At 43.5% G+C, this 71,047-nt stretch overlaps 6 protein-coding genes and 1 long non-coding RNA gene across 11 annotated transcripts in view; 4 read left to right on the top strand and 3 right to left on the bottom strand.

The window, feature by feature from the left end:
* The window catches only part of LOC106609442 (netrin-4), a 20,100-nt gene extending 8,785 nt beyond the window's left edge, over nt 1-11,315 (bottom strand). The window contains exons 1-3 of one of the 2 annotated variants that reach the window (XM_014208288.2): nt 10,869-11,315; nt 9,484-10,025; nt 4,847-5,119 (exon numbers count right to left, since the gene is read on the bottom strand). In XM_014208288.2, the coding sequence (XP_014063763.2) occupies nt 4,847-5,119; nt 9,484-10,025; nt 10,869-10,926 (873 nt within the window). In that variant the 5' untranslated portion in view covers nt 10,927-11,315. The remainder of the gene's footprint in view (nt 1-4,846; nt 5,120-9,483; nt 10,026-10,868) is intronic. The other variant, XM_014208289.2, reaches the window with a different exon arrangement.
* Nucleotides 11,316-17,452: 6,137 nt separating this feature from the next.
* On the top strand, nt 17,453-19,190 carry LOC106609479 (small nuclear ribonucleoprotein F). The gene is made up of 4 exons (XM_014208352.1): nt 17,453-17,568; nt 17,850-17,975; nt 18,397-18,461; nt 18,946-19,190. The coding sequence occupies exons 1-4, from the start codon at nt 17,566-17,568 to the stop codon at nt 19,010-19,012; spliced, it is 261 nt and encodes an 86-aa protein (XP_014063827.1). The 5' UTR covers nt 17,453-17,565; the 3' UTR covers nt 19,013-19,190.
* A 157-nt stretch (nt 19,191-19,347) lies between these two features.
* On the top strand, nt 19,348-23,452 carry amdhd1 (amidohydrolase domain containing 1). The gene is made up of 8 exons (XM_014208304.2): nt 19,348-19,605; nt 19,855-19,961; nt 20,618-20,682; nt 20,960-21,237; nt 21,799-22,024; nt 22,197-22,415; nt 22,559-22,719; nt 23,027-23,452. Exons 1-8 carry the CDS (start codon nt 19,475-19,477, stop codon nt 23,130-23,132), a joined length of 1,293 nt encoding a protein of 430 aa, XP_014063779.2. The 5' UTR covers nt 19,348-19,474; the 3' UTR covers nt 23,133-23,452.
* A 3,949-nt stretch (nt 23,453-27,401) lies between these two features.
* Nucleotides 27,402-34,413, bottom strand: LOC106609467 (tetraspanin-9-like). 3 transcript variants are annotated; one of them, XM_045722089.1, is made up of 9 exons: nt 34,123-34,413; nt 33,495-33,543; nt 32,222-32,301; nt 31,878-32,069; nt 31,709-31,783; nt 31,486-31,587; nt 29,113-29,244; nt 28,763-28,846; nt 27,402-28,672 (listed from the first exon to the last, which is right to left on the bottom strand). In XM_045722089.1, exons 3-9 carry the CDS (start codon nt 32,282-32,284, stop codon nt 28,601-28,603), a joined length of 720 nt encoding a protein of 239 aa, XP_045578045.1. In that variant the 5' UTR covers nt 32,285-32,301; nt 33,495-33,543; nt 34,123-34,413; the 3' UTR covers nt 27,402-28,600. The 3 variants fall into 3 exon arrangements, with proteins under 3 accessions (XP_045578045.1, XP_045578046.1, XP_045578047.1); XM_045722090.1 differs by lacking the exon at nt 33,495-33,543 and having other exon boundaries at nt 34,123-34,412; XM_045722091.1 differs by lacking the exons at nt 33,495-33,543; nt 34,123-34,413 and adding an exon at nt 32,508-33,443.
* Nucleotides 34,089-38,774, top strand: LOC106609480 (uncharacterized). The gene is made up of 4 exons (XR_001329699.2): nt 34,089-34,420; nt 37,947-38,074; nt 38,372-38,445; nt 38,583-38,774. It is a non-coding gene; the product is annotated as an uncharacterized lncRNA (long non-coding RNA).
* Nucleotides 38,775-39,963: 1,189 nt separating this feature from the next.
* On the bottom strand, nt 39,964-52,724 carry LOC106609435 (endosome/lysosome-associated apoptosis and autophagy regulator family member 2-like). 2 transcript variants are annotated; one of them, XM_014208271.2, is made up of 22 exons: nt 52,483-52,724; nt 48,880-49,000; nt 48,230-48,419; nt 47,585-47,732; nt 47,198-47,287; nt 46,987-47,092; nt 46,631-46,780; nt 46,429-46,517; nt 46,111-46,291; nt 45,766-45,894; nt 45,428-45,518; nt 45,081-45,183; nt 44,223-44,360; nt 43,848-44,117; nt 43,447-43,620; nt 43,127-43,316; nt 42,869-42,965; nt 42,349-42,450; nt 41,215-41,341; nt 40,861-41,039; nt 40,577-40,739; nt 39,964-40,470 (listed from the first exon to the last, which is right to left on the bottom strand). In XM_014208271.2, the coding sequence occupies exons 1-22, from the start codon at nt 52,585-52,587 to the stop codon at nt 40,399-40,401; spliced, it is 3,015 nt and encodes a 1,004-aa protein (XP_014063746.1). In that variant the 5' UTR covers nt 52,588-52,724; the 3' UTR covers nt 39,964-40,398. The 2 variants fall into 2 exon arrangements, with proteins under 2 accessions (XP_014063746.1, XP_045578044.1); XM_045722088.1 differs by having other exon boundaries at nt 39,964-40,467.
* Nucleotides 52,725-56,951: 4,227 nt separating this feature from the next.
* On the top strand, nt 56,952-60,549 carry LOC106609448 (kelch-like protein 42). The gene is made up of 3 exons (XM_014208301.2): nt 56,952-58,198; nt 58,381-58,574; nt 58,760-60,549. Exons 1-3 carry the CDS (start codon nt 57,435-57,437, stop codon nt 59,209-59,211), a joined length of 1,410 nt encoding a protein of 469 aa, XP_014063776.2. The 5' UTR covers nt 56,952-57,434; the 3' UTR covers nt 59,212-60,549.
* Nucleotides 60,550-71,047: the final 10,498 nt, after the last annotated feature.

The following is a 71,047-nucleotide window of genomic DNA, read 5'->3' as shown; positions in this document are numbered from 1 at the left end:
CCAATGTGAAGCTAGCCACATTAACAATTAGCCACAAAAGTGGAATTTGTGGTTCTGAATAAAAGTCTCTCATTAAAAGTGATGCAAACATACAAATAGTGGATAGAATCATGCCAGCTTTGGACTAGATAATGCTAAATACGGTTGGAATGTTGTTAGAATTTAAGATTTAATACAATAATTAATTAGTTTGACAATAAACAGAAAAAACTGTTGAAATCATGGGTGCACAAAATCCTGGCTCCTGAACTGCTATTTTTTGTTTTTTGTTTGAGCTGATCTTAACTTTTGTACATAATGTTTCCGCCATCGGTTCCTATGACCGAAAAGAGCATCTGGACATCAGAACAGCTATCACTAACCTCGATTTGGATGAAGATTTCTACTTATCCGGCAATATAAAGGCCAACGTGCGGGCAACCTGATTAAACTATGGCAGCAAGTAAATAAACCGCCTCTACCCTCTGTTCTATTGGCGAATGTACAATCACTGGAGAACAAACTGGACGAGCACCGTTTGAGACTATCCTATCAACGGGACCTGAAGAACTGTAATATCCTTTTTCTTGGAAACTTGGCCATATCATGGTCCAAACACACCAACACAGTCGAGAAGAGGGCATGACAACGCCTCTTCCCCCTCAGGAGTCTGAAAAGATTTGGCATGGGTCCTCAGATCCTCAAAAAGTTCAACAGCTGCACCATTGAGAGCATCTGACTGGCTGCATCACCGCTTGATATGGCAACTACTTGGTATCCGACTGCAAGGCGCTACAGAGGGTAGTGCGCACAGCCTAGTAGTACATCATTGGGGCTGAGTTCCCTGCCATCCAGGACTTCTATACCAGGCGGTGTCAGAGGAAGGCCCTAAAAATTGTCAAAGACTCCAGCCACCCAAGTCATAGACTGTTCTCTCTGATACCGCACGGCAACCAATGCACCAAGTCTGGAACAAACAGGACCCTGAACAGCTTCTACCCCCAAGCCATGAGATTGCTAAATTGTTAGTTAAATAGTTAACCAAATAGCTACCCGGACTATCTGCATTGACCCTTTTTGCACTCACTTTTTTGACTCCTCACATACGCTGCTTCTACTGTTTATTATCTGTCACTTTATTCGTAGTTATATGTACATATCTACCTCAATGACCTCATACCCCTGCACATCAACTCGGTACTGGTACCCCATGTATTTATCGTTACTAATTGTGTATCTATTATTACTTTTATTATTGTGTTTTATTTTTCTATTATTTCTCTATTTTCTTTCTCTCTGCATTATTGGGAAGGGCCTGCACGTAAGCATTTCACTGTTAGGCCACACCTGTTGTTTACAACAACAACATAAATGTTTGAAATCCCACTGTGGATGTATTAAGACTGCATAATTGCTTTGGGTCATACAGTATGCACTGTCTAGAGATTGTGCACCCATGAAATGGGGGTATATTGTCAAACTAATTAATTATTGTATTTCATATTAAATTATGTAACAACATTCCAACCTTGTTTAGCATTATCTAGTTTGCATCACTTTCAATTAGGCAAACCGCAAATTCCACAACTCCAGAAAACAGAGGAAAGGGCACCGGTAACCATAGGAACAGAGTAAACAACATTTTTCGATGTGTGAAAAAGTGAATTGCTTTAACAGCATAAGCATGTATAAAAAGTATTTACAGCCAACAGAAATGATGAACCCAAAAAATGGATTAGAAATTAATGATTTGTATTGTTAGACATGACTCTATAAACCTACAATGTTAGCCATCTAACTAGCTAGCTACTCTGTTGCATCTACAGTACCAGCCAAAGCTTTGGACACACCTACTCATTAAAAGGTATTTCTACATTGTAAAATAATAGTGAAGACATCAAAACAATGAAATAACACATATGGAATCATGTAGTCAACAAATCATAATATATTTTATATTTGAGTTTCTTCAAAGTAGCCACCCTTTGCCTTGTTGACAGCTTTGCACACTCTTGGTATTCTCTCAACCAGCTTCACCTGGAATGCTTTTCCAGCAGTCTTGAAGGAGTTCCCACATATGCTGAGCACTTGTTGGCTGCGTTTCCTTCACTCTGCAGTCCAACTCATCCCAAACCATCTCAATTGGGTTGAGGTCGGGTGATTGTGGAGGCCAGGACATCTGATGCAGCACTCCATCACTCTCCTTTTTGGTCAAATTGCTCTTACACAGCTTGGAGGTGTGTTGGGTCATTGTCCTGTTGAAAAAAGCACCCCCACACCATCACACCTCTTCCTCCGTGCTTCACAGTGGGAACCACACATGCGGAGATCATCCGTTCACCTACTCTGCGTCTCACAATGACACGGCAGTTAGAACCAAAAATCTCAAATGTTCACTCATCAGACCAAAGGACAGATTACCACAGGTCTAATGTCCATTGCTCATGTAGCTTGGCCCAAGCAAGTCTCTTGTTATTATTGGTGACCTTTAGTAGTGGTTTCTTTGCAGCAATTCGAACATGAAGCCCTGATTCACACAGTCTCATCTGATCAGTTGATGTTGAGATGTGTCTGTTATTTGAACTCTATGAAGCATTTATTTGGGCTGCAATCTGACGTGCAGTTAACTCTAATGAAGTTATCCTCTGCAGCAGAGGTAACTCTGGGTCTTCCTTTCCTGTGGCGGTCCTCATGAGAGACAGTTTCATCATTGTGCTTGATGGTTTTTGCGACTGCACTTGAAGAAACTTTCAAAGTTCTTGGCATTTTCTGGATTGACTGACCTTCATGTCTTAAAGTAATGATGGACTGTGGTTTTCGCTGTTTTGAGCTGTGCTTGCCATAATATGGACTTGGTCTTTTACTAAATAGGGCTATCTTCTGTATACCACACCTACATTGTCACAACACAGCTGATTGTCTCAAATGCATTAAGAAGGAAATATATTCTTAACTTTTATCAAGACACACCTGTTAATTGAAATGCATTCCAGGAGACTACCTCATAAAGCTGGTTGAGAGAATGCCAAGAGTGTGCAAAGCTGCCATCAAGGCAAATGGTGGCTACATTGAACAATTTGTTTTACAGTTTTTTGGTTATTACATGATTCCATATGTGTTATTTCATAGTTTTGAGGTCTTCACTACTATTCTACAATGTAGAAAATAGTAAAAATAAAGAAAAACCCTTGAATGAGTAGGTGTTTACAAACTTTTGAATGGTACTGTATGTGCTGACATATCAAAAAGCAGAGTGTGGTGGAATGCGAATGCACCTCAACTAATGAAAATGTGTGGTGGGCGGGGCTGGTACAGGCCCGACTCCGCCCACAACCAACCCCGCCTCATTCCATGTGCAATGGCGAGGGGTACTCAGAATTTTCTGGACTTTTTGGGGAGTAAAAATATATTCCCATTCAAAATCCTATTTTCCCTTAACCTAACTCTAACCTAAACCTCAACCCCCTAACCCTAACTCCTAACCTAAAACCTAACCCTAACCTTAACCCTGATCTCAGCCCCAAACACTAAACTTAACCCTTAAGCCTAAAATAGCATTTTAACAAATTCAGGACATGAACAAAGTCTTGACTTTTCAAAAAGTGTCTTGTTTTCCTGCCTTGTCAGGACATTCTGGTCCTTATTAGGTAGGAAAACATGTACACAAACTCACACCCTCCCGTCTTGTTTGAGTGTGTTTACAGGCTTCTAATCTCTCCTCACTGTCTTGTCGTGCTCTGGTTGTTTGGGTTTGGTAGATATGACCGTCCTGGGTCGAAACAGAGACAGAAAACAAACTGCTGATAGAGAGAGAGCGAGAGAGCGAGGGAAAGGGAAAGTACTTATATAACCTCATACCGTCCCCCGTCTCAACGCTTGTTTACCCAACTCTCCCGCATATCACACGACACACCGACGTTCCTACAACGTTAGGTCGTGTTGTGATATAACCTAATGTTTAGAATATCAACATTAAAAAGCTTCAAACACATTCTGAGGATGCTTTTGTAGCCTAGATAGAGTCAAGTCCTAACTAGGTGTAGTCCACTACGTTACTATATAAGCCAGTGATATTATGGGGGAGGATGACAGACAGACACCTCTGATTACAGTGGGCTCACACAGAGGAGACAGACTGACCGGCTGCAAACATACAAGCTCCTAGATACTGTAATACTGCCACAGACACTGCTATTGTGGGCTTAACACTCATACACAAAGTTATAGTTACCCACAGTCAGACAGTCTCTGTGTAGTCTATGTCTTTGTCTCTGTGTCTGCAGTCTAAAGGTTATTTTGTCACACTCACTTTCCCTGCTCTCTGGGCCTGCTGATTGCAATAGAATAGGCGCTCTGCTTCAAAAGGCGTCGGGCAGAACTGCTTGTGGAGATGGCAGAGATAGGCGTTCCACAGGCAGTCTGAAAACGCTCGTTGCATCTCTAATGTCCATCTACACACTGTGAATCAGCCATGTCCATTCACACCTTTATCAGCGTGCGCACACACACACACACACACTTTTTTAGACTTCAACACCATCATTAGCCCAGTGCTGAATCAATATCAACATCTCCTTTGTAATCTGGATCACAGGAAAGGCAGCTATTTATCTACCCAGACAGCAAGCCCAGCACAGGAAGTGGGACAGAGAAAGGTGATAGCCCTCATCACTATGCTAATGACTGATACACAAAACACATGCATGAACACGGGTATGCACGCACTTACACACACACACACACACACACACACACACACACACACACACACACACACACACACACACACACACACACACACACACACACACACACACACACACACACAGTAAGATACGCAGACAGAAACACAGACACACACACTCACCACGTGGTTGGTTCTGTCCCTGACAGGGCGGTAGCCGGGCGCGGGGACACACTGCTCGGCGTGCCCGTTGCAGAAGCAGCTGCCCTTCACGATGAGGTCATAAATGGCGAAGTGCTGGGTGGGCGGGGCTCCAACGGTGGGATCTTTGGCCTGGCAGGGACAGGATTGGCGCTCCTGCAGACGGACGCGCACGTTGGTCACCCTCAGCTGCTCCTGGCCTGCCACGCCATATGGGTCAAGAGCTTCCCATTGGGGGAGGGCACGGTAGATCACCTGTCAATCAACCAATCCAACAGTCAGTCAAAATGATACGAGTTAATGGCACTATGTTATTATGCAAGACTTGGTGACAACACATCTTCTTTTCTTCACCGCTCTCTCTGTCTCTCTTTCTTCCTCTCTCACTGAGTCTTGCATCCCTAAATTGATGATCCCTCCATTTTACCCCCCAGCCCAAGCACAACTGCCATCACATCGGTGGCTGCTCCTATGGCAACCTGCTTACACTGCTGCTGTTGTTGAGGGTGAACTGTGTTCCTGAGAGGGCTGTGTGTTTCTGCCACAGATATCACTGGAGCAGAAGTGTGTTTCTGCCACAGATATCACTGGAGCAGAAGTGTGTTTCGGACACAGATATCACTGGGGCAGAAGTGTGTTTCTGCCACAGATATCACTGGAGCAGAAGTGTGTTTCTGCCACAGATATCACTGGGGCAGAAGTGTGTTTCTGCCACAGATATCACTGGAGCAGAAGTGTGTTTCTGCCACAGATATCACTGGAGCAGAAGTGTGTTTCTGCCACAGATATCACTGGAGCAGAAGTGTGTTTCGGACACAGATATCACTGGAGCAGAAGTGTGTTTGTTTAAGGGGAGTTAGCTGTCATTGATGGAAGTGTGTGATGCTGGGAGGGAGTGTTATTGGAGGAGAGTATGTATCCCTGATATAGATATCATTGGGTGAGGGGTGTGTGTTTGTGAGTCAAGCCCATGCTGTGTCTCCATTGGCTGTATGGCTGGCCTGGGGTGTGATGGGAGGAGCACTATTAAGTTCCCTGTTGTTGGAATAGGTCACAGAGTCACGGCATTGTGTTCCGCAATTAAGGGAACACAACAAATAGGGCAAGGGGCGCCAGTCCGCGGGAGAGGAGGACGAGACAAAAGAGCAGGCAAGAGATGCAGCCCCACATAACTCAGCCCTGGACAAAGGCTCTGCGAAAGCCTGGCGACACCGCAGCAACACTGTCACACACACACACACACACACACACATACAAACACATCCCCAATGGACAATCCCAAACTCCACACACAACATGCAATGAACATTCCCAACTACACACACACTTACCCAATCAACATTCCCATACCCTGCAAAAATTCCACAAGAGGCCTTCTGGATTCTCCAGAAGGGCACAGACTTCATGCAACCCACACAACGAAAGCAAACTCTAACACACACATACAAACAAACAAAGTAAGTCTCTCATTAAAGTTTTTATGAAACGTCAAGTCACTGTCTGGGTATGGTGTGCCAAACCATAGAAACAGAGAGAGCAGTCCCACAGAAATCTTAGTCAGGGGAGCATGTGGCATTTCTACGCTCATAATCTTTTCTTCCTGTTACAGTCTGAAAAACAGTGTAAGACTGGCTTTAACAGCCCTAATTCCATCAAAGCGCTGTGGACTGTATTCTGGTAAACAGGAACAATGGGCATTGATGGAGGGAGAGAGCGAGAGAGAGAGAGAGAGAGAGAGAGGAGGGGGATGGGCCGTCTCGCCTGCAGGACCAACTTCCATCAGGGCAACGGCACTTCCTCCTTGACAGACAGACAGAGAGAGAGGGGTGTGTGTGGGGCTCTGTTTGGACGGCTCCCTCCCTGAGGTCCCAGTCTCTATAACACCTAAACACACACTCTTCCAGCCCAACTGACCTCATAAATAAGGAGCCCTGAGCTTTCCAACAGAGAGACTAACGAGACCTCTTCAGTTAGTACCTGAACAAGCCTCCCAGGGTTTCCCCCATTCAGATGAACATGTTCAGCTCTCAGCACAAGAGATGACATGCTTTTTAATGTTCATCAGATAAAGGAGGGGGGAAGCTGAGAATACCTGCTCCCTCACAGTATCGCTCCAAGCTAAGACACTCCTCCTCCTCCCTCCTTCTTGCTATCCATCACAGCTAAACACTTATCTGATTGCAGGAGCCCAAACACTTAACACTGACTAAACACACACACACACACACACACACACACACACACACACACACACACACACACACACACACACACACACACACACACACACACACACACACACACACACACACACACACACACACATTGAGCTAGTAGGTGAAAGCCTGACAGGGTAGGCATATTTGCGTTTGCACCTTGCCCTCTGTATGAACATAACACACAGAGCACAGCTCTCAGCTCCCAGGGTAAAGCACACACACAGTTCTGTACATGCCTTGCTGTCATCACCAGACAGGCCACAGACAGTTGAGCTGTCAGAATTATGGTTTTAGTTAATGATGAACATCACAAGATAAATACAGTAGCCATAGCGATAGAGAGAGTGGAGAATGGTTTAGTATAACAGGCTCTGTGATGAGGAGCTGAAAGGACTCTGGAGTCTGGACCCCTCCCCTGACCTCAGGGTCATCAGACAGAGGTTAGAGGGTACAGGTCATGCTACTATCACAGTGTCTCGCTGCTTCCCTCACACACACACAAAAACACACAAGCATTCACACACAAACATGCATTGCACGCACATCACAACATGACTCAAGTATCTTATAGTAGCTGGGTCCCTCAAATAAACACATACACACTTTCACATGCTCACACTTGCATGGACACACACACCACTCACGGGGGAAGACTGCTTTTGGATGTACGATACAGCGGATCATAAAAGATGACAGGATTACATGTAGGCAATCCTACCAGGGAAAAGCCTGTGGAGCAGTACCATTACAGAGTCAACATGCACTACATCAGGGATCATCAACTAGATCATTACAGAGTCAACATGCACTACATCAGGGATCATCAACTAGATTCATTACAGAGTCAACATGCACTACATCAGGGATCATCAACTAGATTCATTACAGAATCAACATGCACTACATCAGGGATCATCAACTAGTCATTACAGAGTCAACATGCACTACATCAGGGATCATCAACTAGATTCATTACAGAGTCAACATGCACTACATCAGGGATCATCAACTAGATTCATTACAGAGTCAACATGCACTACATCAGAGATCATCAACTAGTCATTACAGAGTCAACATGCACTACATCAGGGATCATCAACTAGATTCATTACAGAGTCAACATGCTCTACATCAGGGATCATCAACTAGATTCATTACAGAGTCAACATGCACTACATCAGGGATCATCAACTAGATTCATTACAGAGTCAACATGCACTACATCAGGGGATCATCAACTAGATTCATTACAGAGTCAACATGCACTACATCAGGGATCATCAACTAGATTCATTACAGAGTCAACATGCACTACATCAGGGATCATCAACTAGATTCATTACAGAGTCAACATGCACTACATCAGGGATCATCAACTAGATTCATTACAGAGTCAACATGCACTACATCAGGGATCATCAACTAGATTCATTACAGAGTCAACATGCACTACATCAGGGATCATCAACTAGATTCAGCCACGGCCCATTTTTGTCTTAAGCGGATGGTCGGGGGCCGGAACATAATTGGAAATAATTTTATAGACAATATATATATATTGTTTTTTATTATTCTCAGAAAACTTGGGGGGCCTAATAAAACCACCAAGTCCGGCCCTGTGAGCCGCCAGTCGGGGAACCCTGCACTACCTGATCTCCCTGCACTGAGTGAACTGTTAGCTCTGCCTTGGTAGGAGCTGAAACCCCTCACACAATGTTTCAGTTAGACATCAAGGAGCTGCCAGGAACCCTTTCTTGTCACATAATCCCTACACCCACCTGATAACCACCCTTCGGTAGTAATAACACTATCCCCCGTAGTGCTGCTGCTGGCTTGGGTACTATGGACTACCCAGGCCGTAGAGAGCTGTAGAGAGGTTAGGGTGCGCAGGCTGGAGTTCCAGAACAGCACTAACACACCTGACTCAACTCATCACGGTTTTAATTAGTACCTGTATTTAGATTAGAGACCCGTGATTTAAACACACAGGGGAATATGCAGGTTAGCTTTATGAATGGGGGGGGCAGTGGAGTGGACACTCCTGTGTGTAGTACAGTAGCCAACATCTATCATCCCTCCTTCCTTCCAGCTGTTCATCCGTCCATAAGTAAGGTGCCATGACAGGACACATCCTGGACGGCTAGAGGTGTGAGTCTGAGCTGCTGTCTGGACTAACACCTGGTTCAGACTCAGACAGTCCTGTCTGTCTGTCTGTCTGTCTGTCTGTCTGTCTGTCTGTCTGTCTGTCTGTCTGTCTGTCTGTCTGTCTGTCTGTCTGTCTGTCTGTCTGTCTGTCTGTCTGTCTGTCTGTGTACACACACACACACACACACACACACACACACACACACACACACACACACACACACACACACACACACACACACACACCCTCCTCACCTCTCCCCTGGTACAGGGGTAAGCTCCAGAGTATTTGGAGGTGCAGGGGGCCCCGTCCAGCACTGCCTTTCCCTCCTCCAGTCCAAAGGTGGCGCTACAGTTCCTGGCGTAGTACTGCAATGTCTTCCAGGTCTGCCCAAAGTCTTGCGAGCGCTCCAGTGTCATGGCGATAGGGCGGGACGAGCGGAACACCATGATCAGGTGGGTGAAGATGAATTCTGCCTCCAGATCCAGCTGCAGAGTCTCAGACTCCACTTCCCCGGACGACTGCCACCAGGTGTTGGGGTGGCGGAAGGAGGAGTCGGCCATGGCTGCAGCCAGGTGGGCCTGCAGGGGGAGGGCCGCGTTGCACTCCCCACACCTGGCCGGGGGGCAGGGCGCTGTGGAGGAGGAGGGGTCAGAGTAGGAGCAGTAGGGCTCGGTGCCCTTGTAGCCACACACGGTCTGGGTCAGGACCCTGCGGCCTAGCGCCAGATTGCCCATTCGGGGGTTACACGCCTGGCTCTCACAGCGAGGGGCTACCCCCCCTACACGACCCACATCTACAGGAAGAGAGAAAGGACAGGTTATAGGGGAAGGAAGAGGAGGAGGGTGAGGATGTGTGTGTGTGTGTGTGTGTGTGTGTGTGTGTGTGTGTGTGTGTGTGTGTGTGTGTGTGTGTGTGTGTGTGTGTGTGTGTGTGTGTGTGTGTGTGTGTGTGTGTGTGTGTGTGTGTGTGTGTGTGTGTGTGTGTGTGTGTGCGTCATCTAAACTTGAATCTAAAGTCTTAACTTGAATGCTTCAATGTGGACTTTGACACAGATCAGGTTTTGGGAAGCTATGGGAGGAGAATGTGCACTCCAGACGTGTTCCAGATGCATTGCGCATGGGATGTAAAAACACCTTCTGGGCAACACTGCCATCTTTAAGAGTCCTCTCCACTGCCAACATACACACAAGGGCTGTTCTGTTCACAACGGGGTTTCATGTTTTTATATAACACAACAATTCTGTTTATAATGTGGGCAGGTATTCAAAATCAATTTTTGGCAGTCAACAATGGATGGTAGCTCACAGTAGCCTTCATTGTATTGGTCTTTGAGGTTATTACATAGTTATAAAAACATATCAGTATCTTTGTGTTTCGTTTGAAAACATTCTACATTATAGAGAAAATCTCAATGATATCATGACACACGAGTTTCACCTCCACACAAATAGAATGTTGACCCGAGGTGGTTAACAGAGCGGAGCGTGAGGAAATACTTTTGTCACCGTTGCTGCACTTATCACGCGTATTGTTCCGAGACAGCGGGAACGCTACATTGTTGCACACAATGAATACACTGCCTATGAATCCAATTCGACTAGGAGCAGGGTTTTTTTTTTAAAGAAAAAATACAAACCTGCAAGAATACCAGATAGTCCAGTACAGGTAAAAACAGCAAACAAAGTCCACATCATAGTTCCGACCCAAGAGTAAGTGTTCCCAAGAAGAGGTTAGCCTATGAGATACCTAGAGAGCAGCCTTGTGAATAGGCAACGCGACACCGCGTTGGTGTTATTCAAGTGGCAAATAGGTGTAAGATTTCATCCGCGAATGTAAAGCCAAGGTTCAAAGCCAGTGTAGGTTATACTATCCATTTCAATAACAATCAGATATGATCAAAGAAGAACAAAGTCCCCAGTTTGACAACACAGAAGGTTCAAACACCCAGGGAAAAGTATTCCATTATGCCGCATTTACTTCTGCAAAAGCCGTTCTCTCTTTCGTTCTCTCGTATTCGTCGGGACCTTCTACCTTACAGTTCATTTGCTTGCTAATAGCCTGAAGATATACTGTGAGTCTACTATGGAATACTGAGAGAGTGACAGCGGGCTTGCGGCTCCGCCCCGTCTCTTTGCATTTTTCTCTTTAAAGGAACATCCCTGGTAGTGTGGAGCCAGTTAGTGTCAGGTCAGAGCTGGCACGCTGTGGTCATCCAAATCTCGCCAATCCACAGACACTCATCCGGATGAAAAAATGAAATGCGGTAAAGTTTATTGACACTTCGTGTAAACAAAACAAAGGAACGCAGAATAACAAAACCCAGGGTCCAGAATTATTGAGGTTCGTGAGCTGAACAGGATTCACATTGGGGTAAATAGTTGCCCCTTTTTAGAAAGGAGACTAACCACGTTTCCATCCAACCTTTTTATGCGAATAAAGTAGGCCTACATGTCCGCTAAAACAAAATGTACAACATGCCTGATGGAAACAGCTAATTTTGTCGGTAAAATATGAGGTTGGATATTTTTGTGTAGGTTAATGTATTATGCGAGAAATGAAGGTGTAAACGCTTTTATGACCAAATATTGATATAACCATCATATCGAAGTAAACTTGGAGTCACGGATGACATGTTTATGTGGGCATCCTACTAGGACTCGGGAAAGCAAACAGTTTATTAGGCTACAGATGAAATAAATGATGATGAACTTCACAGGGTGGTGAAAGTGCAAGGTGATGAGCTTGATGCTACTTTCCAATTAATATCGAGGATCTTATTCTGGTGACTTGATGAATCCATGCTTGGCTGCCGTTTGACAAATATAAACAATCTCCCTCTTTTGGCCATAATAATCTTATCATGTGTAGACTGTACCCGCACTGTATCTGCGAGCTGGTGGCTAGAGCACACATGCCAATACCAGAGTGGGCACATTCGCTATATAACACATGTTTTGTGACATCAGTAGAGTTGAAAATACAATGGAAACCCATTTAACTTGTATTTTTTAATATGTACATGGGAATTTTACCGCAACAGTTATTTTTATGTGCACAATGTCATCACACACAGACTTTTAGCACAAGTCATTTTGATGAAAACACATCAAATGCGCATATTTTATTTATGCAGATTTTAGAATATTCACAAGAAAATCTGTCACCAATTTGATGGCAACCTAGCTAGTGACTCACTTTAAACTAAAGTAACTGACCAGTGTTTCCAGATTGATTTCTATGAAATATGACCTATAATAACTGACAATAGTTTTCCTTCCAAGATGTTTTATTAATTATGTTAAAACAGCAGCTTTTCTGTGTTGGAATGGTGTGTGTGTACTGGACATTATAAATATTCACGCAAGTAGACCATTGATTGGCCAACTCATCCTCCTCTAGAACGCTGATAGGCCAGCTCATCCTCCTCAAGGAGATGACATCATGTTATATGAGGAAATAGCAAGCATTTTTGAAACATTTGTTTGAGATACAAATTTGAGGTTGGGGTTTTGAAGTGTTTTTTCTCCCATTTATGTTTTGGCCACAAATACGAGTGTAGGACGAGTCAAAGCGATTAATATTAACTTTTAAAAGAGAGATTTTCACTGGGCACTTACTTCCAAATTGTGGAATTTGGGGGCCTCCTGAGTGGCGCAATGGTCTAAGGCACTACATCGCAGTGCTAGAGGCATCACTACAGACCTGGGTTTGATCCCAGGCTGTATCACAACCGGCTGTAATTGGGAGTCCATAGGGCAGCGCCCAATTGGCCCAGCGTCGTCTGGGTTAGGGGAGGGTTTGGACGGGCGGGCACTCTAGCGACTCCTTGTGGCGGGCCAGGCGCCTGCAGGCTGACCCTGGTTGTCAGTTGAATTGTGTTTCTTCCAAGACATTGGTGCAGCTGGCTTCCGGGTTAAGCGGGCGGGTGTTAAGAAGCAAGGTTTGGCAGGTCATGTTTCAGAGGACGCATGACTCGAACTTTGCCTCCCCAGCCTGTTGGGGGGTTGCAGCGATGAGACAGGATCGAAATTAGGGATGGAAAAAAAGTTTGGGGTCATTTAGAAATGTCCTTGTTTTTCAAACCTAGAAGGCCAGCATCCCAGAGTCGCCTCTTCATTGTTGACGTTGAGACTGGTGTTTTGCGGGCACTATTTAATGAAGCTGCCAGTTGAGGACTTGTGAGGCGTCTGTTTCTCAAACTAGACACTCTAATGTACTTGTCATCTTGCTCAGTTGTGCACCGGGACCTCCCACTCCTTTTTCTATTCTGGTTAGAGACAGTTTGCGCTGAACTGTGAAGGGAGTAGTACACAGCGTTGTACGAGATCTTCAGTTTCTTGGCAATTTCTCGCATGGAATAGCTTTCATTTCTCAGAATAAGAATAGACTGACGAGTTTCAGAAGAAAGTTCTTTGTTTCTGGCCACTTTGAGCCTGTAATCGAACCACAAATGCTGATGCTCCAGATACTCAACTAGTTTAAAGAAGGCCAGTTTTATTGCTTCTTTAATCAGAACAACAGTTTTCAGCTGTGCTAACATAATTGCAAAAGGGTTTTTTAATGATCAATTAGCCTTTTAAAATGATCACCTTGGATTAGCTAACACAACGTACCATTGGAACACAGGAGTGATGGTTGCTGATAATGGGCCTCTGTACACCTATGTAGATATTCCATAAAAAAATCTGCTGTTTCTAGCTACAATAGTCATTTACAACATTAACAATGTCTATACTGTATTTCTGATCAATTTGATGTTTTTTTAATGAGCAAAAAAATAGCTTTTCTTTCAAAAACAAGGACATTTGTAAGTGACCTCAAACTTTTGAACGGTAGTGTATATATATGGGGAGTTTGGTCACTTGGCTAAATATACTTCTGCATGGGCTATGTTGACAATATGCTACTGATGGCCTATCCCGACAAAATCCCAGCTAATTGGAGTGGAATGCAAGCCTATTGAGAATTATTAACTTATCTGTTTTATGCAGTACCAATTAATTAATAAACTACCCTGCCATATGCAGAGATGATTATACCAGGGGTTGGCCTTTTAATTCTTAATAGCCTACCATAGTCCTGCTTCCGTTTCCAAAGGACTCTTAAATGGATACTTTGGAATTTTGGCAAAGAGTTCCCCAGAGTCAGACGAGCTCGTGGATACCATTTTTAGGTCTCTGTGTCCATTATGAAGGCAGTAAGAGGTAGTTTCGCGAGCCAATGCTAACTGGCGTTAGCGCAATGACTGGAAGTCTATAGGTATCTGCTAGCATGCCCATAGACTTCCAGTCATTGCGCTAATGCTAGTTAACAAGCTCCACTAGCGCTAGTTATCAACTTTCTTCAAACTGCATGCAGAGACATAAAAATGGTATCCACGAGTTCATCTGACTCAGGGGAAGTCGATAAAGGGAATTGCCAAAATCCCAAAATATCCCTTTAATAATGACAGCAATAAATCTTATTGTAGGCCTAATATAGGCAAAATCTCAATAATATTATAACTTCTCATTTTGTCATTAGGCCTATATTAAAGCGTAGCTGGGGACAGTGCTGCTTATGATATGGGGTTTGATTGTAGCATATTCTCTCTCTGCAATAGGCTACACGCTTCCAAATATTGTGAAATTTGAGCTAAGTAACAAACAGTGTCTGTGTACATGTTGCCCTCGTGTGGTCAGTGCTGGTGATGCGCATTATACAGTAGGACAGTGAAGTCATGGAGCTGCATTGGTATTCAGGAATGATGTGGGGCTCTGACCCTCAATGCCCCCCCTCCTCCTCTAGCTCAGTGATCTCCTGCTCTAATTCTTTGATAGGCCCTCAACCCGCTTCCTCTCTGCTGCTTTCCGCTTCACCTCAATGAGCCCAGCATGGCTACTCTCCATGGAGCACACCAGAGCAGACCTGCATACTGTGTAATATCTTTCATTCTCTGTTTTGCTGAGAGCTCTAGTTCTCCTGGATTATATCCTGCACTTCTGTTTCCATCTTCCCCATGAGTCTTCATCCCTGCATATCTATTACACAATAGACAATGGGACATGTCAGTGTTATCCTAGGTCATGCATGCAGCAGCTCATGATTAGTGATAGTTTAACTCTCCTTTAACAGTATAAGAGTTTTCCCATGATACATACCTAGGTGTATGTCTGTTCATACAACCAGACACACACAAACACACACACGCACTCACAATGCCCTTTCATGCCCTTTATTGCCTCGTAACAATCACTTCTGTCATCATGAAGTACTTTGAGAGACTAGTGAAGGATCATATCACCTTCACCCTACCTGATACCCTAGATCCATTCCAATTTGCTTACTGCCCCAATAGGTCCACAGACGAAGCAATCGCCATCACACTACACACTGCCCTATCCCATCTGGACAAGAGAATGCTGTTCATTGATTACAGCTCAGCATTTAACACCATAGTACCCTCCAAACTCGTCATTAGGCTCGAGACCCTGGGTCTCGATCCCGCCCTGTGCAACTGGGTCCTTGACTTTCTGACGCCCCAAGGTGGTGAGGGTAGGAAACAACATCCCCCCCCCCCCCGATCCTCAACACTGGGGCCCCACAAGGGTGCGTTCTCATCCCTCTGCTGTACTCCTTGTTCACCCATGACTGCGTGGCCATGCACGCCTCCAACTCAATCATCAAGTTTGCAGACGACACTACAGTGGTAGGCATGATTACCAACAACGACGAGACGGCCTACAGGAAGGAGGTGAGGGCCCTTGGAGTGTGGTGTCAGGAAAATAACCTCTCACTCAACGTCAACAAAACAAAGCAGATGATCGTGAACACTGCCTGTTCACCCCGCTATCATCCAAAAGGCGAGGTCAGTACAGGTGCATCAAAGCTGGGACCGAGAGACTGAAAAACATCAATCTCAAGGCCATCAGACTGTTAAACAGCCATCACTAACATTGAGTGGCTGCTGCCAACATACAGACTCAAATCTCTGGCCATTTAATAAGGTATCACTAGTCACTTTAAATAACGCCACTTTAATAATGTCTACATATCCTACATTACTCATCTCATATGTATATACTGTATTCTATACCATCTACTGCATCTTGCCTATGCCGCACAGCCATCGCTCATCCATATATTTATATGTACATATTCTTATTCATCCCTTTACATTTGTGTGTATAAGGTAATGGTTGTGAATTTGTTAGATTACTTGTTAGATATTACTGCACTGTTGGAACTAGAAGCACAAGCATTTCGCTACACTCACATTAACATCTGCTAACCATGTGTATGTGACCAATAAAATTTGATTTAATTTGATTTCACACACACACACACACACACACACACACACACACACACACACACACACACACACACACACACACACACACACACACACACCCATACCTGAACATGCTCACACAAACACATTAACATTGATGTAAGGACATCAGTATTTCAGTAATGTAAAGACGGTTTAGTGTAATTTCAGAGGAATTTCCACTTAAACTATCCCTTGCTGTTTTAAGTATTATTCATGATCTCAAGTTCAAACTTGCCAAATGGTTAAGTAACAGTAAAGAGAGCTGCCAGACAGACCCAGATTTGACAGTTTCCCTCTATGCCATAAGTTCTTCATGCAATTCCAGACAAAATATATTCATTTATTGAAAATAAATAAATATTTTATTTGAAATTAAATGCAGATTTCAAATCTTGTTTCAAATGTTTTTAATTCAATTACAATGACCTTGGACACCAGTGGTTTCCATTGATGGGTCATTCCTCCTGGGACATGGCTGAAGACTGGGGTTTGGCTTGAAAACATTGAATTTGTTTATTTGCTGCGTTACATAGAAATTAGTAAAGCTTTATCTAGGTAGATTACATCCATTGACAGTAAATAAGTCACATCACAGCCCAAAGATTTTTTGGAAGAGGACCGAGGTGCAGTACTCAACACGATAACCGCTATAGCCGCCAGAGGGCGCCATTGTCCCATACACATGGGCAGTCTTTTGAATAAAATGCAACCATTTGAAGATGGATATGGATAAATATAATAGTTTACTGTCCTTTACTTATCTATAACATTTTCCGATAAAATATCTGTCGCAATGAGCAATGAACATGGAAATGTAAATCATGTCTCTTAATTTTTGCCCCTCAGTACACTAGGTGGCGGTACATAAATATTTCTGGCTCTTCTCAATAATTGATCAACCTTTGTTTTGGGTCAAAGTTGAAATGCTCCAGCTTCCTGGTTTCGGCGGCAATGTGTGCTAGTCTGGACGTTTTTGTGTCGAAAAGATAGTAAAGTACTAAGATATAATAGCACCGCAATGGTGAGTGTTGATATGGTTGGTTATAATAAAATTGCCAAGATCTTTTGAATAGAAAAACGGATTAGCAGTTGAGTTGGGTGCCTTTTTCAAGCCAGCTAACGTTATCCCATTCATTCATTGCAGTGAATGAACAGCATATAAAGTCATGTTGCAGATTGAAATCTAATATGCGTTTCATTGCATGATGATATACGTCTGTTCTTCCCTACACATGGGTCTGAACGTTCTATTAAAGTATTATCCATAACAATAATCCAACCTTCCCGTTGCTGTATGTGTAGAGTTTACCTCTGAACCCCAAGCCCTTCCTGAACGGCCTGACAGGCAAGCCGGTGATGGTGAAGCTGAAGTGGGGGATGGAGTACAAGGGCTACCTAGTGTCTGTGGACAGCTACATGAACATGCAGGTGAGGGAGCACACCTGGACACCGGTGCTTTTAGCAACGTGGGTGTATTTACATACGCTAGCGTTGCTTTCAATTCTATTGGATTGCACAAAAACAGTCCGTGGGAAGCCAGAAGTTAAAAACAATTTCAGTTTACAGTGCTGGTGGGCAGGACGATTGGTCATTATGACGGAATTTGAGACAATATCTAAATGAATGTATTATTAAACAGATTTTCCAAACGTGGGTCTGTTGTAGATCTACTTTCTCTCTGCTTATCTCATGTCAAAATATAAGTCCCCCACAAGTTATTCATTTTTTGTCCACGTATGCTGCATGAGCAAGACTTGTATTTTGCACTAACCTGGACAGTGTGTGTGTGTGGCTTGTGCAGATTAATGCCAATGTAAATTTGTCATGTTTTTGTCATTGGTTTCGACAGTTGGCGAACACAGAAGAGTATGTGGATGGAGCGTTGTCTGGTCACCTTGGAGAAGTACTTGTTAGGTAAATAAGAGCCCTGTTCTGGATTGATTCTCTACAATGTTGCCTTCTGCCTCTTGTCCTTCGCTCCTGAGGTGATCAAGATTGGCAATGACTGCGTTCATGAAATACCTACCTCTCTTAGAGCAGGGACCTGGGGTGTATTCATTAGTGTAGACTTTATCAACAGAAAGTGTTTTGCAACAAAATCAAGTTTCATATTGAACAAGTTCAGGAAAGTCCCACTTATAATACCCAGTTCAAGAAAGCGATGAGGGAGGGAAGGAAGTATTTGTTGAAATCAGATATTTTCTGCAATAGAATGCAACTCTATATTCTGATTTATTGGTTGAACTGCAAGTCAACCCTTTAATGAGTACCAGTAGAAATGTATTCTCCCTGGACTTCTGTGTCCAGCATACTTCTGGTGTGACTGATGCAGATGTTTGATAGTGGCTGTTCTCAGTGTAATTCTCTTCGATCTAAAGTGCGTATTCTCTATCCACAGGTGCAATAATGTTTTATATATTAGAGGAGTGGAGGAAGAAGAGGAGGACGGAGAAATGAAAGAATGATGGCGAGGATGAGACTTACAACTGACGATCTGGATGAGTGTTGTTTGAATCTTTGTTTTTTCATTTTCACTATGTGGAAAATTGACTCTTGGGATGCAAGTTAGTTTTATATGTGTGAAACTTTCAAGAATTATTACTGTAGAAAAAAAATAAAATGTTTATTGTACCCATTCCTAAACCTGCTGTCTGGTGGTATTATTACAGGTTTGTGAGGGAGGTGATTGATGTGGTGTCTCAGCCTTATTAACAAACACTACACATTGAACAGAGCCTGTCAATCAATGTACAGTATTCCTCATTTCCAAAGCCCCGCCCAGGATTTGGCTCCTGCACTTTGAACACCTGTTGACCACATATTTACTTTTCCCAAACCTCTAGAAAGTGACAGCGAGGCGACATAGAAATAGAGGTGACTCACAAAAGTAATTCAACATTTTTAAGTTTAATTTCGACTATTTCAAAATGTCCAACAAACTTTTGGTAAAGAACGCGAAACAGGTGGTTTTAATTTGCAATAACAATGAGAAGTTCCTGACTAAGGATGGGATGCAAAAGCTGTGTGTGATTGAGAACAGTAGTTTGGTTATCGGGAGGTAAGTCGAAACATTGTATCACTAATGTCCGATATAGGGCTGCAGATTGCAACATTGTTTAATGTTCAGTGGTTTGGCTACTAGTTAATGTTTGTTACAATTTGGTTAGAACGAGTTGACTGCGGCTGTCAAACGTCGCAGACTACGGATTGCCCTAACGTGCTCTGAAAGTAAAATACAATTTTGGCTAAACCAAATGTTATTCCACCGCAAACTATTGATTAAAAGAGCTGTGTATTGTTCGTGCAGCGACGGTCTGATAAAGGATATTGGACCAGCGAGCACCATTGATTTCCAATATGCAGGGGTCTCGTTTGATAAAGTCATCGATGCAACTGGCATGTGTGTCGTTCCAGGCAAGTATCAGTGCAATAACCACCCTGGACAACAGGGGGCGGTAGATCTGTGTGCGCACAGGTGTAAACATGGTTTGTGCTATCTGGGATCCTTAATCCTAACCATAACCCTTTCCTAATCCTAAATTTAACCCATACCATTTTAAATGGCAACTTCAATGGGGTAGGGACGTCCCAAGGATACTGGACAGCAAGGGCCATGTAAACATGCAACCTTGGCCACGTTTATTTGTCGAACGGTGCAGATAGAATTTCCATGAATAGGGCCGACGTTATTCCGTATTCTACATGTCAGAGCACAGGAGGTTGGCACATTAATTGGGGAGGACAGGCTCGTGGTAATGGCTGGAGCGGAATCAGTGGAATGGTATCAAATACATCATACACATGGTTTACAGGTGTTTGATGCTGTTCCATTTGCTCTGTTCTGGCCATTATTATGAGCCGTTCCCCCCTTCCGCAGCCTCCTGTGTGTCAGAGAGCCATGTTTGCTCTACGTAGCGTATTTTAATTTGAATGTTCCTAAACGTTAGGTTCTGCTGAATGCACCCCTGTTCTATTGATACAAATATTTGAATCATTGATATAGTGTTCTATCATGTAGAGAATTAGGTTTTACAGAAATGCAGATGTGCTCTTTGATTATTGCGTTTCAGGATTGGTTGATGCACACACCCACCCAGTATGGGCTGGAGACAGGGTGCATGAATTTGCCATGAAGGTAAATACGACTTCCATGGGTCCTGTCCCCTCTGCCTCAACAGCTTGTAATCTGACTCACCTTTTAGAGTAAAAGTAAAGGTTTATATAGCGTTTACACAAGCAGCCCAAATCTGATCTTTTTTTCACAAATTGGTCTTTTTACCAATCGCATCAGATCGTTTCACATGATCTTTTTCAGAGCTGATCTGATTTTTCAAAAGACCAATTAGTGAAAAAATATCAGAATTGGGCTGCCTGTCAAAACACAGCCTAGGTAATGTTGTGTGTGCCTACAGTTGGCTGGTGCCACTTACATGGATGTGCACCGTGCTGGAGGAGGGATCCACTTCACAGTGGAGCACACCCGGGCTGCTCTTGCCTCCACCCTACTGGCCTCTCTGACAGGCAGGCTGGGTCGGATGCAGCGGGCAGGCACCACCCTGGTGGAGTGTAAGAGTGGCTACGGCCTGGAGCTGCAGACAGAGCTGAAGATGCTGGAGGTCATCGAGACGGCCAGACGTACCCTGCCAATCAATATATCGTCTACCTACTGTGGAGCACACGCTGTCCCTAAGTACTGAACACACACTCTCTACACCAGTGGTACTAGGACCACAGGGGGTAGTTGGCCTATCCACAGGGGGTAGTTGGCCCCTCCACAGGGGGTAGTTGGCCCCTCCACAGGGGGTAGTTGGCCCCTCCACAGGGGGTAGTTGGCCCCTCCACAGGGGGTAGTTGGCCCCTCCACAGGGGGTAGTTGGCCCATCCACAGGGGGTAGTTGGCCCATCCACAGGGGGTAGTTGGCCCATCCACAGGGGGTAGTTGGCCTATCCACAGGGGGTAGTTGACAAGACTCATGACACCATAGACTTGCTGGTAAAATGCACATGAGGTGGTACTTCAGAGGTACTCTGGGCAGAGCAGAATTCAGTTGGTGGTACAGTAACCGAAAAAGTTTGGTAACCACTGCACTACACCATGTTGAACACTCCTCATCCTGAACAGACACCTCACTTCCACCCCGTCATGACCTGTTGAGGTCATGTATTACACCCACACCCATACAGCTAACCCTACTGACTTTCGTCCTCACTAGGTGTTATTAAATACCCACCCTTTCTGACTCTTTCCCAGGGGTAAGACTGTTGCCGAGGCGACAACAGACATCCTTCAGGTCCAGTTGCCGCGGCTGCGTGAGCGTATGTCAGCGGGGGCCCTGAGGGTGGACAACATAGATGTGTTCTGTGAGCAGGGTGTTTTTGACCTGTCCTCCACGCGCTCCATCCTGCAGGCTGGCCTGGACATGGGCCTCAACATCAACTTCCACGGAGACGAGCTGCACCCCATGAACTCTGCACAGGTACGCATCATCAACCTGCGCCTCTCTACTGTCATTGTGGTAACAACAGCTGGTTTACTACCTGTACGTATTATTTAAGTGTCTATGGTACTGTCCATCTCACTTAACCGTGTATGTGTATGTGTATATGTGTGTGTGTGTGTGTGTGTGTTTTTCTCACTGGTGGTGCTAGCTGGGGGCAGAGCTTGGTGCCTTGGCTATCAGTCACCTGGAGGAGGTGACAGATGAGGGTATTGCTGCCATGGCGACAGCTAAGACCGCCGCCGTCCTGCTCCCAACCACCGCTTACATCCTGCGGTTACCCCAGCCACGGGCCCGAGACATGCTGGAGGCTGGGGTCATTGTTGCCCTGGGCAGTGACTTCAACCCTAATGCCTACTGTTGCTCTATGGTGGGTACCAGAGGACGGGGGGGGGATGGAGGGGGCTGTGGGGGTAAGTTCAATGAGTTAGTGAGAGAAGAAGGTAAAAAGCATATTCCTCTATATAGCGATCCCTCTGTCATCATCTATTTATCCCTCTCTGTCTATCCCAGCCGGTGGTGATGCACCTGGCGTGTGTCAACATGAGGATGTCCATGCCCGAAGCTCTGGCCGCCGCCACCATCAACGCAGCCTACGCCCTGGGCCGCTCTCACACGCACGGCTCCCTGGAGGTCAACAAACACGGCGACCTGCTGGTCCTCAAGGCATCACGGTAAAGTTGCTGTCAATAAATACTACTATATTGTAAGAGCTGGCTTCATTTAGTGGTCAGACACCACAGTGTATGTACCAGTTGACCGTTAAGTCATCTAGCTGCTGAAAGGTTATCTTATAATTGTGGTGAGGACTGTGTATGTCGTTGTCTAAAATGTAGTAGCAGTGTGAATGGAACCCATTGGTTTGTGTGAGTGAGACTACCTAAGGTTGTGCTGATGGTGTGAGGAAGACTGCCAAAGGTTGTGTTGATTGTGTGTGTGTGTGTGGACTGACAGTGTTGTGTTGATGGTGTTGTCCGGCAGGTGGGAGCATCTCATCTACCAGTTAGGAGGACACCAGGAACTGATCCGCTACGTTGTCATCAGGGGCAACGTCGTCTACAACAACGACAAAACCATGGACTTCTAACTCCAAAATTGGTTTGGAATAATTGTTCTTCCCCCAGACATAGTCTCACACGGCCCTTAGCCCCGTGGCCTTGTGGACAGGGCTGTGTGTCTCTAGAAATGGACACAGCTCACAGTCATGGTTTTGTAAATAGACAGTTAATATTAACCAGATATTCAATGTCAGTGGGGTATGTGGAAACATTTGAGTATGGGCTTTGAACCATTGGAGAAACAATCTCCAAATTACTGTAGAGTTGGGTAGGGTTCATATCCAGTAACTGTTTGTTAAAAATAATGTGATTTAAATGTTTTTCTTACCATAAACAAAAGTCTGCATTCTTGCGCTGTCATTTTTTTGCCCTGTTTTAGGTTGGAGACCTTCTGACCCTTGGTTCCTCTCGTTCTTGCTCTGTTAATCTTTCACCCTTCAGCTCTACACCCCTCCCCTTCCTGTCTCATTGCTGAGGTTGTAGGAGAGTTAGTAAAGCTAACACAGGCGAGGTGAGTGAATCATTAGTGAGGAAGCTCAGCCTGTAGAACACGGTACCATCTGCCAGCTCAACTGATCAAGCATACCAGTAGTGTTGCAAGGGGACTGTGCTCAGTATGATCCAGTAGCCTGTCTGAGGGTAAGAGAAAGCAGAGAGACTGCTTTTGTAACCTTTGTAGGTTTTGAGGACTGGGAGCTGGATGGGAATCATCGTAGTTTGTTTAACCATTGGCGTGTGGTAGACAAGGGAGTCCGCCAAGTTGAACATTGAGATAAACTCTTGTCTAACATATATATTTTTTTACATGTTTGTGTTAAATATATGAAGAGATACCATAGGATCCTGGGTTCCAGCCCTGTGTGTGACACTGGAGAATGGTTACACGAGTGCTAAAGAGGTGCTGCCACTCAAAGATGGTATGGGAAAAAAATCTCCAGAAAAAAGTGGACACTTAGTATTTAAACGGAGAGTTGCCTTTAGTTAAAAACTAAGTGTCCACTTTTTTTCGGGAGATTTTCTTCATAACCACTGCTCTGAAGTTGCAGGCCCCCCCAGGAGTTAACCACCCCCGCTTATTGCTCCAACCATCTTTGTGTGGCAGCCACTCCCCTTGACTCAGAGTCCCAATAGGCAACCATGAGCCAGAGCCAGCAACTGGGTTCAAACCTACAACCCTGTACTTATGGGGCAAGAGCCTTACACCAGATCCACAGACTCCTTCACACTCCCCTCTGTATGTTTGACATGGAGAATTGTTGAAACGTATATAAAAGCACAAGAGATGAGGTTTGAACCCATAACTTCTAGGTAGGAGGCAGAGATTTAAGTACCGAGCCACTGACTGCTTCATATTTCTGCCTCTACTCTTTGTGTAACGGATAATCAATGAGGCTATGTGTTCTATGGAAAAGAATGAATGACGTGGAAGGTGTTTTTCACAACACGCTAGCGAAGTGGAACTGACCTTCCACGGAGTTCCATAGAACACACAGCCTCATTTATACGCATAGAGCCACGAGTTGATCATCCCTTTTATTATACCAGGGCTATAATTTAAAACATTTGCTGCTACGACATCCACTGAAGTCTAAATATTTGATATTGAGTTGCAGAACTTGACTCAAGTGTAAGAGTTAAGTTTTGAACTCACAACCACAATGGTGCAATGTAACCCGAGCCAGACTCCTTCACACTTTTCTTGCACCTCTTTGTATGTTTGACATTAAGAGTTGCAGAAATCCATGATGATGATAGTTCACACCTGTAACAGTACTAGATGATAGTTCACACCTGTAACAGTACTAGATGATAGTTCACACCTGTAACAGTACTAGATGATAGTTTACTCCTGTAACAGTACTAGATGATAGTTCACTCCTGTAACAGTACTAGAGATGATGATGATGATGATGATGATGATAGTTCACTCCTGTAACAGTACTAGATGAGAGTTCACTCCTGTAACAGTACTAGATGATGAGAGTTCACTCCTGTAACAGTACTGGATGATAGTTCACACCTGTAACAGTACTAGATGATAGTTCACACCTGTAACAGTACTAGATGATGATGATAGTTCACACCTGTAACAGTACTAGATGATGATGATAGTTCACACCTGTAACAGTACAAGATGAGAGTTCACACCTGTAACAGTACAAGATGATGAGAGTTCACACCTGTAACAGTACTAGATGATGAGTTCACACCTGTAACAGTACTATATTTACATTTGACATTTTAGTCATTTAGCAGACGCTCTTATCCAGAGCGACTTACAGTAGTGAATGCATACATTTCATAAAACATTTTTTTTGTACTGGCCCCCAGTGGGAATCGAACCAACAACTCTGGCGTTGCACACACCATGCTGTACCAACTGAGCCACAGATGATGATGATGATAGTTCACACCTGTAACAGTACTAGATGAGAGTTCACTCCTGTAACAGTACTAGATGAGAGTTCACTCCTGTAACAGTACTAGATGATGATGATGATAGTTCACACCTGTAACAGTACTAGATGATGGTTAACACCTGTAACAGTACTAGATGATGATGATAGTTCACACCTGTAACAGTACTAGATGATGATAGTTCACATCTGTAACAGTACTAGATGATGGTTCACACCTGTAACAGTACTAGATGATGATGATGATGATAGTTCACACCTGTAACAGTACTAGATGATGATAGTTCACACCTGTAACAGTACTAGATGATGATAGTTCACACCTGTAACAGTACTAGATGATGATAGTTCACACTTGTAACAGTACTAGATGATGGTTCACACCTGTGACAGTACTAGATGATGATGGTTCACACCTGTAACAGTACTAGATGATGATGATAGTTCACACCTGTAACAGTACTAGATGATAGTTCACACCTGTAACAGTACTAGATGATAGTTCACACCTGTAACAGTACTAGACGATAGTTCACTCCTGTAACAGTACTAGATGATAGTTCACTCCTGTAACAGTACTAGATAATGATGATGATGATGATAGTTCACTTCTGTAACAGTACTAGATGAGAGTTCACTTCTGTAACAGTACTAGATGAGAGTTCACTCCTGTAACAGTACTGGATGATAGTTCACACCTGTAACAGTACTAGATGATAGTTCACACCTGTAACAGTACTAGATGATAGTTCACACCTGTAACAGTACTAGATGATAGTTCACACCTGTAACAGTACTAGATGATAGTTCACACCTGTAACAGTACTAGATGATAGTTCACACCTGTAACAGTACTAGATGATAGTTCACACCTGTAACAGTACTAGATGATGATAGTTCACACCTGTAACAGTACAAGATGAGAGTTCACACCTGTAACAGTACTAGATGATGAGAGTTCACTCCTGTAACAGTACTAGATGATGGTTCACACCTGTGACAGTACTAGATGATGATGATAGTTCACACCTGTAACAGTACTAGATTTACATTTGACATTTTAGTCATTTAGCAGACGCTCTTATCCAGAGCGACTTACAGTAGTGAATGCATACATTTCACACATTTTTTTTTTTGTACTGGCCCCCCGTGGGAATCGAACCCACAACTCTGGCGTTGCACACACCATGCTGTTCCAACTGAGCCACAGATGATGATGATGATGATGATGATGATGATGATAGTTCACAACTGTAACAGTACTAGATGATGATGATAGTTCACACCTGTAACAGTACTAGATGATGGTTCACACCTGTAACAGTACTAGATGATGATGATGATGATGATAGTTCACTCCTGTAACAGTACTAGATGATGATGATGGTTCACACCTGTAACAGTACTAGAGATGATAGTTTACTCCTGTAACAGTACTAGATGATAGTTCACACCTGTAACAGTACTAGATGACGATGATAGTTCACACCTGTAACAGTACTAGATGATGGTTCACACCTGTAACAGTACTAGATGATGATGACGATAGTTCACTCCTGTAACAGTACAAGATGATAGTTCACTCCTGTAACAGTACTAGATGATGATAGTTCACTCCTGTAACAGTACAAAATCTAGATGATGATAATAGTTCACACCTGTAACAGTACTAGATGATGATAGTTCACTCCTGTAACAGTACTAGATGATAATAGTTCACACCTGTAACAGTACTAGATGATAGTTCACTCCTGTAACAGTACTAGATGATGATAGTTCACACCTGTAACAGTACAAGAGGGAGAGTTCATTCCACCTCAATTGAAGATGATGCTTTAGTAAACAGAATTGGAATTTGAACTGAAGAAAAAATGGCCAGCATTTTGACAGAATAAGCTTAACTTTTATTGAACACATCTCAGTAACACTGGTTTTACAAGAATAAATCCATACAATATAAATGTAATCGAACCTCTCTTTCCCATTACTCTATTTTGTGTTCAAGGCATTCTATTATGGATGACTGAGGGGTGTCCCTATTCCCATACACACAATCCAACCCCCCCTTCCTCACCCACCCTTAGTCCCCCCATAACTGAACTAGGGCCAGGATTCAATCCGACTGCGGGTTGTCGACAATTCAGCTTTTTTAAAGGGAATTTCTGATTGAGCTATATGTAGCATTTGGGTCCTTCCACAAAATAACATTTTGGGCAGTGTAAATTGGTCAAAACAAACTATTAATTTCACATAAGCGGTTAAATAAAAAAATTACTAAGTGTCTTTAAAAAAAACAGGGTTGAGGTTTTAATCTGAAATCAGCCATAAATCCACTTGTGACAGGGGGAATGGACACTTGTTGAGTGCAACAGGGAGGAGAGAATGAATGCAAGCTTCACAAAACTATTGGCTAGAAATGTTTTAACAAATCCAATCTATGGGTAACAGGGATGACGCGTTATAATCAACTCAGTTTAACCACAAAACACCAGAAAATTGCCAAAAAGAGTAGAACCAGCTCACCTGCTTTTATACTGATTTGACATTTTGTTTTGAAAATAACTTCTTAAAGGAATAGTTTCACCATTATAAATAAATATGAGTTCAGTTTTACGTAACAGGGTTGGCCTTAAAATGAGGGACAGACAAATTAAATTGCATGAAATGAATAACCTTCAGAAAAGACTCAAAGCAACAACATAACATAACCAGTTCAACTCTTTACAGTAGAATTTCAATGATGTTGAAAACATGGTGAAATTAGTTGAAATCTTCCCAAAAGTCAGAAAAACATAACGAGGGACAATGTCAAAATGCTGATTGTTGGCACTTTATTTGTGGAATAACCCATTTACCGTGCATTGTGGACAAACCGCGGTCGGATTGAATCCCGGCCAAGAACACTGATTATAATGATCATTAAAAAACAATATTGCCTTCATGCACAAAATGATACAAGGGTGTGTAAATATAAACACTAAATAAAAAGCTGTTTTGTGGCGGGTGTGTGTGTGTCTTTTTAGAGTATAATTTTGTACACAAGTAATGGGTCTCAAACTCTGTGTGTGTGTGTGTGTGTTCTAAGCTTCGTACTTCTTCCCGGATCGGTGGATCTGCTGGTACAAAGTCATGGAGAAGGCCATACCCAGGAGCTGCAGACAGGAAGTCACATCAATCACACTGCAACAACATTACATGTACATCTGTATGTCTTCCTGTATGCACACGCACACACATCTTACCTGTATGACCAGAACACACATGGCAATGGTTCCCAGCAGGTGTTTATTGTCATCCAGCCATTCCTCCACCTTCTCATAGCAACCCTGACAAGAGAGAAACATATAATCTTGAGAAGTGAAAAAGGACACTCCTACACATGCAGATACACATGGATACACACACACACTCCCTGATGAGAGGGAGAAGATCAGACACACACTCCCTGATGGGAGGGAGAAGATCAGACACACACTCCCTGATGGGAGGGAGAAGATCAGACACACACTCCCTGATGAGAGGGAGAAGATCAGACACACACTCCCTGATGAGAGGGAGAAGATCAGACATTTTTAAACAAACACAAACTGACCTGTGTCCAGAACTGGTTGGTGGCATTGCGCCCACAGTCCTGGTAGATCTCCTGGCAGCAGTGGTCAGGAACCACCTTCTCCTGCAGGGCAGTGTGCCAGTCTGTGTACCCATTCACCCCACAACAATGCCACTGACAGGGAGAGAGAGGAGACAGGGTTATATACTGCTCAATGAATGAAAGAAATAATCGTATTAAATACTTTTTTCTTTACATAGTTGAATGTGCTGACAACAAAATCACACAAAAATAATCAATGGAAATCCAATTTATCAACCCATGGAGGTCTGGATTTGGAGTCACACTCAAAATTAACGTGGAGAAACCACACTACAGGCTGATCCAACTTTGATGTAATGTCCTTAAAACAAGTCAAAATGAGGCTCAGTAGTGTGTGTGGCCTCCATGTGCCTGTATGACCTCCCTACAACGCATGCTCCTGATGAGGTGGCGGATGGTCTCCTGAGGGATCTCCTCCCAGACCTGGACTAAAGCATCCGCCAACTCCTGGACAGTCTGTGGTGCAACGTGGCGTTGGTGGATGGAGCGAGACATGATGTCCCAGACGTGCTCAATTGGATTCAGGTCTGGGGAACGGGCGGGCCAGTCCATAGCATCAATGCCTTCCTCTTGCAGGAACTGCTGACACACTCCAGCCACATGAGGTCTAGCATTGTCTTGCATTAGGAGGAACCCAGGGCCAACCGCACCAGCATATGGTCTCACAAGGGGTCTGAGGATCTCATCTCGGTACCTAATGGCAGTCAGGCTACCTCTGGCGAGCACATGGAGGGCTGTGCGGCCCCCCAAAGAATTGCCACCCCACACCATGACTGACCCACCGCCAAACCGGTCATGCTGGAGGATGTTGCAGGCAGCAGAACGTTCTCCACGGCGTCTCCAGACTCTGTCACGTCTGTCACGTGCTCAGTGTGAACCTGCTTTCATCTGTGAAGAGCACAGGGCGCCAGTGGCAAATTTGCCAATCTTGGTGTTCTCTGGCAAATGCCAAACGTCCTGCACGGTGTTGGGCTGTAAGCACAACCCCCACCTGTGGACGTCGGGCCCTCATACCACCCTCATGGAGTCTGTTTCTGACCGTTTGAGCAGACACATGCACATTTGTGGCCTGCTGGAGGTCATTTTGCAGGGCTCTGGCAGTGCTTCTCCTGCTCCTCCTTGCACAAAGGCGGAGGTAGCGGTCCTGCTGCTGGGTTGTTGCCCTCCTACGGCCTCCTCCACGTCTCCTGATGTACTGGCCTGTCTCCTGGTAGCGCCTCCATGCTCTGGACACTACGCTGACAGACACAGCAAACCTTCTTGCCACAGCTCGCATTGATGTGCCATCCTGGATGAGCTGCACTACCTGAGCCACTTGTGTGGGTTGTAGACTCCGTCTCTTGCTACCACTAGAGTGAAAGCACCGCCAGCAGTCAAAAGTGACCAAAACATCAGCCAGGAAGCATAGGAACTGAGAAGTGGTCTGTGGTCCCCACCTGCAGAACCACTCCTTTATTGGGGGTCTTGCTAATTGCCTATAATTTCCACCTGTTCTCTATTCCATTTGCATAACAGCATGTGAAATGTATTGTCAATCAGTGTTGCTTCCTAAGTGGACAGTTTGATTTCACAGAAGTGTGGTTGACTTGGAGTTACATTGTGTTGTTTAAGTGTTCCCTTTATTTTTTTGAGCAGTGTATATTGCACCTCTCCCCAGATGGAATGCTACGCTATTAGTGTGGCGTTGTATGGTAGATCATTAGTAGTTAGGTACCATACCTGTCTGTATGGTGTTCCAGGGGTTGTATGGTAGATCATTAGTAGTTAGGTACCGTACCTCTGTCTGTATGGTGTTCCAGGGGTTGTATGGTAGATCATTAGTAGTTAGGTACCATACCTGTCTGTATGGTGTTCCAGGGGTTGTATGGTAGATCATTAGTAGTTAGGTACCGTACCTCTGTCTGTATGGTGTTCCAGGCGTTGTATGGTAGATCATTAGTAGTTAGGTACCGTACCTCTGTCTGTATGGTGTTCCAGGGGTTGTATGGTAGATCATTAGTAGTTAGGTACCATACCTGTCTGTATGGTGTTCCAGGGGTTGTATGGTAGATCATTAGTAGTTAGGTACCGTACCTCTGTCTGTCTGGTGTTCCAGGGGTTGTATGGTAGATCATTAGTAGTTAGGTACCGTACCTCTGTCTGTATGGTGTTCCAGGCGTTGTATGGTAGATCATTAGTAGTTAGGTACCGTACCTCTGTCTGTATGGTGTTCCAGGGGTTGTATGGTAGATCATTAGTAGTTAGGTACCGTACCTCTGTCTGTATGGTGTTCCAGGCGTTGTATGGTAGATCATTAGTAGTTAGGTACCGTACCTCTGTCTGTATGGTGTTCCAGGCGTTGCCGAGGCCAGCGTTGTTGTTAGTGCTGTACAGAGTAAGTCCCTCTTTCAGGTCCTGTCTGGCGTTCTCACTCACCTGCACACACAGTGGATCATGAGAAATGTAGGCAGAGGCACAGAGCACTATGGGAACAGGAACCATAGGTGGAAGGATAACCAGGGGTTGAATTGACAGGTGGCTTCTATGGGAGTCTTACATTGTCTGTGTATACGAAGAACAGGATGAGTAGGATCAGCTCCGCCAACAGAATCACCAACAACGTGATGAAAAACTACAGGGAACATGAGAGAAGAGAGAGGCAGGTGAGGTTGCCAATGTGCCAAGCAATGTAGTGTGGTGCATCGTGGTTAGTGTAGTTCACTCACACTCAGCAGCAGACACTTGTTCTCCTTGATGGCACCCAGGCAACCCAGGAAGCCTGTAACCATGATGACAGCACCCAGGGTGATGATGAGGTTGGCAGCAGAGATGGAGGGGAAGGATGGTGATAGGGTGGCAAAGCTGCCCTGGGACACAGACAACCACACCCCCACACCCAACAAACCACAGCCCCCCAACTGAGAGGCAGAATAAAATATAAATACATGATTGTCATTACTCGAATCATTATTATACCTTTAGTATACTATGATTTAATAATAAAATAGAACGCAGAATCAGAAGATCAATTTGTTTGAAAATGATGTGTGCAGTGAGTTTGTTCACCCACCCAGAATAGCAGGTTGAAGAGGAACAGCATGTATTTGACACAGCAGAGGCAGCCGCGAGCCATGGTCAAGCTGTGACGATCTGCAAATAAAAGGGCAGTGATTATTATGCAAAACTTTTGTGAAGAATTTGTACGTTTTCTCCCTTGCAAATGATCAGCAATCGACTACAATGCAAATGTGACTGAATATCTATATTACTTCAAACACTGCTCGAACTTGTTCCTTTATGTCGTTACAACCGAGTGTATTTCCATAGGTACTAGTAAATAGTAATACTGCACTCACCTCACTTGCGAAACTCTTGTAATTCCTCAAAAAAAACACCAGTGCAGCGTTAACAAAGTAAACAAATCACAACTCGCAGGTATAGAAAGGTTGGTTGTTTAGCAACAAAACCAACGCTTGCACAACTATGGGGCAAAACACACGGGGTTGGCTTTACATTGCTGACAACATGTAAACTGTATTTCGAATTCAATGTTTATTAAAAACAGAAATACATGTGCACAATGAGCACTTGTTGTCTCTCAAATACATCGTTACAGTTGTTGATTAGCTTGCGAATTTGGGCCATATTAGCATTGCCATGAAATCAGTCAAAACAAGACATGGTATCAAGAACATGCCACATGCCACTTGTCATTCTGGCCATCCAGAATCACAACACACTGACTTCTGCCCCCCATAGAAACGTGCACATTGTTTTCGTGACATTTCCAGCTAACCCATCTATTAAAACGTCATGTTCTTTTTGCTCGTCCCTTTAAAAAAAAAAAAAAACTTGGTTGATCTCTTGAGGGATTACAACAGACTAGGGCCTACATTTTCCCAGGTGAATGTACAGTTGACACAAAGATTATAAACTCCTATCCATCTGTTTGACATTTACCTGTGATAATACTACCACACTGAAATTCTTAAACTGAACCACAAGAGGCCAGCGTTTGCTCAAGAATGAAAGTGACTGGAGTCCTAAGGACGAAAGCAACGTTTAAATCATTGTGTAGGCTATTCAGTTCACTCCTGATATAAAAGTACTTGTGAACGTCGTATTTACGAGCACAGAGCCAAAACCTCCAGTTAGCCCCGGAGAAATAACAGAAAATGCATTTGAAAAACTAAAGAACATAATGAACAATGTTTTGATTTAGTCACTTATTTCCTGGGAAAGTGATGCCCTCTTGGGGTTGTGTTGAGGCTATTTGAACATGTAAACTGTTCTCATAATTCAGAATGATTAAATGTAATTTCTCTCTCTCTGAATAATTTTACCACTTAGATAAGGAATTAGATGATGCCGTCGAGCTTTCAGCGGAGGGACCTGTAAAACAAAGCACACACACAACTCTTTCATGTAGGCCTATTGTTGTTCTATGTAGTAGTAGTTATGTTCTTCTGGAAATTATTTCCCCAGCCAATAACAGTGTGGTGGGCTCTGACACACACACAAAGAGCGAGAGATAAATCTACCATCACTTTTAGGCCAACTACAGAATAATAAATCACAGATTGTACTCCCCCTTCATCTTTTTTCTACATCGCCACCACAGGAAGTGACATTTGGTGAGGATCGAGAAAGAAGCATTGTTGCTCGCTCTAGAATGTGTTATGTTAGTGTTTGAATCTGATAGTGTTATGATGTAAATTCTGTTCAAAGAAAATGTCAACATTGTTTAGCACCCAGGTCCAATGGTTTTGGCTACACCTCTGATTTAATTTGTTGACGTTGTAAACAGATAACGTTGGTCGTGCGTGAATCTAACATAATTTACAAGCATATATTCTCATAAAAGTTTTAGAAAATTACGGACTGGATTGATACCCAAGACTGCTGGGATGATTTTAGACTTGTCCTAAACAGCATGGCCGGAGTATCCAGACCAAAGAGATTATTCCGTACCGTAACTGTACCAGCTCGAGTTCAGCTCATCCTCATTTCAACCATCTCCTGACTACTGCGACCGACCTCTATCCGGTTTTCCAGTGTAGAATCCGCGATAACGCAAAAGTTAAATCCGACTGTATTCTTTTTGTAGACTATATTTAAACTTTCCTGCTGTCGTCGATGAATCATACGCGAAGTATTTTATCTCAGAAGGGCGGAAACTGGTCTGGTGGCGGGGAGGAATTATGTTACCGAATGGAACTGCAACGAGAGTATAGGACGTCCTGGGAGATGCTGGATTTATTTGATCGAGGTAAAGACAATTTCAAGATGGATATTCGCCTGTAGTTTTCCTTACGTCCGCCAACAGTAGTTAGGGACCGTGGACATAGTGACAAATCTCATTTTTCACAATAGCTCTTTAACCATTACTCCTAAAAATATATATAATAAAAAACAACAACATTACTGCTGAAACTTTCAAAACTGGTTGTAGCTAACCCGATGGCATAGACACACATTGCACACACTTTTTTTGTTGATTAACATCTCGCACTATTTTAAATTATTTATTTACATTTTTGAATTTCAATAGCTCTTTGGCCATATGACCTACTGACTTCAAACAAGGTTCAGCAAGTACACTCAGTGGCCCTACACAGTGCACACCGTTTAGTTTGTCAATATTCATCTCACACGTTTTTACATACATTTTTCAAACTTTCTAATTTCAATAGCTCCTTGGTCATGTGACCTACTGACTTCAAACAAGGTTCAGAATGTACACTCAGTGGCCCTACACAGTGCACACCCTTTAGTTTGTCCATTTTAATCTGACACGTTTTTACATTCATTTTTCAAACTTTCACATTTCAATAGCTCCTTGGTCATGTGACAGAGCCAGCAGACTTCAAACAAGGTTCAGAATGTCCACTGACTACCCTTACAGTGGGGGGAAAAAGTATATGATCCCCTGCTGTCTATAATTTTAATGGTAGGTTTATATGAACAGTGAGAGACAGAATAACAACAACAAAAAATCCAGAAAAACGCATGTCAAAAATGTTAAAAAATTATTAGCATTTTAATGAGGGAAATAAGTATTTGACCCCTCTGCAAAACATGACTTAGTACGTGGTGGCAAAACCCTTGTTGGCAATCAGAGGTCAGACGTTTCTTGTAGTTGGCCACCAGGTTTGCACACATCTCAGGAGGGATTTTGTCCCACTCCTCTTTGCAGATCTTCTCCAAGTCATTAAGGTTTCGAGGCTGAAGTTTGGCAACTCGAACCTTCAGCTCCCTCCACAGATTTTCTATGGGATTAAGGTCTGGAGACTGGCTAGGCCACTCCATGACCTTAATGTGCTTCTTCTTGAGCCACTCCTTTGTTGCATTGTCCGTGTGTTTTGGGTCATTGTCATGCTGGAATACCCATCCACGACCCATTTTAAATGCCCTGGCTGAGGGAAGGAGGTTCTCACCCAAGATTTGAAGGTACATGGCCCCGTCCATCGTCCCTTTGATGCGGTGAAGTTGTCCTGTCCCCTTAGCAGAAAAACACCCCCAAAGCATAATGTTTCCATCTCCATGTTTGACGGTGGGGATGGTGTTCTTGGGATCATAGGCAGCATTCCTCCTCCTCCAAACACAGCGAGTTGAGTTGATGCCAAAGAGCTCCATTTTGGTCTCATCTGACCACAACACTTTCACCCAGTTGTCCTCTGAATCATTCAGATGTTCATTGGCAAACTTCCGACGGGCATGTATATGTGCCTTCTTGAGCAGGGGGACCTTGCGGGCGCTGCAGGATTTCAGTCCTTCACGGCGTATTGTGTTTCCAATTGTTTTCTTGGTGACTATGGTCCCAGCTGCCTTGAGATCATTGACAAGATCCTCCCGTGTAGTTCTGGGCTGATTCCTCACCGTTCTCATGATCATTGCAACCCCACGAGGTGAGATCTTGCATGGAGCCCCAGGCCGAGGGATATTGACAGTTCTTTTGTGTTTCTTCCAATTGCGAATAATCGCACCACCTGTTGTCACCTTCTCACCAAGCTGCTTGGCGTTGGTCTTGTAGCCCATTCCAGCCTTGTGTAGGTCTACAATCTTGTCCCTGACATCCTTGGAGAGCTCTTTGGTCTTGGCCATGGTGGAGAGTTTGCAATCTGATTGATTGATTGCTTCTGTGGACATGTCTTTTTTACAGGTAACAAGCTGCGGTTAGGAGCACTCCCTTTAAGAGTGTGCTCCTAATCTCAGCTTGTTACCTGTATAAAAGACACCTGGGAGCCAGAAATCTTTCTGATTGAGACGGGGTCAAATACTTATTTCCCTCATTAAAATGCAAATCAATTTATAACATTTTTGACATGCGTTTTCTGGATATTTTTGTTGTTATTCTGTCTCTCACTGTTCAAATAAACCTACCATTAAAATTATAGACTGATCCTTTCTTTATCAGTGGGCAAACATACAAAATCAGCAGGGGATCAAATACTTTTTCCCCCCACTGTATATAGTCAGCGGACTATAGTTATTCCATTGTACTGGATCTAATACATACTAGCATTTTTCATATATTCATAAGTGTAATACTTTTTTATGACATACTGTGAAAAACTCTCTTGGCTGCTGGCTCTGTCACTTTCAGACATGCATAGAGCAGACTGAAAGGGGAAGGGTAGCTCTTGACATGAACCACAGGGGTTCTCTGTAAAGAGAGAGTAATCCAAAAGGCACAGACACACCCCTTGACTTTCAATTGGCACCCTTGACCTGTATGTATTCTCTCCTGATTGGTCTCCGTGGTGCTTAGTCAATGGGAACTCCGTTGCCGGCCCCATCATAAAGTTTTTACACAGTCTAGCAGTCTAAAGTGCCAGAGGTATGAGGACAGACATCCTCCTTTGTATTCATGGGAACAAATATTTCCTAACACTTTGGATCCTATTCTTGGACAGTTAGAAGACACAATGCGTCAATGCCCCCCAAAAAAATACAAATTACTGTACATGAGTAACCTATCTTGTGGGTCTGTGGCTGTTTGGGCCAACTCAATTCTACCGCTGACTAGTCTCTCATGTCCCTATGAACGGGGACACAGGGCAATAGTTTTTAATCCAAACCAGCCCTTTTTTACTGGAGTACACTAACCCCTAATTGGGGCTGTTTTCTTGACACATAGTAGCAGTTTACCAGATAAGAAGTCAAGAAGATCAAAAAGTAGATAGTTGTAAGGGTGTATTACGTCCTGTGCTGGCCCCATTGTCATATCCCTTCTGGATCCTGAGTGGTAAAATCACAGCTGAAAAATGCCTCTATGTATCTGTATACTGTATGTGGGAATGTCTTATCCTATGTCCTACATGTAGTGTTGGTACAAGGAATATTCCTCAACTGCATATATCGTCAATTGTATTATGTTCAACATTTTCAGATATTATTTTGACAAACACACTTTAACACACTTTGGTGCTTCCAATTCATTCTCTATAGTTATAGATTTGGTGGACACTGTCATCTGTCATCTGTCATCTGTGATCTTTATGATATGACTTTCTTTAAGCACGTACTGATGAAACTGTCACTTCATATTTTTTTCTTAAAGTCTACAAACGCTCTACATGTATTCACTCTGTGATAGGGTTGGATCATATATGCTACTTTTATTATTCTCCTGTAAATGGTTCAGTGCCTATAATTTAGGCTGTGTATAGAATGGGGCATAAAGGAACTTACCTCTACTAGATTATAGTGATAAGGAAATCAGCATACAGTTTTGACCTGTGTATTCATTTGCCTATAACTAATCAGAATTCCATTATGTTTACGTTAAAAAGGAGAATACTTCAAAATGAGAAGATCCTGCCATGGAGAAGACGACTGGGTGGACATAAAGTGGAAAGGAGGGGAAATAACTCACACCATGCAGCAGGACAGCTTCAGCTGCGGGGTCTTTGTAATGCAGGTTTGATTGTTATTTTTTCAACAATTAATGGCTAGCTGTTATGTGGCAATTATGTAAAGAATTCTATTTTATTTTTTGGTGAAGATGGCCAAGGAAGTTGCACAGAACTTCCCCGACATCCCCTCCCAAATTGATATAGAACCTTGACAAAAACACATGGAGCAACTGTGAAAAGAAATGGCTGAGGATATACTAAAAATGTCTGGTATGACATTTAATGACAAGTAAATGTAAATTCTTTATTTATATGTAGTTGTGTGGGACAGCCATATGTTCAGTTCATGCCTATGATTTCAGAGTTCAACAAAGCCAACAGCTGCTTCATGTGTGCCACTGATAAAGAACCTGGATGTGGCCCAAAGACTGACTGGGTTAGTAACTTTATCTAACATGTTTAGAATCTTGTGACGGCATGTAAGACAATTTATGATATAACACAATGGATGGCTAATTCGTCATACTGCATTGATATTTGATATTATTTATAACGTGTTACGTTTTGTTTTAGATTGAATGTTTTGCATGCCAACGGTGGTTCCATGTGCTGTAACTAGAAATGAAGACAAAAGAGTTCAGAGTGAAGAACACAAACAGGAAGTGCAGTCTTTGTTGTTGAAAATGTCTGCTATACCCCATCCACACTGAAGAGGCTCTGAAATGTACATCAACCAGGGATAAAAAGAAAGTTAACACTGTGAAATGTTTTGTACTTATTTAAAGTAAAGTGTCTGTTGACATGTTGGAAAAGTTTAAAGGTCTACAATTTCTGTTTAATTTGCCAATATTCGATTTTTATTAATTGATTTACTGGCCACCATTACTGTGGTTACATGTTCCGTATATGTATTGACCAGCAAACCCACTGCAGCCTACCTCACTAGTTCACTCTCCATCCCTGCTTTGGACAATTAATAACATGACTCTCGTACTTTGCCATTTTCCTTTATGGTTGATATTAACGACGAAAGGAGATATTATCTGTCTCTCTCCTATTGTGTACCGCTGTTAAATACTGTGGCAAAATAAAAAACAGGGAAAATAACTACTTAGAACTACCAATTAGTATAGATAAATATTAAAGAAAAGGGGAAACACATCACTGGACTGAACCCCCTAATTGTCAAACTAATATTAATCTACAACAATATAGAAGATACATGACTAGAGGTTATGCAATATGGGTGTATATCCACTGCACGCTTCTTAGGTGTGTAATTGACATGACCAAGGAGCTATTGAAATGTAAGACTTTGAAAAATGTACGTTACACTGCGTGATTTTACAGTACACAAACAAGAGTGTGCAATATATAAGGCTAGTTCGTGGACATTCTGAAGTTTGTTTGAGTCCAGTAGGTCACATGACCAAGGAGCTATTGAAGTTTTAATTTAGAAAAATTCATGTAAAATCTTGTGAGATGAAAATGGACAAACTAAAGGGTGTGCAATATAGAAGGGTAGTCAGTGGATATTTTGAACCTTGTTTGAGTCCAGTAGGTCACATGACCAAGGAGCTATTGAAATTTGAATGTAAAAAAAGTTTGTACTTTGTTAACGCTCCCTACAAAATGCTGCTCACATTTCCACATGTTTATTAGCTTTGGAAAGAAAATTAATGCCCAAATCATGAAAATAAGACATGTGCAATGTTGTGCGCAATTTTTCCAACATCATGACACTTATTTGGAGTCTGTGGCTCAAGTGGTTTGAAAGCTATTGAGGTTTGAAAGCGCAAATAGCCGTCAAATATCCAACAAACTGGTCTAATTCTGCAAGACATGGTATTCTCAGGAGTATTCCAGGCCCCATTAACTAATGTTGTATTATTATTATAATAATAATAATAATGTGTAGCCTAACAGAACAGAACTGCACACAAATACAAACACGGCAAGGGAAGTGAGAATTTAATAAAGATCAATCATAACAACACTAATAATTATAAATACTTTGGACATGACTGTACAGATAAACTCCAAATGACAATACAAAATATACAAAAACAGTGACAGTTTCTTTCATTTGCAGCCCTTCAATATCCATGGCAATAAGCATGGTTGTGTTCCCCTGTGTGGTAGGGTCTAGGGTGGGGAGCCAAAGCACTTTCCAGTTTCAGTCAGAATCATGGGAACAGGTACCTTTGCAGAGGAAACTGGAGCAGCTGGAGCCATGATGGAGTCCTCAGGAATAAGCAGAGCCCAGAAGACATGAAGAGGAGTGGAACTCAGTGCCAACCCTACCAACTCTATTTCCCTCTCTCCTTCCTTCCTTCCTTCCTTCCTTCCTTCCTTCCTTCCTTCCTTCCTTCCTTCCTCTTTCTCGTCGTTACCCCCAGACCCATCTCTCAGACTGGGATGACTTCAGCTGAACCGACTCACTGCTGTCTCCCTCCCTCTGCTGAAGGATAGAGATACACACAGGGTTAACACACACACACACACACACACACACACACACACACACACACACACACACACACACACACACACACACACACACACACCTTGTTGGCGATGGCCCTGAGCTTGCCGAGCAGTGAGGGTTTGTGGGAGTAGACCACGTCATCCTCAGGCTCCTCCCCCTCGGCCAGGGCACAGCTATCTGCCACTGGCAGCTCACAATCCTTATTGGCTGACATCACCAGCCGAGAATACTTATACTCCAGCCTGACAGGGGGCGCCACAGTGACACAGAAACACACAGGACACAGAGACGCAGATGTCAGGAATGTTGTACTACAGCCTATGGCTAGGATGGTTATTTGATTAACAGGTGTCAGTCAATCACCTCTTGTTCTTCTTCCAGAAATAGCAGGTGAGAGAGACGAGCAGCACAGCTAAGAAGGCCCCGCCCCCTACCCCAGCCTTTAGCCATAGGGCGATGGCCTCGCAGGGGGCGGAGCTCTTAGCTGGCAGGGACATGCCTTTGATGCACAGTTTTGGCTCATTCCACACAGACAGAGTCTCCTACAGAGAGAGAGAGAGAGAGAGAAGGTGAGAGGGAAGGAGGGAGGAAGTGATGGAGAGAGAGTAGAGAAGGATAGAAAGTAGGTTAAATTGAAATACCAAGAGGTGAAAGTAAGAGTAGCATGAGTGTGTAAAAGAAGATGAAGAGAGAGGGAACAGAGGGAGTGTAGGTTACCTGGACCCCTCCCTTACAGGCTCCCTCTATCTGGTGATAGTCATCCTGGGTGCAGCGAGGACAGGCGCTCCCACTCTCCCACAGGAAGTGAAACGTACAGCCGTCACACGTACCTGCAGGGCACGCACTGCACACACACACACACACACACACACACACACACACACACACACACACACACACGAGAAATGTAGAAGGAGCTAATGAAAATTCACATATAAATAATACACAAACGGTTTCAGCTCAGATGTTGAGCAGACAGTCAGACAGGTGACGTTGAGCAGACAGTCAGACAGGTGATGTTGAGCAGACAGTCAGACAGGTGACGTTGAGCAGACAGTCAGACAGGTGACGTTGAGCAGACAGTCAGACAGGTGACGTTGAGCAGACAGTCAGACAGGTGACGTTGAGCAGACAGTCAGACAGGTGACGTTGAGCAGACAGTCAGACAGGTGACGTTGAGCAGACAGACAGGTGACGTTGAGCAGACAGTCAGACAGGTGACGCTGATCAGACAGTCAGACAGGTGACGTTGAGCAGACAGTCAGACAGGTGACGTTGAGCAGACAGTCAGACAGGTGATGTTGAGCAGACAGTCAGACAGGTGATGCTGATCAGACAGTCAGACAGGTGACGTTGAGCAGACAGTCAGACAGGTGATGCTGATCAGACAGCCAGACAGGTGACGTTGAGCAGACAGTCAGACAGGTGACGTTGAGCAGACAGTCAGACAGGTGATGCTGAGCAGACAGTCAGACAGGTGACGTTGAGCAGACAGTCAGACAGGTGACGTTGAGCAGACAGTCAGACAGGTGACGTTGAGCAGACAGTCAGACAGGTGACGTTGAGCAGACAGTCAGACAGGTGACGTTGAGCAGACAGTCAGACAGGTGACGCTGAGCAGACAGTCAGACAGGTGACGTTGAGCAGACAGTCAGACAGGTGACGCTGAGCAGACAGTCAGACAGGTGACGTTGAGCAGACAGTCAGACAGGTGATGTTGAGCAGACAGTCAGACAGGTGACGCTGAGCAGACAGTCAGACAGGTGACGCTGAGCAGACAGTCAGACAGGTGACGCTGAGCAGACAGTCAGACAGGTGATGTTGAGCAGACAGTCAGACAGGTGTGTGTACCTGGGCACTGTGAGTTGCCCGCGGTCCGTCTTCTCTGGGTTGCAGCGTATGGTCATGACCGCACTCCGACCACGCTGACAGGATCCAGTCGCCTGAGTAGACCTGAGAAAGAGAGAGTCAAACACACAAATCAAATCAAATTTTATTTGTCACATGCGCCGAATACAACAGATGTAGACCTTACCGTGAAATGCTTACTTACAAGCCCTTAACCAACAATGCAGTTCAAGAAAGAGTGAAGAAAATATTTACTGAATGAACTTAAGTAAAAAAAAACACAAAGTAGCACAATAAAATAACGATGCTATATACAGGGTCAAAGTGCGGGGATACAGGTTAGTCGAGGTCATGTGTACATGTAGGTAGGGGTAAAGTGACTATGCATAGTTAATAGACATCGCGTAGCAGCAGTGTACAAAAAATACATTTTCAACCCACTTTCAACCACAATGACTGATCTTCACTGGAACCATTAAACTATGAATGCTGTTCTATGGCGTCTAGCTCTACGCTGGCCTACCTGTAGAAGAAGTTGATGTCTGGTATGCTTTTTGAGTTGTCAGAGAAGAGTTCTGGTCTGGCGTTTATTCCGTCTAAATCACTGTCCACTGTCGCTCCTGAGAGAGAGACGGAAAGAGATGGAGAAAACAAGTTTCAAATGAAATGGTTGAAAATAAATCAGTTTTTAGATCAAGAGTATACTTTGTGCTCTGGCTGTGTGACTAGTAGTGGTTATGGCACTGTCCTATAATCATTAACTGTTCTACTGCCATCTCACCGACGAAGGTATCAGCCAGACTGATAGACTGGGATGCCAGAGCCATCCTGAAGCCCCGCCCATCCGCAGGAATGATGGTTGATTGACAGATGAAGCTGTCCACTGAGTTGACGAACTGGGTGGAATCACTCCCCATGTCCTTGTTGGCGATATCGGTGACATTATCTGTGCAGACAGCTGCCATCTTCCCCTGAAACAGAACACACAACGACGACCCTGAGGCGTGTGTGTGCTATCTCGTGTCCACACAAGCTGATGTGCATGAATGTGTGTGTGTGTGTGTGTGTGCGTGTGCGTGTGCGAATGTGTGTGTGTGTTACCTGGTGTCCACACAGGCTGACGTTGAAGACGTGGAGATACTTTGTGCCTTTAGAGGTGAAGCTGGGGCCGATGGTGAGCGAGGCCACGGTGCTCAGAGAGCTCAGGTCAAAGGTCAGGGTGCGGTTGTTCTCCGTGTGACTGAAGGAGCAGTCGCTATAGCAACGAGAGTGCTCCTAGGAGGGGCCACAATAGCCTCAAGTCAACACACATGGCACAAATAGCTGGATGAGAGTAAAACTCTTAAGTGTGGCCCTGAGATTTTAGATTAGGTTATGAGGATTTAATGTTATAAAGTGGTTCTAATGATTATAATGGTTACGTAAGGTTAGTTTGTAAGGTTGTAACTTATGGTTGTATGATGATATGATTTGTGTGTTTGTGTTTGTGTGTAATATAATACCTTGTTGCTCTTACTCCCGGGGCCACAGGGCAGACAAGCATCTTCTCCATATGTGTGGTGACCCGACAGGTATGTGTTGGGGGGGCACTCCTGGCACCGGTTGGTGTCTCTGTCAATGTAGAACCCAGCTGGGCATGGAATACACGACCCAGACCGCTGAGAACTCTGGGATAGGAGGGCGCAGGCCCGGCACGCAGATGCCACGCCATCCTGGACGTTTGTCACGCTCACCGAGTAGAGTATCACCACGTCACCGATGTACCGCCGCGCCTAGATATAACCACGCCAATATATTATAGTGCACTACGTGAGGGTGTCTGTGAAGTATGTGTGTGTACAGTGTCACTGTGTGTGTGTGAGTGTGTGTGTACTCACGTCCTGAGCCTGGTTGGTCCTCTGGAAGGCCCAAGTGTATGATACGGATGCGTTCCTGGTCATGATGTGTGTGTAACTCTGTCTCTCCTTACTGCCCTCCCATGACTCCACCACCGTGGTGCTCTTCCTGTTCACATCCTGCAGGGGGCGACACACACACAGGGTTTATATGGGAGCGGATCGCTCCAGTTTACAATTTACACAGTGACTGGTTTATCTGAAATCTCACTGCTTTACTGTGATTTAGTTGTGTATATTGTGTACTGTGATTGGCTGTGTTTGTTCAAATATACTTTGGTTTCATTTGGATACATGGGTTGTTTTAACTGAGTCTACTGCAGGGATTATCAACTAGATTCAGCCGCGGGCCGATGTATTCTTGAGCGGATTGACCGCAAGAAGCCCAAACATAATATTTGACTAAAACATAATAATTTCAAACCTTGTGTCCATTTTTATATGATCACATATATCTCTCTATTATACGTGGGAATACTTGGGAACAGATTTCCAAAATTAAAATCACTTGTAGCTGATTTGCAGGTGTTTTTACAGTGTTTTATGTCCAACAATTACATTTTGTATTATTTCTTTGGGCTCAGAAAACTCGGGGGGCTGCGGGCCGCCAGATGGGGAACCCTGTTCTGCTTTATATGGCTTTACTAACAAACATAGATATTGATACGTATTTATCCAATAGCGGGATGAAAGTAGGTCACTCGTGTATTGGCTATGTCATACTGGCTATTTTGGGTTGGGTAATATTTATTTATTGGCTAAAACACTGTTGATATTGTCAGTAACATTTCCCTGAGAACCTAGACACACACTCGTGCAGATGTGAATGGTCCAACACACCATCATGAAGTAGAGCTCACAGTCGGCAGAGCAGATTGTCTCGAAGACGAAGGTGATCCGGCCAAACTCAGTCCCGGTCATCCCAGCAAGTGATGTGGGTAACCTGGCAGAACACACACACACACACACACACACACACACACACACACACACACACACACACACACACACACACACACACACACACACACACACACACACACACACACACACACACACACACACACACACACACACACATTTCATGTTTCACAATAACCATAGCCATGTGTTCATTCTGACCACATGACCTAACCAGGAAAAACATGAGAGCTCTAACAATAATACACAGTCAAGCCAAGACTAACTTGAAGCCAGGAACATGTAGGTTCAGGATGAGGTAATCGTTATCCGAGCCTCCAGCACCGCTGCGGATGTGATCCCCTGCCACCTCCCAGCCTGAACGACAACATATTACTGTGATTACACATTCTATTAAACACACGTCTATATTCCTTACAATCTGAGGGACACCACATATTTATTAAAAAGACATCTATGCTCCCATTAGTCAGAGAGACACAGAGTTATTACGTACCCAGCAGGATGTCTATATTAGACATATTTACTATTCACCCATGTGTACTACTACATACATATTACACATCTCTTGACCCTAATCACCCGAGACATGTTTCTGTCTCACCGTTCATGTCGTCACATTTGGAGTTGCCCACGTTGAAGCAGGAAGTCTTCATGTTGGAAGGGAGGACGTTCCACCATTTATACTCATACCCCAGTACTGGCTCTGTCCCCGCAGGACACTCCTCACACACTGGGACAGACACACACAACCGTCAACGACACATTTCAATATACAGCAATACAGACGTGAGTGGCGTGTGTGTGTGTACTGTAAGTGTGTGTATGTGCACTGTTAATGTATATAAACATGTGAATATACATATATAGTATGTGTGTGTGTGTGTGTGTGTGTGTGTGTGTGTGTGTGTGTGTGTGTGTGTGTGTGTGTGTGTGTGTGTGTGTGTACCTGAGGTGCCGTCAGAGTGTGTTCCAGGAGGACAGGGGAAGCAGGTGGAGTCGTTGGTGTTGTAGTAACCAGGGTTACAGGGCGGGCAGGCCTCTCTCGCCCCTGTAGGGGGCAGTGCCACAGCGCCCGTCACATTCTCCTCACAGATCCTCGGCTCCACCCACCGGTACATCACCTGCGTCTGTCACCACGGCAACCACAGCAGTTACATCACAACCATAGAGATACTATACACAGAATGTCCTATGCATTGTAATCTAATGTATATGACCACAGCCTTCTCTCTCTATATGCACACTATATGTGTGTGTGACTTACCTTTCCCTCGCTGTCGCAGGCTGTGTGGATCTGAAAGTAATCCTTCTCTGAACACGGAGGCCTCTCCTTACACTGTGACCATCCTTCATCTGAGGGAAAGAGTGAAAGAGAGAGAGACAGTGGATATTTTAACTGGTATCTACTGATACATTTCAATGTGTGTGTGTGTGTGTGTGTGTGTGTGTGTGTGTCTAGTACATACGTGAGTACTGTGTGTCGGGGCAGGGAGTACAGGAGGCGGCTCCCTTGTTAGACGATGTGTTCCTGGGGCAGGGCTGGCAGGAGGAGGAGCCAGGGGCGGAGCTAAACCAGCCTGGTCGGCACGGGAAACACTCCGAGGTGTAGGCAACACCTAGACAGAGACACATTCATTCATTAGGATGTAGAGTCTGCTGTCGTCTCACACTGTGGCCTGATTTCCTACATCTAAAAAGGGCGAGTTCTGGAGTGGGTAGAATCTGGAGTGCCTTGACCAACCACATTACAGAGGCATGCGGAATGGGAGAGAGAATATAGGTGAGTGTGAAGACAGGGAGTAGGGGTACGAGCGGTCTTTACCCTCAATCTGGATGTTCCTGAGCAACACTGGTTTAACCATCTTCCCTCCGACCAGGATCCCTGTCGTCCTCCAGTACAGTATGTTAGTGCCAGACTTCAGATTCACCTGAGTCACATGTCACACAATATGTTGCACACAGATTTTGTTACACACATCACACACACCAATCATATAACACACACGTATCACACACACTGCCTTCCTCCTCACCGTGTGTGTGTCCCACTCTCCATTGGTGGTGAGTTTGATCCACTTCTGATCGTCGGTCTGGGCCATCTCCTGACACTGCTCGTTCTGGACCTGAACACACGTCACCGCGGTAACCACTCAGAACATTGCATCACATGATTCTCTCGCTTCCAATCAGCAGCTGATTCTCCTCACCACAGAAAAGCACTCAATTGCCCACATCTACTGATGTAAAACCCAGTAATGTAAAGCCATTGATGTACAACAATATATTCATGTACAATTAAAGTCTTCCCTGCTACCACAAAACAGACCCACTTTTCATCTCTACGTACGTCAACCAGCTAAATAAAAGGGTAATAAATGAACTGATATAAACTTCAGCAGGGAGGAGAGAGTCAGACTCACATAGAACTCAAAAAATATGTTGTTGTCAGGGTACTGGTAGCTGAAGGAGACGGAGCCCTGTTTCTCCAGATGCACAGCGTAGACCAGAGACACGGTGCACTCATCACGACTAGACTCCAGATACACACCCTGAGGCGTCCACGATGAGCTACAGTACACAGAGAGAAAGAGAATACAGGACTACTGTGAGTTTGTGTGTGTGGCTGTATGTGTCGGACAGGTGTGTGTAGTATATGTGTGTGTATGTATGTGTGTGTGTGTGTGTGTGTGTGTGTGTGTGTGTGTGTGTGTGTGTGTGTGTGTGTGTGTGTGTGTGTGTGTGTGTGTGTGTGTGTGTGTGTGTGTGTGTGTGTGTGTGTGTGTGTGTGTGTGTGTTTTGGGTTGTACTATCCTTGTGGGGACCAGAAGTTCTCACAAGGATAGTAAAACAAGGAAAGAATGTAAGATTTTCACCACAGGGAAAAAGGCTATTTTATGTTTATGGTTACAATTAGGGTTAGGTGTTAAGGTTAGGGTTAGAATTAGGTTTAGGGGTTAAAGTTAGGGTTAGGAGTTAGGTGTTAAGGTTAGGGTTAAGAGCTAGGGTTTTGAATGTGAATCAACTGTTTGTTCCCCACAAGGACAGTAAAACCTGACGTGTGTTACCTATTACAGGCCTGACTCTCCTCTCCACTGGGTCCTGGGTCCATGTAGGTGGCCAGGCTGGTGAAGCCGGCAGGGATAGTGTCCCATTGGTCGAAACGCACCCCACTGCCCAGCGAATAGGAGCCGGCCGCACACGGCGTACATTGCTGAGCGGACATCTCTAGGAACTCTCCCGCCGCACACGAGAATGCTGACAGACAGACAGACAGACAGACAGACAGACAGACAGACAGACAGACAGACAGACAGACAGACAGACAGACAGACAGACAGACAGACAGACAGACAGACAGACAGACAGACAGACAGACAGACAGACAGACAGACAGACAGACAGACAGACAGACAGACAGACAGACAGACAGGGAGAGAGGAGGGTCACACACACACACACACAATGTGACAGACACATTCACACCTAGACAGTATCTCTCTCTCTCATGAATGTACGCAGCTATCTTGAACAGGTCTCTCTGGAAAAATAGAATTTTTTTTATCTAAATGAGGCAAACCTGAATAAATAAAGGTGAAATAAATGTGAATGAACACACACACACACACACACACGCGCCCACACACACACACACACACACACACACACACACACACACACACACACACACACACACGTGCGCGCGCGCAGTACTCACAGCAGTCTGTTCCTCTGGTGGGAGTAGGCAGGGCTGAGCAGGTGCCCAGATTGTGGGGGATGGCCACCCTCCATCGAGACCCTGCACTGTCACACTCTGTATACTCATAGTAGTAGTCTGTCTGGAAGATACACAATCACACAGTAGTCAAATTAGAACATGATACACACACTCACTTAGACACACAGTCACAATCAGTCACACACTCACCTAAAACACACAGTCACAATCAGTCACACACTCACCTAGACACACAGTCACAATCAGTCACACACTCACTTAGACACACAGTCACAATCAGTCACACATGTCCCAGTAGACAAAACAATCTAAGACACACTTAAATCTGCAGTGACAGAACAGGTTGCAAGGATTTCATTTTAGTGACACCTCCTTGTCACTTCTTTGTCAATGTGCCAGAACACCCATTCACTCCTCATACGCAGTTGTTTTTCAAGACAGCATGCACCAAATGAATCTAATAAGCTGCATAGGCATACTAAACAGCCAACATCAAGTATGATGGAAAGCCAGTGGTAGAGCAGGTTGTCATCAGTGAGGCTGGGCAGATAAGGAAAACAAAATCAGACGGGAAGAACAGAAAGCTCCACTAATAATTGACAGAGAGTCACCATCACGGTCTCTGAGTCAGAGACTGGGGTCTGTTCTGCTGTATGTTAAGTCAATACTCTGGGTTATTACCGCTCATCTTTGTCTCAGCCATGTGCATTTCTTCTTCTGTTTGTTTACTACTAAGTAGTAAGCCAGTTGTGAACAGGTCACTTCAGGTCAATGTCATTATAACTTCTACCGGAATAAACAGTTCATCCACACAACCAAGCATGTGTGTGTGTGTGTGTGAGAGAGAGAGAACGTTAGAGAGAAAGAGAGAGGGAGAGAGAAAGGGAGAGAGAGGGAGGATCCCCACAGAGAAAAGGCATAAGGAGACTGGATGGCCATCTTGTTTTGGAGGACATGGTGGTTTGTCGCTAAGCATTCTATCTGCAGCCAGTCATGCAACACTTCACTTCCACCACCATGTTGCTCACCATCCCCATCCCCCATCCTCCCAAACCTTCTGTTCACCCAGCATTGTCATGGCAATCAATCAGGACCACTGACAAACAGCTCACTGCCACCCAAATCATTACTGCATTCAACGTGGGTGAGTGTGTGTGTATATACTGACTGTATGTGGTTCTGTTAATGTTAAATGTGTGTGTGCTTGTGTGCTTGTGTGTGAAATAGCAAGAGAACGAGAGTGAGAGAGTCAGTGAGTGAGTGAGTGAGTGTGTGTGAGAGAGAGAGGGATGTGGAATCTGAGGATGGAGAGAGAGAGGGGTGTGGAATCTGAGGATGGAGAGAGAGAGGGGTGGGTAATCTGAGGATGGAGAGAGAGAGGGGTGTGGAATCTGAGGATGGAGAGAGAGAGGGGTGTGGAATCTGAGGATGGAGAGAGAGAGGGGTGGGGAATCTGAGGATGGAGAGAGAGAGGGGTGGGGAATCTGAGGATGGAGAGAGAGAGGGGTGTGGGAATCTGAGGATGGAGAGAGAGAGGGGTGGGGAATCTGAGGATGGAGAGAGAGAGGGGTGGGGAATCTGAGGATGGAGAGAGAGAGGGGTGGGGAATCTGAGGATGGAGAGAGAGAGGGGTGGGGAATCTGAGGATGGAGAGAGAGAGGGGTGGGGAATCTGAGGATGGAGAGAGAGAGGGGTGGGGAATCTGAGGATGAGAGAGAGAGAGGGGTGGGGAATCTGAGGATGGAGAGAGAGAGGGGTGGGGAATCTGAGGATGGAGAGAGAGAGGGGTGTGGGAATCTGAGGATGGAGAGAGAGAGGGGTGGGGAATCTGAGGATGGAGAGAGAGAGGGGTGTGGAATCTGAGGATGGAGAGAGAGAGGGGTGTGGAATCTGAGGATGGAGAGAGAGAGGGGTGGGGAATCTGAGGATGGAGAGAGAGAGGGGTGGGGAATCTGAGGATGGGAGAGAGAGGGGTGTGGGAATCTGAGGATGGAGAGAGAGAGGGGTGGGGAATCTGAGGATGGAGAGAGAGAGGGGTGGGGAATCTGAGGATGGAGAGAGAGAGGGGTGTGGAATCTGAGGATGGAGAGAGAGAGGGGTGGGGAATCTGAGGATGGAGAGAGAGAGGGGTGGGGAATCTGAGGATGGAGAGAGAGAGGGGTGGGGAATCTGAGGATGAGAGAGAGAGAGGGGTGGGGAATCTGAGGATGAGAGAGAGAGAGAGAGAGAGAGAGAGAGAGAGAGAGAGAGAGAGACAGTTTAAGGCTGTGTGTGGAGTATAGATAAGCCTGGGCTCTTTTGTATAGATCATCATCTCTCTCTAGCTCTAACAAGTATTGTTCCTGCCATTTCCACACAAATATTGGGGACATGGGCACACACACACACACACACACACGCAAACACACGCATAACAAACTCTTAATAGGTGAGGCCATATATCAGCTAGATGAGAGGTAGCTATAGAAACCCCTTAGTACCATGCCCCATGGCAACCTCTTTCAAGTGGAGTGCACCTGCTTTCCTCTGAGGCAACTGGAGTCTGGGGAGGGGGTGTGGGTCAATATTGGTACTGTGGTGGATATGGGGCTTGTGCAGTGGAATTGGAGGTAGATAAAATGGTATTGAGATTAATGTGCATAATTTGTCTCCTTGTGACTCATCGTGGTCACCATGGATACAGAGGAGACCATGTGCCACAAGAGGAGATATTTAGTGCCAGTGTGTCCTATCCATCGTCCATGAATCCATCAGAGTGTGTGTGTGTGTGTGTGTGTGTGTGTGTGTGTGTGTGTGTGTGTGTGTGTGTGTGTGTGTGTGTGTGTGTGTGTGTGTGTGTGTGTGTGTGTGTGTGTGTGTGTGTGTGTGTGTGTGTAGATCTGGCACTGTAATGGGACACACTCTGGGACACAAATCTGACAGCACTCAATAATTTTCAGCTCAAATAATATGGAGAAGGCTGGGACAGAAATGGCTTCCAGGCAGCTATTGTCCTTAGAGAGCTGATATCATAGCCATAATAGATACATCTAACCGGATAATGCAGTGCCAGGGCCCTTGCTGTTCCGCTGTCCTTCCCTCTGTTTTCCTCTTACTCAGCGGTAATATTACTCCGGCACATCGTCGGAAAGCAGCACGGACGATGATGGATGCCAAGTGATCGGCTCAGTGCGCCGCGTCATCATATTATGTAGCCTTATATTTTGTCAACATGTTTAGGATTTAAGACGATAAGAAGAATAGGTGACCAACACATTTTAAATCCCACCACTAACAAAGAAGGCCTCCATAACATCGTATATCTCCACTCCATTCCACGCCAATAGGAATTTTATAACAACGATTGGCAGAAGGTTGTAGCCTATAATCCCCTGGTTAATGTTTATTCTTGACCCATATGATAACGTTCGTAACATAAACATGATAAATATGGTTGGGACATAGTATACGATGATTACACATTGGGCGTTCGGCGCACTTGGTGGCAATGTCATGGCTTGCTTATTTATTGTAGTTTAATAACAGTGTTCTAAATAACAGTGTGACAGCCAATGCCGTTCGTGTCGAGCTGCGCGCTCTTACCTCATTGCACGGGCGCAGGTTCCTGCTCGCGGACACCCATTGCCGGGCGCTGATGATGAATAAAAAACATTTAAGAAAACAGAACCCGCGTGACTCTTCCTTCATCCTCGTTTTGTTTTAAGACAGTCCGTCAAAGGCTTCGGATGAAGACCAAACGCATGAATGACAGTGCGTGATTTTGGTTCTGGTGCCCAGTCGTTATGCATGCGCGCGGTTCTCTCCACCCACTCCGCTACGCTGCGCTCAAGAGCCATCCTGTCAGAGGCACGCGGCCGACGTCACTCTGCTAAAGTACTGGCTTTGCGTTATTTTAAGACAGCTCATTGACAAGGAGGTAAAGTTGGTTATATACTCACACATTCGTAAATTCAACAGACATGCATCAGACATTCAACAGACATTCGCCAAAAGCCATTCACAAATGTAAAAATCAATAACTAATTCACCGTTTGTCACAGTATCATCAAACTAGATATGATTTATTCTATAAATGTCTAGCAGGCTTTTACAACCTTGGTTTTGAATACAAATTCCAGTTTTGATGTTATAGAAATAAATAACATCTATAAAATGCAATTTAAAGCTGTATAAATCAATAACTAATTCACCCTTTGTCACAGAATCATCAAACTAGGTATGATTTATTCTATAAATGTCTAGTATAATTTTACAACCTTTGCTTTGAGTAAACATTCCAGCTAACACAACGTGCCATTGGAACACATGAGTGATGGTTGCTGATAATGGACCTCTGTACTCCTATGTACATATTCCATAAAAAATCTGCCGTTTCCAGCTACAATAGTCATTTACAACATTAACAATGTCTACACTGTATTTCTGATAAATTTCATGTTATTTTAATGCGCCAAAAAATTGCTTTTCTTTCAAAAACAAAAACATTTATAAGTGACCGCAAACCTTTGAACGGTAGTGTACGTATATACTGTATATATATATATATATATTAGCATGGGTATTGAAAGATAACAGAGGGTGGAAAACAAAAACAAAAAACACTAATGTAAGAAGTGGACGGTACATGTTCTGTTTTTGGGCTAAATGTATACATTATGATTTACCTCTGAGCTGTATGTGAACCCCTCGTGTAATCTACTGGCACTAACCATTAAAAACGAGGACTTCAACCGGGCTGTCCCTATGCTATTTGCACTCTTTCTCTCTTAAACTGCTAGCATAAAGCCTAGTTCAAAATGTGTTTTTTCACAAAAGATCATGAAAAAATTAAATAAACTGGCCCAAATCAGCTCTTCATAATTCAGCAGGGAGGTGTGCAACTACCACACATTATACCCATTATACCAGTGGAGAAACTACGTCACCTACATAGGTATTACCATATCCCTTTCAATTCTCATTCCTTGCAGAAATAACTATTTGCAAACCTTTTAAAACGTCCAGAAAGACAGTGGTCTTAAAAGGGTATTTATACTTTAAAATACATATGTTATGTGAATGGATGTGTATGAAAGAATTCTGTCAGTGTTTTAATGTCCTAGTTTCATATTTCTTTCTTTACCTCCAACTCTATTTATCCAAGTGAGCCTATGAGGACCTTGGGGATCAGATTTACCATTATACCCATTGATCAAACGTATAACAGACTCAAAAGGAGTTGTTTGTGATATCTACACTCAGTTGCCACTTTATTAGGTTCACCATCCTATTCACGAAAATAAATAGGTCCTACATACACCAAGTCCATAGATGTTATGTATTTTTATCAAGTCAAAACTGGAAATTTTCCTCAAAACAAAAGGTTGTAAAAGTATGCTAGACATTTATAGAATAAATCAAACTTAGCTTGATGATTCTGTCATAATCAGTGAAAACCTTTTTGAATTATATAGGTTTAAATGGCATTTTATAGATTTTATGTATTTCTATCAAATCAAAACTGGAATGTTTACTCAAAACAAAAAGTTGTAAAAGTATGCTAGACATTTATAAAATAAATCATACCTAGTTTGATGTTTCTGTGACAAACGGTGAATTAGTTATTGATTTATACCGCTTTAAATGGCATTTTATAGATTTTATGTATTTCTATCAAATCAAAACTGGAATTTTTCCTTAAAAAAAAGATTGTAAAAGTATGCTAGACATTTATAGAATAAATCATACCTAGCTTGATGATTTTGTCATAATCCGTGAAAACATTATTGATTTATATAGGTTTAAATGGCATTTTATAGATGTTCTGTATTTCTATCAAATCAAAACTGGAATGTTTACTCAAAGCATATGGTAATACCTATGTAGGCGACATGTACTTCCATCAAATCTAAACTGGAATTTTTATTCAAAACAAAGGTTGTAAAAGTATGCTAGACATTTATAGAATAAACCATATTTATTTTTATGTTTCTGTGACAAACAGTGAATTAGTTATTGATTTATACAGCTTTAAATGGATTCTGGCATACATCTGTTGAATGTCTGTTGAATGTCTGAATGTGGGAATATAAAACCAACTTTACCTCAGTCTAATTGACAGCAAGAACAATGTGTTTTGTTATTAAGTCCACCATCTGTGTATAGACCTATTACCAACAGTGTTCGCTGTTAAAATATATTACTGTTTATTTCCATAAATGATTAGGTGAACGTAAAAAAATCTTCCAGCAGCCCAATAACATGGAATGGGGTGAATGTTGGTCAAAATGGGGAGGCTAAATAGGCAGACAGATGGGTCAAGCATTGGGTCAAGCAGCAGACCCTGGCACCGCACACCACTTTAAATGAAGCACCAGGAAGATACTGAGCTGCTGACTTGTCAGCTAACAACCACACTAAACCAGTTGTAGGCCTATCCTGATTCTCAAGAGGAGTTGTGCCAGATGCAAGATGAGACATCAATGAAGTAGAATACAAAAAGACTGGGGAAATACCAGGCATCATTTTTTATTAACTCTGCAACTCTTTCAACTATTGACTTTTTTCACAACTGCCACCAGTTTGGTGGCAAAACATTAACAACACAGATATATTGACATAGTAAAATAAATGAAAGTGTGTAAAAAAAAATATATAAAGGATATTTTGTGCTGAAACCCTTATATAAAGTTTGTGGTAAAAATCCTCTTATTTTATTATTTTATATATTTTACATGTGATAAGGCCACACAGAGGCCTATATATATTTACAGATGCCTGTGATAATCTGAAGTACCCAAAAGGGCCACTTGATGTCCTTTGATAAATGACAAAATCCTTGAAAGTGACCAAAATTCTGGTAGTTTACTGGTAAACTTTGAAAGTTACCAGTAATATAACCTCTCTTTGCAACCTTAACCAGGACACATTTAGGCAGCTTTGCCCTGGAAACATGTATGCCATAGGAATACAATTTCTATGGTATGGTGTATGGGAAGGAGATACCAGATGGTTGGTTGTCTGTAGAGGTGCAGCAAGCCACAGTTCTGGGGCAGTGTCTACAACACCTGACAGTCCAGCTCATAGGTCCCATATAGGGAAGACCCGTTGCAGGGGTGAATATCTGTTGTTAGTCCCAGTCTGAAGTAGTGGGGTCTGCCATAGTGTCGTGTCATCACTCATCCCACCTCCTACCAACACGCACACACACACACACACACACACACACACACACACACACACACACACACACACACACACACACACACACACACACACACACACACACACACACACACACACACACACACACACACACACACACACACACACACACACACACACACACACACAGACAAGCTGCCCTCCCCTATACATGGCCATCCACATTCTTGAAGAGCGCAATCAGCCATTATCTAGACTTGTACTCCCTCGATGAGTGTTTTTTCCACGGAGCAGAAGAATGCAGAAAGTCTCTCTGTTTTAACTCTCCCCAAAACCTGCTGTTCCACTTACAGATGCTCCTGAGAAAGAGAAAAATAGAGCGGCAAAATAGTCATGCCAAACAAAAGTATCAGATTCAGCTTCCTACTATTCTACTGTTAAATTGTGATTCAAATATATATATCATTGGTACTCCAAAAGGCCTACTCAGCGAAGTGCAAAACAGTTACATATTTCATCACTGGGTAATGCTTGCCTCCAGTCCATATAGCCATTAAGTTAACAGTAAAATACTGTATCCTACATCAACCACCAATAAACATGCCCCTGATGGGTAGGCTCAGCCTGAGATTGGAGGCGAGATGAGCTGTGTGTTGGGTGCCACAGAGGCTATACACTGATATCTTACTTCATTGCAAGTTTATGTTGTTGATAGTTGGAAACTGTTGGATTTAATGTACCTGGTTCCCTGAAAATTTGGCGAAGAAAAGTATAGGAACTTGTATTACGGGTGGCTTGCACCTGTCGAGTGCTGGTAGAGTATACCCCAAGCCAGCTGGTGGCAGCAACACATCTTGTACCAATCTGCATGGCGTTGTCTTTGCACGAAGAAGAAAACGGTGGTTTCCGGTTGAGCAAGCAAGTGACGCAACCCACAGGATCAAAACAGGAAATATGCTACCAATTTCTCCTCAAAAACCAACTGCAGCTTTCTGCAGATTATCTCGACAATGCAAGGAAAGTGTATTACCCAATATAAACATCTTAAAAAGGACCACATGGTCCAGCAAAACATCTTCTTTGAATGTACGTCGAGATAATACCAGCTGTTTTTGAAAGATAAAGTGGCTAGCAAGATTTCCAAGTCACTATTAGCCTCTTGCTAGCACACTCATAACTGAGTTGAAATTAACCAGGCATCATCCAGACGTATGGGCTGAACATTACCATATATAGGCCTGGTGACTGCGGTGCGACTAGAATTGCAGACCACCCCTGCGCCTGAGAAATGTAAACTGTGACAGACCGTCATTAACAGATCGAGGCCGGAAGAAGACAGTCAACAAAACAGATCATTTGACAACATTAGCTAGCTAACCCAACCACTAAACATGTCATCTGAACAAATAATCGTAATTGTCATGGATGACAAAACGTACAACGTCAACAAAGGCAAGTTGATAGAAAAAAGCGACTACTTCCGTGCACTGTACAGCTCTGGGATGCGCGAGTCCAGAGAGGATTCAGTGCAACTGCAGGGTCTGAGTGTGCCAGGGCTCGAGCTGGTCCTGGAGTTTATCAACACCTCCAAAGTGAAAGTAGTCAACGAGACCCTGGAAGACCTGATTGAGACTGCATCTTTTTTGCAAGTCACCTCTATCCTAAAACTCCTTTCGTCTGAAATTCGACAAGAGAATTGTGTGGAACTCTACAGCCTATCTGAGGTATATGGAACTCATGATCTACGCAACGCTTGTCTCAGATATATGAGCTGTCATTACCACCCGATGCTGCGGAGACCAGAGTTCAGCGACTTACCTGCTGCCCTGCGCAACCAGGTTAGAGAGATGCGTATGAAAGGCACAGCCACTCTGGTGGCTATCGGACTTTTCACCTGTCTGGCTCTGGACCTACCAGACCAGGATGAGCCCTGGTCCATGCTGAGGTATGGGGAAGTGGAGCAGCGTTGGAAGCCGCTCGCTAACAACCTGCCCTCTGACATGGTCAATGTGAGAGGCTACGGCTCAGCCGTGTTGGACAACTACCTGTTCATTGTCGGTGGGTACAGAATGACCAGCCAGGAGATCTCAGCGGCACACTGCTACAACCCCTGTAGAAATGAATGGAACCAGGTAGCCCCCCTGAACCAGAAGAGGTCAGTACAGGTCAGCTATATGAATAGATCTCTATGCAGTCTGTCCCAGTCTTGAGTTCCAATATCCAGTCGGATCCGATGTCTTGATCTTCAATCTGTTTTGATGCTGAGCCAGCAAACTACATAGGCTACAGTATGTCTCCGTCCTGTAATGTTGTTGTATCCGTCTCTCCTCCGGTCAGGTCCAACTTCAAGCTGCTGGCGGTACGAGGGAAGCTGTATGCAGTGGGAGGCCAGTGTCAGGGCACTGTGGAGTGCTACAGCCCTGAGCAGGACTGGTGGACCTGCGTGTCGTCACTACCCGACCCCCTGGCAGAGTTCTCTGCCTGCGAGTGCCAGGGCATGATCTACGTCATGGGAGGATATACTGCCAGAGGTTAGTGGGGGTGATTGTCATTCCCAGCAGAAGTGAGAACATTTTCTGAAACGTCCAATGTATACACACAGTAGACAAAAGAACTGTAGGCTACACAAATAGTGCTTGTCCATTTGACAAAATATCAACTGTTTTTTAAATTATTTTAACAAATGCTGGGGGTTTTTTCTCTCTGTATCTACTAGACAGGAATACCAGCGTACTCCGCTACTGCCCCACCTCTGACAGTTGGACAGTGTTCCGCTCCTGCTCGGCCCACGTGCGTAAGCAGCAGATGCTCTCGGTGGAAGATACCATCTACCTGGTAGGGGGGTACACCCACGAGCTGGAGCCGGGTCCGGGGCGGCGGGCCAGCCAGACGGAGGACATGCTGACGGTGCAGTCTTACAACGTGATCACGGGGGAGTGGCTCCACCTGAATGACAACACCTCCAAGTCGGGCCTGAACCTCACGTGCACGCTGCACAACGACGGCGTCTATATTATGTCGCGCGACGTCAGCCTGCCCACCAGCCTGGAGCACCGCGTCTTCCTCAAGTACAACATCTTCTCAGACGCCTGGGAGGCCTTCAGACGCTTCCCCGCGCTGGGCCAGAATATGCTACTCTGCTCCCTCTATCTGCCCAACGTTCTATGAGCGTTGCGGATAGAATGTAGGATGTTTAGTTGATGCCAGTGGTCGTACAGTCCAGAGACTACATCATATGCCACAAGAGGCTTGTTTGTGTGTGCTGCGGCTACATAGCTCCCATGAAGAGAAGTGGTAACGGTAGAGCTGTAGATGGCTGCAGTAGGACACAGTGTGGCCAAATCCCCGTTGGCGGGGCAAAATCTAGAAAGACACAGCTTGTTACATTATTTAAACCTTAAAGTAGCTACAGGCAAAGCAACAGTCATGCATTGTGGGTCAATGTCTAAGTTAGCATAGCAGCATTGGCCTACTATCGAGATCCATTTTCGGATTCTTTGATTAGAAGTAGACTTGAATCATATAGAACATTCCCTATTGTTTACACTGCAAATTAAAAATGAAAGATTTGCAAAAATCTTCATCTTAGTGTTCACTACAAACCTTAAACGCTAATGCAAATTAGTAATAGATTTAATACGTCCCAAGAAGTGGCTTTGGTTTTACACTGCCGGTTTTGCAATGGGCAATTGAAGAACTTAAATAAAATGCTAAGCTGATGCCAGACCACCATTAATAACTAAACAAATGTTTTAACTCTTGCGTGAGAAGATAAATGGTAGAATCATGAACGGATGAAATTGAGAATTTCATTGACTGGATTTAACTTATCAACATTGTTTAGAAAACAAATGCTAAGCTCAGCAGCAGTAGAGTTGAATGAAATGGATAAGGAAGTGCCTTCTCCCTCACCTGGGGGGATTTTGTACAGATGAAGAAGAGTTGAATTGTAAGTGACCAACCAAAACTGTGTCTTTTTTCCCTTTTCACTGTTGAATTATCAGGAAAGGGCTTTCATTAGGGTACGTTAAGGACAAATTGATGAAAGACAATGGGAATGTAGTTTTGGTTTAAAGGTAGACTCAGCGATATTATGCAGAAAAGTAAACAACATAGTGGGTCAATTTCCACAACTAAGAAGCGTAGAAGCGTGAGGCTCGACTTACCAGCTATTTTGGTGCCCTGGCTACCATGCTGTGAACAGCGTGACGCGAACCCGTGCACAGATACTGTGTGTGACTGTCGCTCATCTCAATATCTCCGGTGCTGCTTGTGGCAACACAACTTTGCTGAGTCTACCTTTAATGAAAGGGGATTACAAACCTTTTCTGTGGAGATGGCTTGTATGAACACAGTCTTTCTGCTGATAATACAACTACGCTGTTTGGCTTCTAAAGATGTGTTGGAGTTTGATGAATGTACTGTATATTGTTTTGTCACCACTGGTTATGTTCTGACAGATGCCTTGGGACTTTGACTTAAAAGAATAAAGAAAATATTCAGGGAGTAGGTGTCGTTCTGTTTTATTGTAAAAACTTTGAAACCATGAATTCAGTGATTTTGCCTTTTTGGATGTAGGAGGCTTTGTCTTTTCATCACTGCAAGTGAAGCTACATAAAATACTTTGAATCACATCTAAACTTTCATAGTCTGGCCATATTAAGGCCTTAAGGATCATTTAGCTATCTTTCTTCCCTGTCTTTGGATTGGTCCTCGCTTCTGTACATCCCAGTACTTTGTTCTCTCTCTTCTTTTGTAGGGGGAACTAACAGCCTTTCTCCTGAAATTATTCCCCTCTTCCCCTTTGTAGGCGGAACTAGCGTCCTCTATTCCTAAATTATTTCTCTCTTCACATTTGTAGGCAAAACTAGCGTCCTCTATTCCTAAATTATTGCTGTCTTTTCTTTTGTAGGTGGGACTAGCGTCCTCTCTTCCTAAACTATTCTGCTCTTCCTGTTCGTAGGTGGGACTAGTGTCCTCTGTCTAAATTATTCATCTCTTCCCATGTGGAGGCGGGACTAGCATTCTCTCTAAACTATTCCCCTTGTCCCATTTGTCGTCAAAACGAGTGACCTCTTTTACAAAACTATTCCCCTCTTCCCTTATGGAGGTGCTACTAGCTTCCTCTGTTCCTGAAGGATCTTTTGCCTTGAGGATGTCCACATCGACAGAGAAGACAAACTGCTCATAAGCAGTGTAATCGGTGATATTACAACTTCCCTGTATATCAGTTGCATCGTCAGTCTGTCTGATTGGGGAGAAAGCCCTTATAAACTCCAGGCCTCTGTAGTTCACAGAGGTCCACTCCTTCCCTGGGAAGTCTGTCACAGAGGAATCAGTCAGTGATACTGCTGCTCTCGCTATCCCCTTGAGAGCCATGGAACTGGTCCTCAGGAAGAGACACCTTGGTCAGGGGAATAGTGGAATGTTCCAGAGAGACTCTATCCCATGTCTGCTTTCTGGGATCCAGGGTTGGTCTAGCTGGAGAGCTATAGTCCAGGAGTAGAGGGTCTGTCTGGAGGTGGAGGAGACCCGGGGCATAAGGATGGCCTGTGAGATGGTAGTGGAGGTCTGGGATGCTGAGGGCCACACGCTGCAGGTTCTGCTGTGTCAAAGGCTTCTCTGCTGTATTGGTCAGTCGCACAGTCGTGTTTGTTGGGTATGTTTCCTTCATGAAATCTCCTTTTAAAGGAATTTTATATCTTGATGATTATAATCAATAATCAATTCGCCTTGACTAATGCCCAAGGTTTGTAAGACAATGGGTTAAAATAATTAGGCAAGGACTGAGCTTTCTGCAAAAGGTTTCTGTAGCTTTATTCATGAGAACGTTCTGGCGTCAGGATAACAAAAACAGTCATTATATAGTTCTTGCTTACTTACGCACATGCATTTACACACAATCTGTTGGTGACCTGCAACCTCCATTGACTTCTCACGCTGTTTATCACATTCTGGCTCACCCTGTTCCTTTCCTTCAAGGTTAGGAACTCTCTGAAGTTTTACTCCCTTGACCATCTGCTTCTGTAGCTCTCTATACTAATTGCATACACACATTCTTTCCCTCTCCAGTGGTTCCTGGACTTTCCGGAACTAATCAGACCAATCGATCACTACATTGATCATTACATTGATTATTCATTAACCATGCTGTATGATTAATAATTCATCATGGTTTATTGATTCATTTACCTTTATTAGATAATTATCTTATCAATTCCACCCTTAAATGATTCAATAATTCACCATGATGATCAAATGCTATATGAGAACCCTACTAATCACATGCTTTATGTAAACACAAATAATCACACGCTATATGGAAATACAAATAATCACACGCTATATGGGAATACAAATAATCACACGCTATATGGAAATACAAATAATCACACGCTATATGGAAATACAAATAATCATACGCTATATGGAAATACAAATAATCACACGCTATATGGAAATACAAATAATCATACGCTATATGGGAATACAAATAATCATACGCTATATGGGAATACAAATAATCACACGCTATATGGAAATACAAATAATCATACGCTATATGGGAATACAAATAATCACACGCTATATGGAAATACAAATAATCACACGCTATATGGGAATACAAATAATCATACGCTATATGGGAATACAAATAATCACACGCTATATGGAACTTAATTGTGATACAAGGATTCAACAAGACCAATACATGAATATTCCTCCTACTCCTCCATTACTGTCCTAGGCCTATTTCCAATTATGACACTTCGATTTAGGATTTTCATCATAATTTTCATTAAAGGAACAGTGAATCTAAACGTTGAAAATTCAATCTAAACGTTGAAAATTGTTTCATCAAACATTGGCATCTCAAAAATAAAACGGAGCCATCTTCCTGGCCTAGAGGCCCGCATTCGCCATCCCACTGATCGGAGCTCAGAATCGGTCCATATCTCACCATCTGCTGCGTCATTGATCTCTCTAGAGTCCTGGTGATTAAACCTCTCACACATGGGACGAGACAACATCCACACAATACAAACACACTCATACAGGTGAAAGCAGCCCATAATACAGTTCTTACAACACTTTTCCATTTCCCAAACATGGGCTGTGTTATCAGGAATGTACGTACAGCAATGAACCTAATCATTCTACCTACACTGCCCTCTTCTGCCAATAACATATCGAGAGTCAGTCTATTTTACCAGGTCATGAGGGAGGTGGCGGATAATTGGTCAGAGAACCTCTTTACCGCATCCCCGTTTTCAGTCATGAATCTCTGTTGATTATAAAATATGTCATTAATACCATCCACATTTTTATTTATTGTCAACCACCAAAATAATGTAGTGTTAAAGCCTTCACATATTTGATTCATAGCTTTGTATTCATCTGGAACTTCCCTGAGGATGCCAATAGCATCCATCTAGACAAAGCTACTCCCATCCTGGTCAAAACTCCTCCTGTGCCTACTTTAGCCTCCTATAACTGGCCTCAGATGACTAACTCGAACTGGTTGGACCTATAACCCCAGGGCACAAGTTCCTAACCACTCTTTGTGGTAATTTCTGTCGTATGCGTCCTTTACTGGTACTAGCCCACCCTTCATCAGTTATAGGTGCTGTGAGGTTAAACATTTTCTATTCATCTTTCAAACCTAAGTCAGTCACATTACCAATTACCTTTCAGTCATTAAAATCATCTAAGTTCTCGGTGCCATTCTTGAATATATAACACTGGTGCTCATCAGGAATTTAAGTGAACCTAGGTGTGTAGGCCGAGTACTTCAATCTGACCCACCCAGTCCCTGTACAGTTTTCTGCTCCACCAGGAAGTTGTTTAATGTTTACCTTGAATCCTACATCTTGATCTTCTTTGACTCCTTATTCTGTAAGTCACTCATCACTGTATTATATAGTTTATCTTCTACTTCTTCTCAATGACAACGGTATCGTATGATTAGTACCGGAAGGTGGTGGATCTGAATGTATCAGAAAGATTAGACTATGATGCAGCTCAGAGTCTCTACTCTTCCCAAGAACCGCCAACCCTCTCCTGCCCTTAGTCTCTCTGCTAGGTACCACCCCATACTCACACCTCTAGGAGCACACACAGTGATGAACGGTCGGGATAGGAAATCTTCGTTAAGGAGGTAACCCCCGGACCCTGTTGGTTTTCGGTTCTTCTCCTAACTCTGGGTGTGATCATCAGTGGTCATATGTGTACATACCTTCTTGCAGTGGATAACGTGGACCCAAGTGACTCTCTCAGCTTTTCTAATGGCAAAGGCTATGGTTTAACAGAACCTGGTATGGGCCTTCCCCACGGGGCTGCTTCCCAGTCTTTTCTCCTCAGGGACTGGATCCACACCCAGTCTCCTGGTTGTACTGAATGAATCACCTTCTCCTGTAATTCACCTGTTAGATACAAAATCTTGGACATAAGGGTTTGGTTAACAAACCGTCTTTTCATGTGCTCTGCTAGTATTTCTTCAACTTCTATGTCTACTTGTTCTGGTATCTCTAACTCTGGCATTCTATAGGCTCTACCTGATTAGCTAAACTGTCATCCATCATTTAAAGAGATGGCTCCTAGTAAACCAGGGATAATATCTTGACTTAATATTTTAGCTACCATAATCATGTCCACCAAGTAAGTTGGGAACGCTTCTACCCATTTGCTATGCTTATCTGTTCTTGTTAAACACCCCTTCTTCCCCTCATTTCGGGAATATCTCAATAAGGTCAATTTCCAAATGTTGGAATGGATATCTTACAAAAAAATGGTTTAAGTAATTATCCTCTAGGCCATCACTCTTTCCTAACTACTCTACTATCCTTCCCTCCCCTTGATACATGGCTTAGCCTATGTATCAATATTGCTGCGTATCCTTACAATGTCTTTGGTAAGATTAGTAAATTATCCTTATGTCAGACCTTCTCTTGTAGGATGCCCCCTTTCATTTTCCACATGTCCAATTCTCCCTGGGGCCTTCATCCTCGGCTATTCTGTAACAATTCTCTGTCAAGTGTTTTATCTTCTTTAAGATTTATCTATGCTGCTTTGTATGGTTTTAAATATCTATGTGCTTGTCTGTGTAAATAGTAACTTTTCTCTCCTTTCTTATTTCACCGGTTCTAGTCAATGCTACTATTTCGGCCTACTGTGCAGAATAGTGTCTGGGCAATGGTTCAGTGTCTAACACCTGAAACCAACTAAGCTTTCATTGTCCTTTTAGTTAGGGTAACAATTACTTTCAACAAAATGATCATATCTCCTCCTAGCGAATTTAACAGACATAAACTTAAAATCAAAACTAAAATACATGCCTATGGAGCCGATAGTCTCTCCATGAATTAATATCCTAAAGCTAAGTGAACCAAATTCTCTTCCTATCTACTCCTGCTGGCCCCCCTCCTTTCTTCCTGCTACTCCACAACCCTCAAGGTTTCAGCAGTGTAGGGGAGAATTTCTCCGTCTGCCCTTCTATCTGTCTCCAGCTTTTTGTCATAATATGGGTTGTTTCCAAATATTGACTAAATGTCTCATTGTCACCTTGGTTGCACTCCTGAGTTTTAGAAAAATCAACCTGTCTAGATATTGCATATCTACTTAAATGTATTACAATACCCTCAATGATCCTAGATCACCTACAGATGTCATATATCCCTGTCCTGTTGACCTAAGTCTACCATTATTAAACTTATTCACAACAAAATATAATACTATTATATCAATTCCACAGCCTTGTTGTGTTTAATCTCTTACACTGCTTTCAACAACAGCTGACTTCCTAAGGGAAAATAAACTTATCTAGATCATGTAAAAAATACCCCTGCTACTGGTCAAAATATTTTCAAATCACATAATCAGATGAAAATGACTAATCTGATTTACTCCACCAAGAAAAAATATTTTACCCTTATTGTTCTAGGAAAATAGACTTGAAGAAGCCTACCCTTAGTCTAAGGCTTTGCCCTTTTAGTCTTCTCATTGGTTCAAATGATCAATTGTGTCTAAGAACTTTAACTCCATCATAATTATCAGTTCTCCAAATTCCCTTAAAATCAATATCACCAATGACCTTAAATTCACCATCCAAATGGCTTTTCAATGTGGCTGATCAGACCACACAGGAAAAGTCACCAGAGGGGTCAAAAGTCATACCACCCTTTCAGAACCGTGTTTCTTACTACATTAAACAAATTAAGGCTAAGAACTTTATCTACATTTTGTATCCCAGGTTCCCAGAACATTCCCTATCAAAATAATTTCACGTGTTTAATTAAACTAAGAAAACAAAACTTCCAAAATGCCATGTGTGTATACCCCTTTAAGATATCCTGTCCCTAGGATTTATTTTATTTTATTTTTTTCCAAAGAGAGCTAAGCGCTCCTTTTCCCATAAAATAACCACTTCGTCAGCGTTTCATCCTATCACACTGATTCAAAAACCCAAAAGTTGACTATAAACAAAACCTAATAATACTTATAATTCCATTGTACTCCCCCCAATCATTAGTTTTAAACTTCCTCAATGGTTTATGTGACTGAACATGCCTTTCCTTCCTCCTCTGAGTCTGGCTGTGGGCGCCTGACCTTCTTCTCTCTGTATTTGTCTTGACCCCCTCTCTGGCCTTTCTTGTCTCTGTATTTGTTACAATCTTTACGAGAATGGTTTCCCACCTTGCAGTGGTTACACGGTGCTTTACACTGTCTAGCAAGGTGTCCTAGCTTGTGACAATTGAAACACTTGTATCCCTCTTTCTCTCCTTTCCTGCTATTCTGTTCTCTTTTGTCACCTCTACCATTCCCTGCAATCTCTCCTAGAGTGGCCATCAAATACTCTGCTCCTTTCCTTTCCTTCTTCTCTTTCTCACCTTTGCCAAGTTGCTCATAGTGTACTGCATATCTCTTTATATTGCAGTTGTAGCACTTTCTGTCCTCGGGTTCTATCCACTTTCTACATAAGTTTGTTAAAACCTGTTCTCCTTTCTGTGTCTCTTCCTCTCTACCTCCCTTGGCTCCCTGAGGACCAGCATATGGGGGAGGGGGTATTGGTACGGGCGGCACTTGATGTGGTTGCCTCCGTCTCACTTCCACCACCTCGTTATCTGGGTTCTCCCGCCACCCCTGGTCAGCCAGGGAGGGGTATAATTCGGGTTTAGATGGTGTCTCTGTGGGAGCCGTGGTAGTCCTCTCTGTCTGCTCCTGGCTACCCAAACATTCATTCTTAGTAACTCCCTTACTCTTGGCCCCCTCCGCTCTCTTTCTAGCTTCTGCCAGCCAAACCCGGTCAGTGTCAAGGCCTTCTGTGCGCTGCTTTTCTGTCTTATCCCCACAGACCCTATGTATTTGTTTTACCATTAATTCCAATCTTTCAACATTTAAACATCCATCAAAATCGTATTTCTTCCTCCATTTCGGGCCAAAATAAATGTTCCTCTTGTCTTTTCCCAGCATAAAACGTTCATCTCCCGTCAATACCGGGATCTCCTTAGAGGATTTACCACCCATGTTGTTAAAGTACACTCGTATTTATTCTGCTTCTTCTCCCAATCTAGAATTTTAGAAGGATTATTCGTAAGAACCTTAAACTCTTTTATTCTATGTGCTTTAATTTATAAAACTCTGATTCAATTACAATCTGTGTGTACTTGCTATTGATCTCTATGTGTGTGCTGTATTTTCCTTTGTCCATGTCCTACTGGTAATTTCCTCTAGGGTCCCAGAATAATTTCTTTCATGACTTTTGATAGATCCATTATCCATCTCACACGCAATTATCCTCTTACCCCTGTGGAAACTTCCCAATGTGTCTATGTGTTGTACAATCTATGTGTATCTCTTTCTTGAAACTTTATCTATAGCGGTGACTTTTGATCAGGCATTAGGTCGCATATGTATGCAACTATAAACTATTTTCCAGGGGTCGTAAAGCCTTAGTTAACGTCCTATTTATCTGTTGCTTCATGTAATTGACAATAATATCTGTATCTCACTCCGCCATATTAGGTCTCCCTTCTCCCATGGATAATCAGACCTAGGTTGCGCCTCCGGAAGATCTGACCATCCCCTCCTAGACGTATTTAGACAGGCGACCTATATCAATGTAATCATGTCTCTGACCTCCTCCCTCATAATTATATTACTATATTTCGCCTTCCAATTTACGTTTCCGGGCCAATGTCTTTCCACCAATTTTACGTTTTAGGTACTCAACATTTAGCTAGTTTATATTGGTAGTGGCCACAGATACCATGGAGTCATTTCAGACCCCTCCTCCTCCTGTTTGAACTTATACCCGATTCCTATCTTCCATTTGCACAGAATACTTGGTTCCCTTTAAAACATTTTTCTCCACACAAACTTATAAAGACAGGTCACCAGATACAAACTCCCTTCCGGATAGTTCCAGCGTCTAACACCCAGAGTACATTAAAATCCTCTACTTGCTCCCGCCTTTCACTCTCACATCAATCGCTTTTGCCTTTCACTCTCACATCAATCGCTTTTGCCTTTCACTCTCACATCAATCGTTTCCTCATTTAATGCCAACACCCAATTGTGTCCCTTATTCCATCATGCAGTGCAGACATACCGGTGTATTCCTCATTTCATCATGTAATGCAGACCTACAGGTGTATCACTCATCATGCAACGCAGACACACAGGTGTATTTCTCATTCCTTATTTAATGTAATCATGCAGGTGCTATTCCCCAAAACAATGAATAAAGTCTACTAACCTTGTTATTTGCAGCTGAGTTTTTCAATGTTCGTTGAATCTCGTCACCACCTCTGTCGCGTACCAGTTTGCCACCGGCCTGTGAAGAACCCACAGTAAAGGGCCAGGTCTTTGATTTAGGGATTTTTCATCCGCCCGTGCACGGTTTCAGTGTCTCCTTGGAACGACAGCGGCAGTTTTTGAGATCCCGGTCGAAGGACCAATTGTTAAAGGAATTTTATATCTTGATGATAATAATCAATAATCAATTCGCCTTGACTAATGCCCAAGGTTTGTAAGACAATGGGTTAAAATAATTAGGCAAGGACTCAGCTTTCTGCAAAAGGTTTCTGTAGCTTTATTCATGAGAACGTTCTGGCGTCAGGATAACAAAACAGTCATTATATAGTTCTTGCTTACTTACGCACATGCATTTACACACAATCTGTTGGTGACCTGCAACCTCCATTGACTTCTCACTCTGTTTATCACATTCTGGCTCAGCCTGTTCCTTTCCTTCAAGGTTAGGAACTCTTTGAAGTTTTGACCATCTGCTTCTGTAGCTCTCTATACTAATTGCATACACACATTTCTTTCCCTCTCAAGTGGTTCCTGGACTTTCCGGAACTAATCAGACCAATCGATCCCTACATTGATCATTACATTGATTATTCATTAACCATGCTGTATGATTAATAATTCATCATGGTTTATTGATTCATTTACCTTTATTAGAAAATTATCTTTTCATCTCCCCAATCATGAAACAAAGAATGGAACTACGAAATTGTTTGCAATAACTCTGACAAAAAAATAATAAATTGGTGGCTATTTCACAATTTACATTCCCCCAAAATATTAACCTAAAATTAAAGCAGGATCGTCTTCTGCATAGAATGTCAGCCTCGTAAGATATTTCTCTGCATAGGGCTGAACCACCTCCATGTCTTGCAGTGAATCAACACTTTGCTTATTTGAATTAAAACAATATTTATCTACACTCTTGGTTTGTAATGTCTCTATGGAAACAGTCATTTGGAAATCATTCTGAATTCTAATGGCATGGCCCTGCACATTAGTAGACTTCTAAAATAGTGGATATTAAAACATCTCGAATTTGTCTGCTTCCTTTGAGATTTTAATCTACAACATTTGTGCCACTATGTTTACTATTCTACACAGCTGCAAATCAATGCTAAAAGCACTTTGCAACCCCCACCAAACACATCCATTTAGATTACACTTCTCTTAAACTACATAAACAAACTAGCCTGGTCTCAGATTTGCTTGTGCTTTTGGCATTTTAGACAATTCCATAAGGAGATGGCAAGAGAGCAAAAACAGACTGGCGCCAAGGCTAAAATAAAACCGCAAATTGCAGTGTGTGAGCGTGCACATCTTGGACAAAAACCCATGTAACAATCCACCAGGGTCAAATAAAAATATCACCAGAAGGTGGCAGTGTATCCCTGTCTGACTATTTAGATTTTCAATACATTTACATTTACATTTTAGTCATTTAGCAGACGCTCTTATCCAGAGCGACTTACAGTAGTGAATGCATACATTTCATACAATTTCATACATTTTTTTTTTTCTGTGCTGGCCCCCCGTGGGAATCGAACCCACAACCCTGGCGTTGCAAACACCATGCTCTACCAACTGAGCTACAGGGAAGGCTGTACAGTCCATTTCCAATCAATCACCTTGGGAAGTCCAACAGTCCCATAAATAAAAACCGGTAAACAGGTTAATTGGATATGTGAAAACAATATTCTGTGCAGGGGGACATTTTAAGGACATTATACTCTGTTTGACATGTAAATGTTGAGTACATTTACATGTATTGAGTAGGCTACATGCATTCTTGCTGAAGCAGATAAATGTTGTTTATGACAACCTGCTTAGCCCAAGGTCAAAAGCAATGAGTTGCAAAATATATATTACCATTTTACTGACACATCAAGGTTCTATTACACCGATGCTCATTGAGGGATTGACTTCTTCCCTTTTGATAATTATATATAGATGAGGTTATATATATATATATAAATGAGGGGGGTCTGAACTGAAGGGGTTTGTGAATCTCATGCTGGAGCCTGTTCATTTATTCATGGAGCTTGATTGAGTGGAGATCAATGCTGGAGCAACCACATCAATCACACACACCAATCACACACACCAATCACAGACACCAATCACAGACACAATCGTAGCATAGGTGCCGGAACCACTGAAAACCCAGGGGAACTAAATGACAACTGGTTAGAAC

The sequence above is a fragment of the Salmo salar genome, chromosome ssa07 (assembly GCF_905237065.1).
Source record: "Salmo salar chromosome ssa07, Ssal_v3.1, whole genome shotgun sequence".
Taxonomy (NCBI): Eukaryota; Metazoa; Chordata; class Actinopteri; order Salmoniformes; family Salmonidae; genus Salmo; species Salmo salar.
This window is presented reverse-complemented; position numbering and strand designations above follow the sequence as displayed.

Coding starts and splice junctions, on each gene's coding strand:
- LOC106609479 (XM_014208352.1), top strand. Junction 17,976..18,396: donor ACAGCTACATGAACATGCAG/GTGAGGGAGCAC, acceptor TGGTTTCGACAG/TTGGCGAACACAGAAGAGTA. Junction 18,462..18,945: donor CTTGGAGAAGTACTTGTTAG/GTAAATAAGAGC, acceptor CTCTATCCACAG/GTGCAATAATGTTTTATATA.
- amdhd1 (XM_014208304.2), top strand. CDS start 19,475: ATGTCCAACAAACTTTTGGTAAAGAACGCGAAACAGGTGGTTTTAATT. Junction 19,606..19,854: donor AGTAGTTTGGTTATCGGGAG/GTAAGTCGAAAC, acceptor TTGTTCGTGCAG/CGACGGTCTGATAAAGGATA. Junction 22,416..22,558: donor ATGCCTACTGTTGCTCTATG/GTGGGTACCAGA, acceptor TGTCTATCCCAG/CCGGTGGTGATGCACCTGGC.
- LOC106609467 (XM_045722089.1), bottom strand. CDS start 32,284: ATGGCTCGCGGCTGCCTCTGCTGTGTCAAATACATGCTGTTCCTCTTC. Junction 31,784..31,877: donor ACAAGTGTCTGCTGCTGAGT/GTGAGTGAACTA, acceptor TGTTCCCTGTAG/TTTTTCATCACGTTGTTGGT. Junction 31,588..31,708: donor TCTTCGTATACACAGACAAT/GTAAGACTCCCA, acceptor CTGTGTGTGCAG/GTGAGTGAGAACGCCAGACA.
- LOC106609435 (XM_014208271.2), bottom strand. CDS start 52,587: ATGAAGGAAGAGTCACGCGGGTTCTGTTTTCTTAAATGTTTTTTATTC. Junction 47,288..47,584: donor ACATATTTTTTGAGTTCTAT/GTGAGTCTGACT, acceptor ACGTGTGTTCAG/GTCCAGAACGAGCAGTGTCA. Junction 46,292..46,428: donor CCTGCGACAGCGAGGGAAAG/GTAAGTCACACA, acceptor CCGTGGTGACAG/ACGCAGGTGATGTACCGGTG.
- LOC106609448 (XM_014208301.2), top strand. CDS start 57,435: ATGTCATCTGAACAAATAATCGTAATTGTCATGGATGACAAAACGTAC. Junction 58,199..58,380: donor GCCCCCCTGAACCAGAAGAG/GTCAGTACAGGT, acceptor TCCTCCGGTCAG/GTCCAACTTCAAGCTGCTGG. Junction 58,575..58,759: donor GGGAGGATATACTGCCAGAG/GTTAGTGGGGGT, acceptor TGTATCTACTAG/ACAGGAATACCAGCGTACTC.